This window comes from Hakea prostrata, chromosome 2 (assembly GCF_041222555.1).
Source record: "Hakea prostrata isolate BN-2017 chromosome 2, UWA_Hpros_2, whole genome shotgun sequence".
NCBI lineage: Eukaryota > Viridiplantae > Streptophyta > Magnoliopsida > Proteales > Proteaceae > Hakea > Hakea prostrata.
The window spans coordinates 13244160-13316248 of record NC_142601.1 but is presented as its reverse complement, the minus strand read 5'-3'; the positions used below and the strand labels follow the sequence as shown (position 1 = coordinate 13316248).

Below are 72089 nucleotides of genomic sequence, written 5' to 3'. Positions count from 1 at the left end.
GTGGATTTTATACTAAATGAAGAGTATAAAAATGATCTAATTTATTATTGTGCTTTTATTAAAGGATATTGATCTAAATTTGTTATAATAAGTGTATATATTAATAACTTAAAATATCATTGGAATTCCTGAAAAACTTTCAAAAACAGTTGACTAGTTGAAGAAAAAATTTGAAATGAAAGATCTTGAAGAGACAAAGTATTGGCTTGGTTTGCAGATTGAGCATTTGACAATGGAATATTTGTTCATCAATCAACTTATACACAAAAGATTTTAAAGTAATTTTATATGGATAAAACACGTCCATTGAGTACCCCAATAGCTGTGAGATCGCTTGACATAAAGAAATATCAATTTTAACCTCATGAAAACAAATGAAGAACTTCTTGGTCCTTGAAATACCATGTATTTTTCTAATAGTATAATATCGGATATAGCATTTTCTATAAGTTTATTACCAAAATTTAGCTCTTCTCCAACATGTAGACACTGGAATGATGTTAAACATATATTTAGGTACCTTCGAGGAACTATTGACATGGAATTATTTAATTCAAATGAATATGGACATCAAGTTACAGGTTCTGCAGATACAGGATTTTATTTGATCCACACAAATATAGATCTCAAACAAATTATTTATTCACAAGTAGAAGTACACACAACTATTTCATGGCATTCAACAAAACAAACTATAACTGCCACTTTTTCAAATCATGAAGAGATAATCGATTCATGAAGCAAGCCAAGAATGTATTTGGTTAAGATTAATGACTCAACACATCCAGGAAACATGCGGTCTTCCATTAGAAAAAGGGATTTCAACACTATTATATGAAGATAATATTGCATGTATAGGTCAATTGAAAGGAGGATACATCAAAGGAGATAGAACGAAACATGTTTTACCAAATTCTTCTTCACTTATGATATTCAACGAAATTGTAAAATCAATGTTCAACAAATTCGTTACAATGATAATTTGGCAGATTTATTTACTAAGGCATTGCCTACTTCAAATTTTGAAAAGTTGATACAGAAGATTAGGATGCGTAGACTCAAAGATATTCACTGATGTTATCATTAGGGGGAATAAAATATGTTTTGTTCAAATTTTGAAAAGTTGGTACAGAATATTGGGATGCGTAGACTCAAAGATATTCACTGATGTTATCATTAGGGGTAATAAAATACGTGTTGCACTCTTTTTCCCTTCACCAAGGTTTTGTTCCACTGGGTTTTCCTGATAAAATCTTTAATTAAGCAGCTAGTAATACATATTATTTAGATATGTATAGTTTTTTCCTTTACTAAGATTTTTTTCCCCCCGGGATTTTTCTTAGTAAGGTTTTAAATAGGTACATTATTTATTGATGAATATCCAAGGGAGAGTATTATAAATAATATTGATCGTCGATGTCTATCATCCCCAAATAGATAATACTTCCAATTAAACATCTCAACCACCTCAGTATGCAGTCTTGGTGATTCACATTCACATTCCCATCTTAATTGAAGATCATAATCATCTCAACACATAATGTTGGCAGTCAATATTTTCATTATCTGCATCTTCTATCTTGAGCGAAAATCTATCTTTCGATATCAAAAACATCTTATTGTGTACAATCTATCTTAGTCTAATCTAAGAGGGGTTTGACAATGTAGACCAAGGGTGGCTCAATATCAGCTTGGGACTTTTGAATGTTGATGAAAAATGCATTGTGGATCGAGGCAAACTTGGCCAATTAGACTAGCTAGTTTGTGGCTATTCTACGGTGAAGTGGAAAAGGTTAGGCATTTCATGAGGCCTCCATATACATTAGGGCTCTAAATTTGGCTTTGACAATGATTGTGAATTTATAGGACAACAAAGATAAACAATTTTGGAACTAAGCAGGAAATGCATAGTCATGCCCTACAAGGCCGGGCTAGTTAGGTATAATCGTAACCCACGCCCCTGATCTTGACCCTAATCCTAACTACAAAACAATAAAATAACACATAACTTCATATCATTGCCCTACTTTTACCAATACATAACTTACAGGGTGGTAATGTGGCCTACCCTAGTCAACTGTTGAACCCTAACCCGGCCCTGACCCTAATTAGGGCCAACTTAGCTTGGCAATGAGGCCCAAAGTTTTGAGTCCAGACAATCAAGGCCAAGCTTGCACTCCTAGTTTCTTATACAAGAAGAGAAGTGGTGAACTTTGTCAACTGAATCCCCTATTCCTTCCATTGGAGGGTATTGTGCCAAAGAGACCATGTAATTGAAACGAGAGAAATGTTGAAAAGATATTAAAGGGAGTTACCAAAAATAAAAGATAAAGACAAATTATTCAAAATTATTAGATTGAGAAATTAATGCAATGCCATTGTATCCATTACAATAGATAGAAAAATTGAATGCAATAAAGTATCTTAAAAAATGGAAAACCCTGAATGAGAGAAAGGAGTTCCAAACATAGAATGTAATAAAGAATCAATGCAATAAAGTATCTTAAAAAAAGGAAAACCCTGAACAAGAGAAAAGAGATCAAAAAATTAGAATGCAATAAATTCTTCACATAGGAAATTAGGCAACACCATTGTTGAAGTTTCCTGAGAGCAATTTTCATTGCACAAAGGGGAAAGTAAAGGCGAAGAGACATCAGAAGAAGAAACAACACAGTAGTGAAGAGAAGAAGAGGTAACTTATCAATTAACCTATTCTCTTAAGCTTTTATCTAAGTCATCTATTTGTCTATTTGGCTGCTGGATCTCCCAAAAGCTCTCTCATGGCTTGTATTTTTCTTTTTCTTTTTTTTATTTTATTTTTTATTTGAGTCATATATTTGTGCATTTGGTCGGATCACTCTCATACATGTCTTGTATTTCTTTGCCGACATATGCATACTTCTTTGTGGATTTCAAATCTCTGAGAAAGAAGAAGAAAAAGAATAAGCACTAAAAATATAGGTTCAGTTTAGTCAAGTTTGACTCTGGTTCGCTAGGTGTTGGTGCCTTTTTGTTGGCCCTACTTGTTTTTTTGCCTGGGCTTTGCTCCTTTTCAATTTGTATTCTTCCCCTGCTCTTCTCTCTTTCCTTTGGTAGGAATCATTTATTCATCCAAAAAAACAACATATGCATACTAATGAAATTTTCTAACAGTTGGAGAGGGATTTGGATCATCTGCATAAATGGAAAAATTGAGATGCTCTTGGTAAAAAATTATGGGATTACCCCCCAAAAAAAAAATCACCAATTTGAAAACATTTGGTACTTGTGATGGTACTTGTGAACCCATATAGATGATCATCTAAGATCAAAGTTATCTAGTGAAATGGTACTCATGGTATCACTTGCAATTCTAGATTTTGATCGTTAGTTTTCTTTGAAAATTTATCGTTGGATGAATTACCATATCTATATGTATCATGTTTAGTTTTGGATTCACTTCGTTTGCAGTCACAACAAGGTTGTGATATTAAACTAATGTTTAAATTCAAATTTGAAAATTAAATCATCCAACGTACTGTATTGGCCAACACTTGGCACATCACCCTTATTCAAGTGAAGAATGGCCGACACATCTCTATGGCTGCAAACAATTTGAATCCAATTAAGAATTTCGAGGTTATTTTCTACTAACAATGTTTAGTTTTTACTTGGGTTTCCATTTAATTTCTCAGTGGAAGATTTGTTATGTCTTAAACCAATTTTCAGTACTTAGCTCATCATGGATCCACCAGCGACATGGTTCAGTTCGTATGAATGGTTGTTATTTTCTCGTCTTATGACACTCAACCTGGACAGTGCAATCGCATGGCAAGTGGTTGCATTATGGGTGTGGATTTCAGACATTGGAAACCCAAACTTCATGGTGAAACTGTTAACAGCTTCGAAGGCAGTGATTCGCTTTCTCTCTACTGAGACATTGGTGTGTTTGAATTGTGTTAAAACTGGTAGAATCACTGCCCATCCCCTTAGTGATACTCCATTTATGCGACTCATGACAAATAACGCCATCTCTCTCCAGTTCCTTCATAATAACAGAATAGCAGCATTGGAGGGTATGCTTAAAGTAATGGGAAACATCTCTACAGGAAGATATGTTGATATTGCATTGCACATAGTGGTTAATGCAATCACACCAGCAATGTCTGAAATCAGGGAGATAGCCATGGTGTCTGGATCGAGCTGCAACGCGCCCGCCGCCTTCTGTGTAGGAAGTAGTAGCAGGGTTGGCGACGTAAGAGAAAGGAACATGAATCAAGCCATATCATCCATTCCGGAAGCAAGCTTACCTGCTAACATCACAAGTCAACGAGATACTGTGGAAGGAGAAGACAAACGAAGCATGTTTGCATGCAATGGTGGTCTTCAAGCAAGCTTCAACAAGTGAAACAGTCCTTGATGGTAACGTGGAGGTGGATTTTGCTATTAATGGGAAGCTCGCCAAGGCAGGGTGTTGGAAACCAAAGTGATCAGTCTAAATAGTTGACCTTAATAGTTTATGTTTGCTTAGTTCTTTTAAGTAACCAATCTGAAATGTATTAGACAGTTAGACCTGTTTGAAATAAGATGGGTTGGATTAATGCAGCAGTTTTATTTGATTATTTATTCTGATATATATTTCTCTATCACATAATATTCACACCTTTTCAACACATTTAGGATTGGATCCCACCTCCAAGTGTTGAAAAATAAATCAAAGGCAAGTCCTGCTGGACTCCATATGAATCACAACCCTAATGTGTGATGGAGATGTGTGAGAGGAGCACAGACCTCAACCATAACAAATAGAAGATCTGGACTCATCTAAGAGGGGCACTTGTGACAAGTGATTATAACTTTGTTCCCCATTGACAGTACATGACATATCATCTCAAGAGTCCGGATCCTTTACCCCGATGGGTATAGTATTGTGTTCCCCTTACACCCCGTGAGACACACTCATATTTAGGAAGCAAGCCCATCTATGAGCAATGACAAGGTAGACTAGAGGTGGGTGGAGCTCCCTCCTGAATAAGTAGTCGAGAGGTGTGAGAGGAGCACAGTCCTCTACTTGTTGGGGTAGAAGATCCCAACTCTCATCTCATCGTGGACACAAGCAATGTTGTTGAATCACGTAAAATCCTATGTTCATTGTATCAATTGTTTGTAATTTCTACTCTTCTTTTATACTATGTTTTAGGCTTTGTTTTCTATATTATAACATATGAAATTCAGAAAAATCAAAGGCCAAGTGTCACATTCCCCCAGTCAGTACCCATTTACCCAAATACGTGGGGGTGTGATCCATAGCCCCAAGGATCATGTCTTAGACAATTACCAACCATTTCAAACAATAGTCCAATCATAAGCAAAAATAAATCAATGTATAATATTACTAAAGAATTAAATAAATGTTAAAGATCTAAGAAGGATCTCAAAAAGAATCAGAGTGCAGAAGTGATGTCAAATCTAAAATATACAACTGAAAATGAATAACGTAAAGTCAAAATTATCCTAAGGGTTACATTAGGTATGTATCCTTACGTAAAATATAGTTATTAAATTCAAGAACCTCCATATCACGGACAGTATAGATCAACTCATGAGTCAAGCTAATTTTGGTACGCACAGTCGAGACACGAACATTCTTCACCATTAATGACATAGTTGCCAAAATCTTGTACACCGTATAGATCGGTCGTCTGTGTCTCGTATTGGATTTTAGTAATATCTGGCACCGAGGACACCCTTTGGCCTTGCTCGCCTCTGGTTTTGATGATGTTACTAATGGCTATTGGTTTGTGTTTAGTAGATGGAGTGGACCCTGCCTTGCGGACATGAGATGGATGTCGTAGATACCTGGTGGTCCTGCTCGTCCCGTTCTTGGCTTCGGTTGGCCCTTTGCTCTGTTGCTCCTTTGTTCCTGTTCTAGAGTTTTGTTGTTTTTTTTGCAAAGTCTAAGCAACAAATTCCCCAACAAGTGATTAAGCTCTAAATTCAGAAACTCGTTCTTTCTTAATAGTTCACATACAAATTGTTTTTGAAAGAGAATCATTAGTGGAATACTCTCAAGGCCAAGAGAGGGGGGGGGGGGGAGGGCCCCCAAAAATTTGTTGTGTGGGGGTGTGTTTTTTTTTTTTTTTTTTTTTTTTTTTTTTTTTGTTTTCCCGGCCCCCCCGGAAAAAGGGGGGCCCCCCCCGGGCCCCCCCCCCCCCCCCCTCGGGTGGCCCCACACCCAAATAACCAGTATCACAATCCAAATCAATACATTACATAATGCAATATGATATGAGACAAAATGCAATCATGCAACTATACTCTAACAGATACTAGTCTCTAATAGCAAACACGCATTAAGATAGAACACTAGCCTCCTCTGGGTAGGTCTCCTCACTCTAATCTCCCACGGGTTGATTATCGATCTTGAGATCCTGGGTAAGGGGTCAAGGCATCCCTCTCGGACTATCACCATTGTTGGGGTTTAAGTCACCGCTCTCTCACCACCATTGATATGAGTGTTGACTGGTGTCAGGGTTATACCTAACCCAATGCAAGTCAACTACTCAGTCACATCAACCTAAGTTCAAATACTTCCCCTCATGCATATCACAATCTTGGTTCGGTATCCTTCCCTCTAGAGTCATCATATCATATGCCACCAACCAGCTCGGACTACGTTGACTCTTAACCCTACTACTCATCCACATATAATGGACGGGAACCTCTCATGTCCTCTCAAGGGTTGGCTACCGGTCTTGAGCGCCCACCACCCCACACTACTGCCATGGGTGACTCAGCATCAATATCCACGCCAATAGGGTGTGATATGACAGGGTTTCTAACCAAACTCAACTAGACTTCCTAGTTATGACATCCAATAATCGTGAAGAGCGCCAAGAGGCATCATAGGATTGTGTCCTATACCACCTCCATTGATGTCCCAAGATAGAAACATCCAAAATGGTATTCCCCAAGTCACAATCACATTACAAGATGGATTCAATCACATTCTCAAGTCACAAGTCATTCTAAGTCCATATAGTCACATGTTGATCTATATATCACAAACATTATTAATGACATATATACTAAAATTTCAGTCATAATAATCATTCCTAAACCCTAAAATAGCAATATGTAATCATATAAACAAATTTAATAGCATTCAAAAATGTAACAATGGTTATGTGCAAGTGAATGTCCTCACCTTGCTATCAATTTGTAACCTTGTAAATTATGTCAAAGAGTATGTTCACGCTTCCCAAAAACTCCTATTAACATGTTGGTTTAAAGTTAGAAACAACCCTAGAGGTATGGTGTTGAAAAGATAAACAAACAACCAAGTTGGTAGTGGGTGGGTTGGTGGGTGGGTTGCCTGGGCAACTAGGGCAATCAACCGAGCCATGAATCTGCAAAAGCTAGGGTGGGTAGCTCGGGGCAACCAAGGTAATCAACCAACCTTTTGTGTACGAATAGATTTGGCTCAGATCGACAGGAAACTTCCCGTTTGGGTTTCAAACTACTCCGAAATTATTTTAAAAAATTCTGAAATCATATTAAAACATGATCTAGCATAGTTTACAAATCAAACAAAGCAAAAGAATGAAAATCTAATGAATCCTATATTAGGTGAAAATCTAACGAATCATATATTAGGTCTTCTCCGAAATCTAGCGACAAGATTCATAGATGAACCAAAGTAGAGAGGATAGAAGAATTAGCTTGTTATAGCAAGTAGAAACCTTCATTTAGGTCTTGGCAGTAGGAGGAATCAATCAAAAGAAGAGAATTAGAAAGAAGAAGATGAATACTAATCTTTTAGAAAGCGAAATGGCACTCGGAAACCTTGACAGATGCTTTCCACACTTCCTTCACCTTGGAGAGGGTTCCCTTGAGGAGCTCTAACTTTCTCTAATGGCTTTAGAACATAATGACACGTTTTAGAATAAAAAATCATTGAATAGGGCTTCGAAAATCACTTTTTCAAAAATACCATTTTTTTTCCCGAAGCTGGGTGGGTCGCCTAGGGTGACTAGGGAGGCAACCCACCCCTGGTACTTTTGTTCCAGGAGTGAAATTGAGGTCTTGAATACCCTCGCTGTGATTTCCCCAGATTTCTAATTCGTTAACCCATGTTTTTAGGACCTCAAACCCTGGCTTCGAGTCGGCGACAACTGTGGGCCATCAGAGTCGAGCCCAAAGGTATGGAAGTGGACCCAATGCAAGTGGATGACTCTAGTGATGACTTGACATCTCTTCTGGAATTTAAGAGGAGAGAGAAGTTTAGTCATGAAGGTTTTAAATGCACGTCCATAAAATGATGATGGAAAATCCAAATGACGAGTAATTTTACCCAAGCGTAGATCTTTGAATGACCTTTCTACCAAACCAAAAATATCCTAAATTGGACCTTGGATGGCCCCTCAACCAAGACCGGTCGATTGGGCCCGTTGAATGGCCGATCGACCGCCCCCTGCCCAGTTCAGGGCAAAATAAGGTTTTCACTATGTAAAACCCTATTTCATGTTCTCTTTCTCTCATACTAGCATTTTATAATGTTAGTGCGAGGCTGAGGCTAAAGGAGGAGGAGAAACCAAGGGAAGGAAGAGATTTTAACCATTCGGAAGCGTGCCGGCACCCAAATCCTAGTGAAATTGTTAGAAAATGTGAAAATCCTCAAACCCACTTTTTTAAGCTTGTTTTTATGGGGTGTTCTTCACAATAAATGATAGATTTGCGTAGTGGATGCATGTTAGGTCTATTGAATGCTTGTGTTTAGTTATATTTATGTTTCTCATTAGTTTAGAAGTGGTTTGTGCAGAATCGTTGCCAACGATTTCGCGTTTTGACTCTCTGAGAAGCCCGGGGCGATTCAGAGAGCCAAATTGGGACTTTTTGATCTAGAACGAATTGAATCAAATCGAAGGTACCCTTAGGACCCTCTTTCTTCCAATTAGACGTTCCTAAAGTTTCATTTTGATTCGACTTCGAATTGGTAGTGAAATATTGAATTTTTGCTGAAACTAGGTTTAGAACGGTGGGTTTGAACATAATTGTCAGACTGGGTTTTGTTGGGTGATTTTGGGAACTCTTTTGAAACCCATTTGATTTCTAATTTGTGTCTATTAATATTCTTGTGTGATCAGGAAATTTTGTGAGTTTAATCCCGACTCTTGTGAGCCGAAATTGTGAAATTAAGAAAGGAACCGAATTGAAAGGTGAGGAATGACTAACCATGTTGTGTTAATTTAAGTGTTGTTATTTTGAATTATATAAGTGATACAAATTTATCTAAATTGTTATCTATCATAATATGCTTGTGTGTGACTTTGCGCGAATGAAAGGTAAGTTTGATTTTGGGTATTATCCTTTATTTGAAACTTTATATTAATGATATGTAAACGATATGAGAATGAATGTGATGAATGATGTTGAATGGAATTATTCTTCTTAACTTATTTTATCAATTGGGGTCGTGGGTTCGCCCATTATCCTAATGACCTCATGTGATTGTATCTAGACTAAATTGCATAAATGATAGATGCCTAGAAGTGTTGGTCTAAGAATCCCTATGAGTACTACTACCCCCTTCCAATAGGGGTATTGAAGCCGGTTAACCCGTGATGCTAGTGGCTAGGTCCTGGAGGTAGAATAGACCCACTATCATCATAGAGAAGTAGGGTTACATATAATAAATAAAGGCTCCTAGGGCGCTCAAGATCTATAACCAACCCATGAGAGGACATAGAAGAGCATCATGTCTATTATATGTGAATGACCACTGGGTTAAGGAATGAGGTTGAACAGATGCCTCCCGTTGAGGATTCCATTCATAGGTGGGAAGGTATCAAACCAAAAGGGCACTAGGTGTCACACCCCACCCGCCGGTCTCGGTTATCCGCCCGACAACCCGTGGGAGTGAACCATCACAGGATCCACGGTCTTACCCATCAATAATAATAAACACAAGTATAGACAATCAAGAGCAAGAATAAGTGCAATAATTAATAAAAATGTTACATGCGTCTAAATACTCCAATAAATATACAAGAAAGAATCAAGAATCAAATGTAATATCGAGTTCAACGGAAACAAAATAAATAAAATAAATAATCCTCTTTCCAGTTTTCTTTTCTAAATCTAAAAACTGGTTTTCTAAATTAGCAAGTAAATGGGTCCTCCAATCTTTCTCCATACAATCATCAAAATCATGGCAATTTGCCTCCGTCGGCCATCAATGGGTGCTATACGCGCACACCAAGCATCTTCAGGAGGCTTCATGCTCTGCAAGTTCACGTACCACTGTCTATGCCACATCAACTTCATACGAAAAGGCTCTTTCATACGAATCATCTCCAACTTCTAATGTTGTGTCGCCATCTGTACAACTCATATAATATATAAAATGAAAGGAATGAGTTCTGACAAACTCAGTAAGGAATAGACAATTCTCATATATATATCAATACAATCCAAGAATGCATATATGAAATGATATGGATGGTATGCAAAAATATGAATGCTACTAAGATCTAACTATGCAAGTCTCTAATAGTTGACATGCTTTAAGATATACACCAGCCCTCCTCTGGGTAGGTCTAGTCACTCTGATCCGGCAAGGACTAGTTACCTCTTTAGGGATCCTGGGCAAGGGGGTAAGTCCACACCTGGCTCTCAAACCATGGCTGGGGTTAAGTCAACACTCTTTCACCATGACCAATTGCAATGAGTACTGGCGCATGTCGAGGTTTCTAATCCAATGCAAGTCATAATGGTAACATACTATATGAAGTCCAGATACTTCCCCTATGGCACCAACCAACTTGGTTCAGTATCCTTCACAACCTAGGAGTGAGAACCCTCATGGACTGGCTACCGCTATTGGACTCCACTCCTTAACCCTATGGTCATCCACAGAAATTGGGGCGGATGCTCTCATGACTCCTCATTACACCCGATCCGCTCCTTGGACTTCCATGAGCCCAACCCTACCATTGCATGACCAATAGTGGACTACTAAGTCTCCGCACGGGATTGGTTACCGCTGTAGGATGAAACAGAGTCATGTCACCATTGTCACGGGTCACCCGGCTTCAATTCCCCTGCCGAAAGGGTAATACCATGGGGGGTACTTAGCCATGCAATTCTAGACTCTCCTAGGTATGTCATCCAGTAATCATGATAGTGCTAGAGGCATCAGTGAGCATATGTCCCATACCACAACCCTCTTATATCTCCAGCCAAGATAGCCCAATGGAATACCCCTTCCATCAAAACTACACTACATCACTCTTTATCATACCATGAACAGCTGTGCAATATCATAAAAGATGAAGTACATTAAGGAACACCACAACAGCAAGTATACAATAAGATTCACATGCTTTATACAATTACAGCAAGTTACACAATCAAAGAATAGTAAATAGAACAACTTGAATCATCATGTATATGTAATTGCATATAAATAAGAATGCATGTCCTTACCTTGTAATTTAGTAGAACCTCTTTAAGTTGCAATCCAATAATAATTATAAGACTTTTAGTAGAAGCAGAGGACACCTAGGCATAGGGTTACAAGAATGTATAAGAGTCAAGAGTCAAAACAAATCCAAAATCAAACTTCCACAGTCACTGGGAAATCAGCCGGTCGCTTAGGTTGAGCGACCGCCACTAGTGACTGCCCCAAAAACAGAGAGTTTCCAACTCCGAAAATCAGACTTTTGATCATCCGATTTCAATCCATTTGGGGATGATCTTAGTCCGAATTTCAATCTGAATAGGTCTATAACAAAGTGGTAACATGAAACCCTAAAATTAACACAGATTTATTACTCAAAATTCTCCCCTTGATTAGATCCATCCATTAACAAATGTAGGGATTCGTTTCTGGACAGGATCTCATCAAGAACATTGGAAAGGGAGCTACAACTAATCAATTGGGTAACCACTAACAAAATGGGGATGGGTTCATATCAATTAAAGGTTTAAAAGAAGAGAATAGTAGATGGAGATTCATTACCTTATCTAGAATCACCAAGAATAGAAGGGAAAAAGGTTCCAGATCACTAACAACACTTCACCCACCTTCCAGCACGTTTCCACTGCCGCCTAATCGCCCAAAATAGCAATCCCGAACATAAAAATGCTTTAATAGAGCGAAGGATGCTATTTATAACGAACAGGGGGCAAAATAGGGCATTTTCGTGCAAACAGAAACTAGCGGTCGCTTGGGGTGGTTACTTGGTTCAATCAACTGCCACTAGCAACCGCCCCCTAGTATATTGCTATACAAGGGTGCTTTGCTCAAGGGGTTGAAACCCAAACACAACCTAGCCCTAAACAACACATTGGGGAGGTCTTACCTTCATTCCGGACATCCCCAAACACCACTTGCCTTCTACTAGAGATCCAACTTCCCAGTAAGGCAGGTTCTTCAACAAGAGAATCCAGATCCATGGGTTTAAGGTATGGATCATGAACTTCTACCTGGACACTCCACAAGTTAATCTGACTAGACCTTTGGGTTCTCGGACCTGCAATACGGATTCCGGGTTAGAAATACAGGGGTTGTTACACTAGGCATAAGGGGAGATATCTGGACCATATGTAGTATGAGACCTTATGACCTTGCACTAGGCTTAGGATTATCATTGACACGAGCCAAATCTCATACCAAACGGTGATGTGAGAGAGTGGTGACCTATACCCCAACCACGGTTTGACAGAACTTTACCCAACAACCACGGAGAACCCAATAGACGTCTCTTGTTGAGGGAGAGTGACTGAGACCGCCCAAAGGAGATTTGTGTTTATACTTAAAGTGTGTCTACCATAGAGACTACATGATAGAGTTAGGAACATCATATCATAATCATGCATCATTTTATTTATATTATTAATCATTTGTTTATCTTATGTTTATGATGTGGAATGATGAATGAATGCATGACATGGATGTTAATTGACCTCACTGAGTTCTAGGAACTCACTCCTTTATTTGTGTATAGTTTTAGACTTTTCTTCAGGTTATGAGGACCCCACTCCCAAAGAGGATCCATCGTCGGGAGTTTTCCATGAGAGTATGATCGGAGAAGATGTGGATGCACATGATGTGTCATGCTCATGTCAAGATTGTTCTTATGGAGTCGCATTTCCATTAGAATCTTCCTTAGAGACTTTCCGCTACGAACAAACTATTTTCTTTTCTATTAAACTCTTATATTTATGTCTTTTGGATTTGAAACATGGATGATTGTAACCGATATTTTGGATTTTGGATTTTAATACTTGAACTTGATTATTCTTGTCCTTTTAATTATGTTATATCATGTGTTGTATGGAATTGTCATTAAACCTAGGTCTTGCAGTGTATCACCCCCATGGGTATTCGGGTATGACCGGATCCGGTTGGGTGGGGTGTGACACTAGCTCGATCTTGGGTCTTATTCTAGGACATAGAAGAGCTTTACCTAATTTTTTGGGATCTTCTACATGTTTCATCATTGTATTCTTAATCCATCTACCGAGTCCGTCAATGTCCATGTTAGATCTTCTTCCAAATTCTGACAAAACTCCCAACTTAGCATCATCTCCATCTATTTTCATTGGTTCGGAAATCGATCCAATTGTTTTCAATTTGGATGGCCCACAGCTGCCTTCTCCCCCACACTCCGAGTTTTTAGACCTACAAAATGGATTTTCAAGTTAGGTTTGAGGGATTTCACACCAATAACTAGTTGCCTTCATCATCCCACATGTTATAATAACAAATTATGATAAGGTTAAACAAAGTTTTAAGATAGGGATGGACTTCTATATGAACTTTAACTACTCATATAGTCCAAGGACAAGATTTTTTTTCTGTGGAATTCATGGAATTGGTAATCAACATTCCAATTTAAGCTATAGAGCCAGCTGCCTATATTGTTTTTGTTGCTCCATTGGCTGAGATTGTGTGTGTTATCATTTTTAGCAACCAAATGCGGAGTGTTCTAAGAGTGCACGGCTTGTACTAGAGTGAAGGTCCCATAGGAGGCTTTGGGCATTCACTATATTTTTAGAGGGTGCTTAACACTATTACAATAGTTTTGAGTGCTTATAAGAAGATTTAAATGTTTTGGGTGAAGCGAAGATTCCTTAGGATAGTGGATTTCGCAGTCACTTGCAATAGGATCATCTTGGATGAATTTTTGGGTAGTCATTCAATTGTTTTATGGGTTCACCTTCAGCTGTAAAACGTATTTCATAAAGTCTTCTTTCCAACACATTTTTCAGATTGTGATTCTGATATCAAATGAGGAAGTTATGATGTTTCTCATGAGAGTGTGTGATATAGAAGCAAATCTGGGCAATGTAGACATCTGATGAAATTTTCTCTCTATAATGTTAGCTATATTCAGGGGTTCAAAATAATTTTTAAAGAGTTTGGGGGTCTTTTTGAAAGATGTTTTATATCTCAAGGATGAAAGTGTGATTTTGAAAGATTGAAATGTGTGAATCTAATGGTTATTAGATGGACATGGATGAAGATCCGAATTTTAAGGACCAAGACTGATGAGCTTGGTTTTTAAGTGTCCAAAAAGGAAAAGATTTTATCGTGAGGTGTTTGGTTGACCGGGAGTATGCATATATAATACACTACAAAGTATAGTTATTAAAATGATATATTGTGTTGCATGTTTAAGATAGAATCAAAAAGAAATTTTCTATTTGAAATAATCTTGTAAGGTCACATATAACTTAAGATATGCAACAGCCCAAATCTCATCCGCCATTTTAAAGTGGATATCCAACGGTTGTATGATTAGATTCTCTTTGGGACTCATCTAGAAGATGAAATCCCACAATTCCCTTTATATCAACGTTCATTCTCTTTAAAAGCCCGAATTTGAGTAAAACAGCTATGGGTTATTGAGGTTTTTGACTTGTGGAGACTAAGAAATACAAGAATGAGAAGCCAAGAAGCAAGATTGGTATGGAAAACAAGCTCAAATGCATATTATGGTGAAAATGTTGATGAAAAAGGTGAGTAATCTATTATAATATCCCTCATTTGAAAAGTTTCACCTTTCAAGTAGCTACTTGTTAGGGTTCAATTTTTTGAGGTTACAGCATTATACTTATGTGGGTACAAGAGTTCATATTGGAGTGGGTGCTCTATGATCATTGTATTGATTAAGATTTTAGTTGTTGGAAAGTATTGAACGAAGCTCTATTTAGGACATTACTCCTTAGATGTAGGCAGTTTGGCCGAACCATGTAAATTTGGTGTTTTGTGTCTCTAGTTTATTTTTAAATTGCATATATTGGAGTGCTTCGATTGTAGAGTAGTGATACACTATCTAATAGATCCAACCATATTGTGGTGTGTGGTGGACGTGTCCTTGTGTAATTGATAACTACGGGATTATCTTGATCAACCTTGTCTTGAAAAAAAAGAAGCACCATATTGAAGAGAATTTTAGAGGACACTGATTCACCACCACCCCCACCCCCACCCCCACCCCCTAGTGTCAACTTGGGAATAATAGTTTTATTAAAATCACAAGAAATGTGGATATGATTGTAGTATGGTGATGACAGTCTTTTATGTTGAGCCAGTAAGACTAAGAAGGTAATGGCCAGATTTAAATCTATGTCCTTCCACGCTTTCCCCCCTTCCCGTCCCCTAACCTATGGACCCTATTAACGTCCTTGCAACTCAACACTATTATTGTTGTATCTTTTATCAATTTACTCCATCAAAATAGAAATACAAGAAAGGAACAGCTGCCGAATCAAATCCCTCAATAGATACACAAAATTGAGTCCGGATCAGCGACCCCAATGGAGAGCACAAAGTGCTCCCCGACGCCTTCCTGACCACAATGATCAATGGGGCCCATGGTGAAAAATACTTTTTGGAAAAAAATTTATAAAAAAATAACTTTTTTTCCACTAGTGGGACCCACTGATTTTTTGAGGTCAGGGGAGCACTCTGTGCTCCTCCGACGGGGAGATGATCCGGATTCCACAAAAATTTGCATCCATCAGTTTGAAAGATGATGAACTGGCACCAGATAAGATAGGTATCCCACCTGTAATTAATCAATTTCTAATGAAAAAGCCTGAATTTTGGGTGGGATCCAATACCCAAAATCACCTAACAAACTTTACTAAACCCCTTTTTTTTGGTAAAAACTTTATTAGACATTAATTTAATCTTTAATGAATGTAGCGAGAAGTTTCTTGATGAGTCTAGATCATCTCTTCATCAAAGAAGCACTTAGTGCCTCCTAACACTTTTTTACTATACATTTTGTATGGGATTTATATGAGATCCGCTGGAGTCGCATTCCTTGAAATATTTTATTAGTTTCAACGTGAACTCCACAAAATGTATGGTGAAAAGCGTCAAAAAAAAAACCACATAATATTCCTCTGCTAAAGAGGTGATCTAGAATACTCTTTCTTGACCAAGTTTATAAAGTGAACATAAAATCCCCATGCAGAATGGTAATTAGATTAATAGTGGTGATGGAATCAACAACCAATTTGGAAAAGGTGGTGAAGATTAAAGAGATTCCATTTTAAAGAACAAGTCCATCTTCAACTTTTATAATAATGTAATATGAATTTTATTTTCTTTTCTTTTCTCTCTTTAATACAAACAAAACCTTTATTGAAACAAAAGAGAAGAAAAAGAATGGTCGATGGTACATATAAATTCTTTAGTTTAGGAATCATCAACTTTCCAGCTTATTCATTAATATATACGTGTAGTCTTTTATCAAATGAACCAACCAAAGTACTAAGTATGATAGTGCTAGCAAAGACTTTACATTAAAATAACAAAAATATAAATAAAGAAGCAAAGAATTCGAAAGGCACAATCCAAATCAGAAAAATGCAAACAAAGAGAAATTTCATTTTTATATTTAATTTAACACCTTGTCAACTCCATGTCAAAACAATTTGGGCAAAAGATTGGATAGCAACACCAGCAATGTATTTTTATTTTTTTTTTCATTATTTAATTTTCAAACTTTACTCCAACTGGTTTTTCTTTCTGAATGTCATCTGATTAACTATATTTAAATATATAACTTCTTTTAATTTTCTTTAGTTTTGCCATGCAAAATTATTTTATATTTAAATATTAATTATAGTTGAAAATTTGGACTTTGTTTGATAACCCACCAAGCATTTATGCTTTGTTTTGAAAAGCACTAAAAGAAATTCTTAGTATTTCTACTTTCACAGGCATTTGATACAATTTGTTTCTAGAAATAGAAACAATATTAAATGAAATTTTATCACAGTAACCAGAAATAGAAAAGATGAAGAACAATGATTTTGTAAAAACAAAGATTAGGGTTCCATCAAAGATAGATAAGATGATGAACTGATCGTCAAGATTGAAGACATCGAATGTAGTTCTATACTTCTATCACAGAGCAGTATAAAAAGGTTTTAGCAAAGTTTTTATGTTTAGGGTGTTAAATTACATCCCTTTTTAAAATTGTTTCACTTAAACTTAGTAGTCTAATTTTTGCTTCAAAAAAATGAAAAACAATGAAATAACAATTGCATCATATATGTTTCTCGAAGTGAAAGTTTTCATAAATCTCAATTTATTTTGCCAAAAGTACCAAAATCGAAGTAGTTTTATCAAATACACCAATGTTTTACTTCTCAACCAAGAAATACCAAAAATTGTTTGTTAGCAAGTTATCAAACGGATCCTAAGTTTTTACTCAAACCCTGAGCAAAGTCAAAATTTAGGTGAACTCAATGACTCAATTATAAATTGTATAAACTAAATAATACAAATTATGTTCACCCAAATCATGATAAACTCTTTACTGAGTAATGGATTCTAAATTTTACGAAAAAAAAAAAATAATGGATTCTAAATTTCATCAAGAAAGGGGAGATTCAAACCCTATATTCCAATCCAACGACTGGAATTGGTAGTTGGGTTCCGGAGACTAGTCCAATGTCTATACACTTGTTTTCAAGTAAAAGGTCGTCCATGAAAGCGTCTCCTTTTCAACGAAAAAAAAAAAAACATAAAAAACATAAAACATGAAACGGTCTCGCTCGTCAGGCTTTAGCGTTAACGGTCAAATTGGAATAGGAGACCCGCCGAGTTAAGTCCTTTTCAGTGGGCGTCAAAGCTGCATACCCGCTCCCGCGCAAAACCTTTAGTGGGTCCCACACTAACGTGGATAAAGCTTGCTGGCTTCTAGAGTTCTGTAAACAAGTGGAAGAAGCGGCGCGTGTTGTAACAGATAGATTCCAACAAGTAGATGAAGCGGTTCGTGGAATAACGGATGGACCCAACAAAGGGAAGAAGTGGCGCGTGTTGTAACAGATAGATTCTAACCAGGAGAATAAGCGGCTTGTGGAGTACTTGATGGATCCCAACTAAGGTTCGGCATATCGCTTCGTGTTGGTAGCTAGCGACACCATCAACACAGCAACATATCGCGATATGTCGAGCGATATTGGATGGGTGTCAATGAAAATTTGACCTCAATTTCAAATGGTACATTTTTAGTATGAATTTTATTCTGTAACTTAACTTAAAGTCAATAAACACATTGGGAGTGTTATTTTGACTTAAAACATCATCTAAACTAATGTTCTTGATCGATTCATGTATGTCTCTATGCGGATGAAACAGGAAGTTTAAAAAACCCACAAATTTGTATGAAATCTTGCTTGATGGATACAAACAATATAATAATAAGTCATAACGAAACAAGATGTACTCAGTAAAGATCGAAGATTGAAGCAAAATAAGGATAAAAACTTAAAATACAAGAAACAGGAAAAAGAATGGACGTTAGTTGACATATCGGCGACATTGGCAACATATCGGCGACATTGGCGATATATCGATGACATTAGCGACATATCTTTGACATATGGTAAATATCATGGCGCTGGGAAATCATGTCACTCCAGCGATAGAGAGATATATCGTATTGGGTCGGTCATATATCGCTGACACTTTATACCATGATCCCGACAATAGATGAAGCGGCACCTGGCGCAATTGATTGTTAAATGGCGACTTTTGCCCGATTACTCAGTTCGCCGTTTCTTGCGGTTTCATAAAGTTAAAAGTCAGTAATGGACAAGAGAGTCCGAAAATTGTTTTATGCGGCGGAAGAAGCACCCGATACTAAATAGCCATTAATTTTGAAAAATTTACAATTATGCCATCAAACGAAAATCAGCGCCAAGGGAATCTACTTCGCGGTTGTAAGACTGCTATAAATAGCGGGATGGAGAAGATCAGTAATGGTGGAATTAAAAATAGAAGAAGTCAATTTAAAAGTTATTCGAAACAAATCAAAGAAACTGAGAAAAGCCGGACCGTGAAACCGTCAATTTCGTGTCTTTTTAAAATCATAGAAAGGACAGCGCGCGAGAACGCGACTCGTGGAAGCCTAGTTTTCTGTGAAACGCAGTGTGGCATGAGATTGAGCATAGAGGGAAACGGTGTTGAAACCGCGGAAATTGGTTGATTAAAGGTCGTAAAAGCCCTAGTTTCTTCAAAATTCTATCAGTTTTTTGTTCATTCTATATCTGGAACTCAATCCGATTAATTTGCCGGTACGGTCGGAATTTTTTTTTAATGTTGATTCATCTCTTTGGAATGAAGTTCTCTAAACCTGCATTGTGTGATTGTAAGAGATATTTCAGTTTTAGAAGTTTAATTTGTTCAGTTTCTGATTTTCTTTTCTCTTTTCCATCTGTTTCTCTTGTGATTTGGTGGTTATATTCCAGATATTTTGATATTTGCTTAGAAGCTCTAATGGGATTAAGTTGCAGTTTTCCTTTGAGCTCATCTCCAACCTTTGCTACCTACTTCTTTCAGGTTTCTTAAATATATATTATCAACTGTGGTTTGTATTGTTGCAATTTCCACTGGTGTAAAGACATGGCGGAAGTACCTAAACTGCTGTATATAGTCGTTGTGGATGATCGAGGAAAGAAAGAAAGGAATGACACCTTCCGATATACTCGATCGATGTTGCAGAGCACCCTGCAGCTCATGGGATGCAAAGCGCGGCATGCATTCAAGGTATGTGAGAGAGAATTGGCTTATTAATTGTTCCGTTTTCGGCTTTATCTTGTTGTACTCTCTTGAATGGATTCGTTCCAAATTCTATTTAATGTTTATTAGATCTTGATTAGGACTTAGAAGCTCCAGTCCTTGATCCAGAGGCATCAGTTTTTGTTAGCACTGAAAAAGTGTAATTGTGTTAGTAATACCTCTGGATGAAGTTTGACATTGGCAGATCTGCTGTGCATTGATGTCCCGTTTCTTATTTTTCTGTGGTTCTAAATTTTATCAAATATTTGGAAATTTTTAATATCTTAGCGTTTGAGTCAAATGAATGTCTCGTAACCTAAAAACCAGGTTCGAGTCTGGCTGATTTTATTTGGGGAAATAGAATCAACAATTTCCTTCTTTATTTCAGGTTTGAGGCTCTTTTTGATATCAATTTTCATTCTCTTTATTATGCCTATTTAAAAGAAATAAGTACGAACCAACGGGGGTTGGTCCAAATGGTAAGCAACTTGGTCCGCTTAAGCAAGATTCCGGTATCGAAGCCTTGTGAATGCAAAAAATCCTCGCTGGGAGACTCATCCACCACATCCGGGGGTCGAACACCCGATTAGTCAGGGCAAAGCCTTGAAAACCGGTTTTGGCAACCAAAAAAAAAAAGAAATAAGTACGAGAATTTATTATTGGTCAAGAATGACTATTAGGTCTATTTAAAATAAGTACAATAATTCATTATTGGTCAAGAATGAAAAACAGTTTTGTGAAATTTTTGAAAATAAATTATGAAATGAAAAATAAGTTTGGTTGTTAAAATAAAAAACTTTGTTAGAAAATGATGATGAGCAAGTGAAAAAAGGAGGAAAAAGTATGATTTTTAACTTTTTATAAAAGAATGTGTATTGACTATTTTACCCTCATCTTAACTATAAACTTTTAAGTAAACCTACACATAAATGAAGATAATGAAATTCTCACCATAATCTATAATAGGAAAAAAATGTATTATGGATTTTGGAGGTTTTTCTATTTTTAAAATAATAATAAAGCTGATAATAGATGTCAAACCATTTAAAATAATGAAAAATTCTGGAGATGGATTATAGTGTACATAGTCATGACCCTGTTGCATTACTGCATGCATGGGAAGAAAAATTAAAGATACATATAATTTACAATGACTAATGCTTGCAGTTCAAATATTTCATTGAGCATAGCTTGAATAAACTGCTAGCAACTATTTGCATCTACCAACTTGCAGCACTTCTTGATTCTCTCTAAAACTATATTGCACGCCCGTGCTGTATGTTATATATTTTCTGCTAAAACAGAGCTTTGTATGCATGAAACAGAAAGTACAAAGCTGTTACTTATATCTCTCAATGTGTTTCCAGATTAGCAAGGGAGTTTTTGAAGCATTGAAAAGTAAATGCTTAGGCAATGTTTTGGCTCATTCGCCAACAGGAGATTTAGGATTGAATGCTTTAGAAGAAGAATCCCAAAGAGAAAATAGTCATTTGACATGTGGTTGCTTGGCTAAAGAAGAGGCTTGCAACCATTTGGTTTCCATGCAAGTTGAGAGAACAGATACTGAACCTTTTGACTTGTACAAAAGACGCACTACTACTGTTGTCAAAAGAGAGAGATTCCTGGATGTTGTCTGCGATGTTCTTGCTGAATACAAGTATGTTGGTCCCAATCAGAGGGCTGACGTGGCTTTGGCATGCAGGTATAAGGCTTCATCTCCTAGTAGAAATATTGATGTTACATAATTAAGTATACGAAACAATCACATGATTCCTTGTATTATTATGTTAAGTACTCTTTTTGTTGCTCTTTTTACCAAGATGTTGTATTTTAAATTGTGACTCACAAAAATGAGAGGAGATAGGAATGTATATTTTTTGTGAAATTTATTGGGAGACTTCTGGGTGGTTCTTATCAGTTGTGGTTGATTCCTAATCAGAAATGCTTCTTATTTGAGTCTTGCATGGCTATGTAACGAGTTTTGAAATCCTAGTTCATGCATGGATGAAGCCCTTCCTTTCTTTGTCTTTCTCAAAGACTCATTAGTTAGCCAATTTCTTTACTATCTCAAATTTCCAGTAGCTATAAATTCATATTCTGAGAACCTCAATCAAGGGGTCCTTTTTGGGGTATTGATTCCTCTGAGAGATCATAATATGCTAATGTTAAGGCCTTCTAATGATCATGCATTTCCTTTCTCTCCTTGTCAAAGACTCATTAGTGAATAAGGTTGAATAATGATCATGCATTACCTAGTATTTGATGATCATATGTAAATTTTCCCAAGGCAATCACCCACTAATTTCAGAATTATCAACAGATTCATTTTGGTTTGTCATTTATATTTAACATGAAAAGAATTGGGAACAAACATTAGATTGTTTGCCACCATATTTGTAACTATGGGCTTCTTCAAAGTACTCTTCCCCATCAGTGACAGACCAGAACTTGCAATACCATAATTTGCATGTACCCAGTGCACAAGGTTCCTGCCACTGCAGGGTCTATGGAGGTTCATAATATACAAAGCCTTGCACTCACAGAGAAGCTTTTCCTGGCTCAAACCTGTAGGCTGCAACTGAGCAACCTTACCATTGTTCCCAGGCTTGCAGTGAAGTTGCCTTAACTTCTCATGCCTTGTCAGGTTTGTGGACGGACACATTTAAGACAGCTAGATTTGCCTTAATAGTCTCTTGTTTCTTTGGGTTTTTTTTGTTTCTGGTAGAACTCTTTATTTCTTTTGTATCATCTTGGCAAATTGTGCATTTCTTATCACCTTCAGCTTCCGTAATACGTTATGTCGCACTTTATTTTATAACATAAATCGTCGTATTGGATTTTCTATCAATAATTTCTCATGGAAGTGAGGTAAATTTACTTGTCCGTCATATTGCAAAAATAATTCATGTTTTTCTATGCCATACATGGTTAATTAGGGAAATTTTTGCATCCCATATGAGGGTTCATGATGGGATGTTTTTAAGTCAGTTCGATTTACCTTCATGGTCTCGTGTATTTTTTATCTCATGTTTTGCATTCATAGGTCATTTTCTCCACATAATTTCAAAAGAAACACCATTAATTTCTTTAGCCTAATGCAATAAGCATGCACTAGGATTAATACCCTCTCAAAGAAAAAAAAAAAACCAGTCTTTTTCTTTTAAACCTATTCATGGATAATTATTTTTGTTCCTCAAGTTTGTCATTTTTTATGCTGTACTAGTTTGTGATTTATGAAACCAAAGCCAGTAAAAGAGCAGAACCAGAGGTGAAGAAGAAGACGAGGAGAGAGAGTTGCATGGGATAGCTCTACCCCTCACATGCTGTTTTAGTAATATCTGAAGAGAATTACATTTAAGATACTTCCTAAATATGGTTAGACTCAAGATGACAAAAAAGGGAGCCAATCTCCCTAAGTATTGCTTGCTAGTCAAAGCTACATAAAGATAGAAGGTGTGAAAATAGAAAGTTTTAGAAACACATGTAAGTCAAAGCTGTGGGTCATAATCCATGTGCATCCCCACAGTACACAAGGGTTAAGTCCCCCCCCCCCCTGTACTAGTTAAGATGGTTATTGGTCTTTAAACCAAAACATTGTATAGCTCTCCCCTGATTTTTCTATGATAAATATTTTGGGGCAGGACTTTAGGAATTGTTTGCTGCTGAGACTCTGGTCAACAAGTGACTTTAGTTCCTAGTAGTTTGAGTGTGCAAGCAAGGGTTCCCACTTTGTAATGCCATAAGCTTCTCCCAATTTCAGTCGGATTAGTAAGAAACCAATGGCTGCACTTTTTATGATAAATTTTGTCTGATTCTTAAACATCCTCTCAAATTTATCATATAATAGTGTTGGTTGTACTATTTATAACCAGTTAGTTTCTCATATCTTGATTGGGAAATAGACAAATTTAGGGCTGGAATAACACCTAAATCTTGCACTTACTGTTGAAGCCTTTTTTGAAAATTTACCAAATTATGTGGTCTTGTAAATATATGATGGAATCACAGATGAAGGGTGAGCCTAGTGTGGAATCAAATCACAATCTTGATGGGGATTTAAGTCTTGGCTCAGCTGGATCTGTTTTATATTCAACCCAGGATTGGAATCTTATGGTTGAGACTTGAGATTGCAAAATAAACTGGTATTTTGATTGCACTCACTGGCTCAATCCCAAATTCAGGGTCAATGGAGGCAGGTTCATTCCTGTCAAAAAGTGTGATAAATTTAACTGAATCATCAGATTGGATATCCGGAATCAACTTTTTGGTGATTATGCTGTCTTGAACATGTTATAGCTGTACTATCAGAAGCCTGTGGTTGTTATGAACAATTCTTAACTTTCTAGATATTGTCTCAATGTTATGGTTAGCATGATTTATATTTCTTTATACATTTATCTAATTCTCTCGAGTTCTTTTCTGTTTTGTAGAATTCGAGAAAAAAAGGAATCTGTGACAGTGCTGTTATGTGGGACAAGTGGTTGTGGCAAGTCTACTTTGTCCTCATTGCTGGTATTTTCATCTTCCTCAAAAAGAATTCCTTCCCACAAATTGGTTATAGAACATCTAATTGTTTTTTTGTAGTTAGCACATCTTTTTGGTTTCAATCAATGGATTAATTTGAATTTGAATGTAATAAAGGAAAAGCCTGTAAGTTTGCAAGAAAGTGTATGTTGTGGTTCTTAATGCAGATTATATTAGGTTAATGTGCATTACTCATAGCAAGGCATTCAACAATTTCACATTAATTGGTAATTGTATTAGTTATTCAAGGCATCCAAAGTAGTAAGTACAAAACAAAAATTTTAGAATTAGAATATCCACTGCTACAAGATTACAGTGGATGTTCTGGCAGTGGCTGCTCAAAATAACAATGTTTCCTCCTCAATCGTCCAACCCCTTGATAAAAGACATAATGTATGCAATTATACTGAATATATTTATTTGTATTAGTATTTAATGCTTGATCATGTTCTGTTACAGGGTAGCAGATTGGGCATCACAACTGTGATCTCTACTGATTCAATTCGACACATGATGCGTAGTTTTGTCGATGAAAAGCAAAACCCACTACTCTGGGCATCAACCTATCATGCTGGTGAGTTCCTGGATCCAGTGGCTGTTGCACAAGCAAAAGCCAAAAGGAGAGCAAAGAAATTGGCACACGTTTCCCACAAACAACCCAAGGATGAGGCCTCTGCTGAATCTGTAAACAGAAGACCAGATTCCAGGCCAGCAGATTCTGGTTCTAGTACCTCTGAACTGATTAGTCCAAAACAAATGGCCATTGAGGGATTTAAAGCACAGAGTGAGATGGTTATTGACAGCCTTGATCGTCTGATTACTGGATGGGAGGAGCGGAAAGAATCAGTAGTTGTTGAAGGTGTCCACCTAAGCCTCAACTTTGTGGTGAGTACATTCTCTCTCTCAAAAACAAATAAGGAAAAGTTGATTGAAAAAAAATATATACTTTCAATCACTAAAAACATTTAGATGACCCCAAAGTCCCTCATTAGCTGATCCTCCAATAAAATGGTGATATTATAACTTTTGCTTGTAAAGCATCTAGGTTAAATAGTGAACCCATATCCAGAAAATGAAGCTGCTCAACAGCAGGAGCTGGCTGTGTATTGGACTTTGCAATCCTAGCATTGTTTTTGAACCACTATTTTTCATCTCGGTGATTTTAAATTGGAGGCTTGGTTATAGAAAGGGAAGGTTACAATGGTTGATGATGTGTAACTAACTGAAAATGTGGTGGAATTTTTATAGGGGTTCTTTTATATTATTTATATTTCTTGGTAAAAAGCTGATGCTAAGGGTAGGAGATATTTCTAAGTCAGTCCAGATTAGTCCTAATAAAACATGCAATGATAAGAGAATACCAAATATACACCCAGCCCCAAGTCTTCAACAGTTTGCCAAGCAGAGCTACAAAATTTGGATCTTGCTGATAAATGTGTTTGCCATAACAAACTCAAAATTTCTTTGTTCTTTGCAGATGGGGCTAATGAAGAAACATCCTTCAATCATACCATTCATGATTTACATTGCAAATGAGGAGAAACATTTGGAACGATTTGCAGTTCGTGCAAAGTACATGACCCTGGACCCAGAAAAAAACAAATATGTTAAGTATATTCGCAACATAAGAAAGATTCAAGACTATCTATGTAACCGAGCTGATAAGCATCTAGTGCCCAAAATAAACAACACAAATGTAGACAGGAGTGTGGCAACCATTCATGCCACTGTGTACAGCTGCCTTCGACGACGTGAGGGAGGGGATCAGCTGTACGACCCCACCACTAACATGGTATCAGTGATAGATGAGGAGTACAGGAAGCAAAATGCTGCCAACTCATTGAGTTCTAAGGGGATGTACCAACTGATACAGAGAAAAGGATCTTCTAGACATCTAATGGCTCTTCTCAATACAGATGGTTCTGTGGCAAAGGCTTGGCCAGTCAACTCTATTGATGAAAATGGAAAGCCCATCTTTTACCAAGGGAATGAGAAAGGTATAGGGGGTCCAATGTATGGACCCTTGCAGATTGGCAAGGCAGAGCCAGTTAACCTTCAGTTTGGGAACTTTGGGATCAGCGCATGGCCCAGTGATACATGTGGAACAAGTCATGCTGGAAGCCTTGATGAGTCAAGGGCTGATGGGACTGAAACTGGGAGCAAAAACTACTCTTCCTGCTGCAGCTCACCAAGGATGTCTGATGGACCTGCAAAGGAGGTAATGCTGACCACCTTTTTTTTTTCAATCCTTCGTTTATTTGTGTTTATAAACCACTGTTTTTTGTTTTTCTTTAAATCCATTTGTGTTTATATTTGAATTATGTAAACTTGTCTATATGCATCAAATCCTTTTTGATTAAGTCGGTTCACATGCCTGATGCTGGTTGAACAATTCCAGTGGGCAAGCCACTCTAGAACAAGTGATACTTAGCAATGTCTTCGTTTCCTTTTCCTTTCTATTTGGCAATATAAATGGGACAATTCAGTGTTATATTTTGTCACTTATATTTTGTCACTCCTAAATCCTAATAATTTTATACTGACGATGCTCCAACACTTTGCTTCCAGCTCAAAGAGGAACAGTCAGTTTATGGGTCTGATGATGAAGAAGCGGATGAACCATCTGAGGTGGGCAGTGACGAGGATCTTAGTGATGTCGATGAAAGGCAGAGACATGAAGAGGTATGGAAGAGCTTTGAACAAAGTTTGGAAAATCTGTTGAGACTACTTGTTTTTCATGTTATTTTGTTGGAATTCTTTAGGACTTTGATGTACCCAATTACATGCTTCATGGTTCAACTACTTAGTTCTGTTACCAAAATGGGTTTCAAGTTTGTCTGATGATGAAATCTTTCATTATAATTCTCCATATATACTCTTAACTGATATTTGTTGTTACAGAGTGAAGGTTCAGTGGATGAGGAATCTACAAAGTCCGATGAAGAATATGATGATCTTGCAATGCTAGATGGGCAAGAGTATGATTATTGGCACGAGTCTGAAGAATTCAAGGCAAAGATAGTACCAGTATCTTGTGATCTTGATACTAACAGTGTTGAAAACCTTGAAGGGGACAAGTACAAAAAGAATCTGGATCTCTTCCTGAGAAGAAATAACGAGCGTGTCTCTAAGCCATTAAATTTACCCTCTGTACCCATCATGGAGAAGAATCAGAAGAAAATGCAGGCAGTGGACAAAATCAGGAGGATCAAGAGACGTTCTCTCAGCATTCCTGCATTTAAGAAGCAAGAGTCACTAATTCAGGGACCCATTTATTCTGGAACACCTGAGACGTAGCAAATTTTGAACCTATTGAGACCTTTTTTGAAGGCTTCTGTTGGTGCATTGCGCAACGTCATTAGGTTTTCAGTTTATATTTTCCATCATTATAACTTGTAGATAAAAGTTTCCACAAAAAAAATTACTGTATGTAGATATTTTCACGTAAAAATTTAGAACCTAATATAAATACTTTTACTTTTTTTTTTTTTTTTTTTTTTTTTTTTTTTTTCTGTGAAAGGGGGAAGGGCGGGGAGGATAACTTCGAAGGTTAAGAATGCTTAGGAGGATTTAAGATATCATTGTCGAAGCCCTAGATAACAATGATGAGTCTGCCATTAAGAAGCATACAAGAGATTTGTAAAGGAGAAGAGATCTTGGAGATGGCTTTTCAAGACTTAAATTTGGCTGTCCATCTCCTTTTTAATTTTCAATTTTGAAAATATAAAAAGGCTTTATTTTTTTTTTTTTTTTTTGTTACAAAACGGGGTCAAAATACCTAAAAACAAAAATCAAATCAAACTAAAGCACAACTCTTGAGAAAATCCTCTCTAAGGATGTCTGTCAATTCCTGCGGGGGTCATTGAAATAGACCAAATCATCTCTTCTAATTAGCTGCCTCTTAGACAATCAATAAGTAGCCTTGTTATTTTGACGCCTCACATGACCAAATCTAACATGGCCTTGAGAAGCATATAAGTTTCGAATTTCAGCAACTAATCTTCCCATAGATCCTTGCTCGTTAACTTCTGGGTCTAGTAACCTTATGGCCTTCAGCGAGTCTGATTTATTTGGAGTGGTCATGCTCCCATATCTAATGCTACCTTTACCCCTTCTTTGATTGTGCGCATTTCCGCCTCTACTACATGGCATAGAGGAATCTTGATAGCAAATCCTTCTCTGAACAGAGCCTTCTTGATCCCGGATCATCCCAACTAATTGAACGTAGCATTCCTTCACTTTCACATCAACATCCGTGTTGCACTTAAACCATCCTCTTCTAGGGCGTGTCCACCCTAAAACTTGCAACTCTTTACTTGGATCAAGAACAAGGCTTCAACATGTTGTCCAAGCTTCCTTATTGGCTCGATAAAATTTCTCGATAATGAGCACATCATTCCCGATCTGGAAAAATCTACCTCATGGATATCTCGATTTCACCATCCCAATAAAAAAGGCTTAAAAAAACTTTTGAGATAAAAGAAAATCATCCATATCATAAATATTTCAAATCTATTATAAAATAGATAAGATATATTAAAGAAAATGAAGTAAGAGTGTCAATTGTGTATAAAAAAAATTAGAATCTTGTATAAATATTTTTATTTTTTTCTTTTATTTTATTTTTTTCCGGTGAAAGGGGGGAGGGCGGGGTGGATAATTTTGAAGTTTAAGAATGTTTAGGAGCAAGGGCGGACCTATAGAGGGGCCACCCCCCCCCCCCCCCGATTTTTAAAAAGTAAAATAATAGGTATAAATGTCATTCCTAATTATTCCTCAATCCTTATTTATTCTCTCATCTCTTCATAAATTTATTTTTTTAATATGTGCGGGCCCACAAAATATTATGTGGACATATTCCTTAATATAATAAAATAATTTTTTTTTTTTCTGGGGGGGCCGCGGCCGCCGGCACCTCGATTCATCCTCAAGGGGATTTTAATATATATAATTAATGCCGCCGAACGGGTGTAGACACCTCCCTGGGGAAGTTGAGTCTTTAACCGCTTTAGTAACCCATAGACCGGTCAACACACCACATCATCACCCTTCAAAACTAAAAAAATCTCCCTTCCCTAGGGGAGGTCTTAGGTTCGCACCTGTTCGGCGGCATTAATTATATATATATAAAATCTCCCTTGAGGAAGTAATCATGGTGCGCGTGTCGCCCCTCATCCAAAAAAAAAAAAAAAAAAAAAAAAAAACTAAAAATAGTAAATAGACTTATCAAATTTTGGCAGCGCATCCGATGTCCAATGGTGGTATTGGATTGTGGGCTTAACTAACACTCGTCTTTTTTCTGGGTCTATATTCATTCAAGATATTTAGTTAAGGGTATTACTGATCTTTACTATTGTGGAAGTGGTTAAAGGTTAGGATTTTACATTATAAATAGCTTCTTAGGTCCCTATAGTCATCACCCGATATATTGGGGTTTGAGATTGTTTCCACACACGCTCATACGAAGAATTTCAAATGGTAAAAAGCTTCAGAAAATTCAAGGAATGAAGAGAAGGCGAATCTACAACAAGAACACTAGAGATATTTATTCATCTAAGCTTCCGTGATTATATTCATAACACATGCTTTAATTATTATAGAGAATAATATACATCCATGTGGATCCAATTGGTATCAGATTTAACAAAAAAAAACAATTGGTATCAGACTATTTTCTATAATAATTTAGGAATTCTTGATTTCTATTGTGTGATTAGCTAGGTGTTCTATTGATTTAATTTTGGATTGGATCCAATGGGAGGATTGGGTTTAATTGAAATCCTAAATCATCTATTGATTTAATTTATTATTAGGATCCAAATGGGAGGTGTGTAATAATATGCATGATTTGTTAATCCATGAAAAAAAAATTTAAACTCGATTTTGGCACTGTCGTATTGACAAAACATGAGCCAATTTCATTTTTCTCCAACCCGATATTGTCCGCTTTGGTAAAGCCTCACGGTTGAACAAGAACTTAATTGGTTAAAAGAAGTATTTATTTCAATGCCAATGTTCCACCCTCCTATAAAGAATTTATATGGTCATATTCTAGAATTAAACCTTCAACGACTCCGCAAATACAGGTTCACGTTGGATAGGGTCCAATCAAAGTCACACTCTTGAACTTCATCAAAATTGAGTTATGCTAGGAGAGCAATTCTAGTAAAGGTTGTCCTCTCTTCCATTCCCAATTATTATATCTCTATTTTCCATTCCTAAATCTATTTTCTCCTAAATTGGATCCACCTTCTCGAAATTATGGAATGGAAACATTAATAAATCTCATAACTTTTTTACATCGCTTGGTGCATCACTTGCCTACCTTCAAATAGAGGTGGCCTAGGTTTCAGAAGAAGTGTTGATCACAACAATGCCCTTCTCATGAAACAGGGATGGAGATTATTAACTAATCCTTCATTTTTGGTCAATTCCATGCCCTTTCTGTAAAGAAAATCCTGAATTAGAATGGCTCTTGTTCTTTCTATTCTTAGTCAAACACAACACTGAAATTCTCCCCTTAAGTTAAACTGACTTTTGGGCAGCTGGTTTTTCCCAAGAACACTGTGAATTTTTCCTTATCTTAGGTGAAATGGCCAACTATATGGATTGCAGATGTATCGAACAACATTATAAAAAAGGTTAATTGAGTTTTTCTATTGTAGATAAAGGAACATGCATCAAGTTTTAGAATGGGGTCTATAAAGAAATATCGCAACTCATGGCAATTCTAAGAGGGATCTAGCTTTTGCTAATTCCATATTAGAAATCTGTATTAAAACCAACTACAGTGATGTGAAAAACTACTTCCCCAACCCAAATAGACCTCTTCCTATTAAATTTTCTATCCCAATTTTTGAACTATGCTAATAGGTTATTAAAGCTGGTGTAAGCATAGATTTAGACTCTGTTTGCATATTTGGAGGCCTCCATGTTGGATTTTGTTTTAAAAATATATAATATAATATAGGGATAATTACTATTGGCCCCCTGTACTTTGATTTTATTACTAATGTATCCCCTATACTTTTTAAAATTACTAATCCAACCTTTGACTTTGTCTACAATTACTATTGCCCCCCCTACCGTTAAGTTCTGTTAGTTTACTGATGATGTGGCAATTTTATATTTTCTCAAAAACCCCAAAATACCCTTATACTTATCTCTTTACTTATTTACCATTTTGTCAAGTTACAGTAGTACCCTTAATTAACTGTGGAGAAAAAAAAGTAATTATAATCCGTTTTATTCTTAAAAATAAAAAAAATAAAAATAAAAAATAAAAAAAAAAGAATAATTGAATAAAAGTCAAATAGAAACCGAAGAGGAAGGAAAATCAAATTCAACTCAAATTGGAAACTGAATATCACTTAAAATATTTTCAAAATAAATGAAATTTATTGGATTTGAATTTTGCCCATTTCATTAATTCAAAATAAATGAAGTTTAGGGTAAAATTGACATTTAATACGGCTTTTATAAATGAGGTAGTATCATCTTTTGATTTCTTAATTTTCATGAAGGGCAAATTAGACATTACATATTCAAACTTAACGACAACTTAACACCGTTATAAGGAAGGGGGCAACAGTAATTCCATAAAGAACAGGGTTTTATTAGTAATAAAATCAAACTACAGGGGGGCAACAGTAATTATCCCTATAATATAATATACTATTTAGATAAGTTTCAAAATCATTAAAACTCTATCTCCCTAGTTTTGTTTTAGGACTCTTGTTTATTCTTACTCTATAAGACTCTTCTAGATGTATATTAGGTGATTTAAATTACCATGTGTTTAATCCCACATCGGATGGAGCTAATGATTATATGATTATATAATCATATATAGCTCCTAAATGGGGTGTATGTTGGTGGAGAGCTATGTGTGGATCACGCGCATGCAACGAGCTGGACCAAGTCGTGCATGGTTGCTGCAGTGGTCCGTAGACCCTAGTCTAACCAAGCCATGGGGCACTGTAATATTATATTAATATTATTAAGTGTCCATGTTGAAAATTCATACGCTACCTAAGATTAAAATGTTTCTCTGGAAAGTAGTTCATAATGCTCCCCCTACAAATTTACGCTTGTTCCAAAGAAGTGGATGCTATACTCATTTGTGTCTTTATTGCAAATGTGCCCATGAATCAATTGTTCATATTTTATTTCATTGTCCTTAATTTTGCAAAACTTTGTTGGAAGGTCTCTCCCCTTAGGTTGGATACATGCATTTTCCATGGCCATGACATTGTGGACTAGTGGAACTTTATTGAATTTCTCTTTCAGCCTACTGATAATTTAAATTGGGTGCATACTATTTGGAGTAAGTAGCTTGGTTAATTTGGAAGGCTAAGAATGTTTATTTGTTTGAAGGACAAGAGCCCAACATAAATATTTTTCTTTGGTCTCTAAATGGTTTGTTACAGGATATTAGTGGTCTCTTTTTTTAGGTTACCTCTACATCGGTCACAACTAGAGTGTTGGATCCTCATATATTGAATGTTTCATCAGGCATATTATTTAATAATGTGTCTCTACGAATGACAAACGTTGATGATATCAATTTTTTTCATGTTTTTTCAAATGGTTCATGGGATTCAACAACTTCTCGTAGTGGTCGTGGAAGAATTATCAAAACATCCTCTGGGTCTTTTATAGTTGTTCGTATGAAAGCAGGTTGGGCTCTATCTGCACCGCAAGGCGGGGCTAGAAGTGATATATGACATCCTTCAACTTGCTTTTACTATAGGGATAAATAATATCAAGCTTTTTTCTGATTGTCAAGCCGTGGTCTCCAATTTACATGGTGCACCTAGTTCTTTGGATTGGAATTGTTCAAATTTGGTTCAGCTTATTAAGAACTTTTTGCTAGGGTTTGACACTTGTGTAGTAGTTCATATTTCAAGAGCAGACAATGTTTCTGCCGATCTATTAGCTAGAGGTGCTTGTTATTTAGGTATTTCTAAAGTTTGGTGGATGCAGTTACCACGAAGTCTTGATCTTTTGTACTCTATTCCTACTGGGAGGACTTCCCCAAACTTGTTTCTCTGAATGAATTTCTTTGTCTGTGTTTGGTCAAAAAAAAAATTTAGAAAATTAAATAAGAATAGGATCCAATCAATAATAGCCCACCTTATGTAGAAATATTTTATATGTATTATAACATTTTCTTTTTTTTTGGTAAACATATGTATTATAACATTGCATCATTGAAGATGCATGTATTTAAGAACTTTTGTCTCCATATTATACAGTCCTTCTAATGGTTTGTCACCATTAACCCAAACACATGGACTGAGGAGGCACATAAGCCCTAGAGATGCAAAGAAAGGAGGGGAAGGTGTGGGATAGACATAGGCTCAGACAGGACGCCTCCTTCATCTGACTATTTCATACAAGAGATTGCCACAACTGTGCCCGAAGCAGTCTTTACTTTCACCCTTATTGACATTTCTTAAAACTGTTTAACATTTATATATCTAGTCCATTGCCTAGTACCTGTATAAATATTATTATTATTTTTTTTTTTTCCCTATTCAAATCCACTAACATGTTACAAGTCTTTAGCTCGGAATGAAAGAACAGGCAAATTTATTCCTAGATGATGATGATTCAAATCCATCAAGACTCATAAAACCTATACTTCCAGAAAAAATATACAACAATTATCTACAATATATAATAATATCGATTCGTTCCCCATTTCATCATTAAAAATATATATATATTTGTCAGTTCCCATCGGTGAGTTTTTCGATTTTCTCCTGATTCAGCCACGTGAGATACGTAATTCAAGAACTAAACTAAGTCCAACGACTACCCTTTGGTTAGAATATTACAAATTCTAACTTATAGATTAGCCAAATACTCAATATACTCATTCTTTTTTCTTTCTTTTTTTTCTTTTTTTTTTTTTCTTTTGTTAGAACAATCTACTTACATCTACGTCTTGGCAACACATAGGATTATAAGGGTGTCAATCGGTGCGTTTCGTTTCGCGGGCTTTGATACCGTTGACCGTGCCGTCCAAATTTCATTGTGCGATCGGTTTGGTATTTGTAAAGCGGTTCGTATTAAATCGGTGCGACGGTTTAATCGGTTTTGTGGTCGCTTTTAATACAAACAAACCCATGCCACTTTTGTTATTATTTCATTAAGATTCTAATGAAATTATGATCAAACAATCGATAGAATTTGATATTAACAAAGACAAAGCAAATAAATCTAATTAATAAAGACAAAACAAGTAAATCTAATGAGAGGAATGAAAGATGAAATGAAAATTTGAAATAGGAAATTATAGATAGGGCAAAGGTAAAGTGTTTTTAATTGTAAAATTGCATCTATATCTTTTAATTTGGTACGGTACCAATTTGGTACGGTTTTGGTACATACTGACGATAAGAGTACTTAAAACCGGAACCGTATCGAAAAAATTCGATTTCGGTACATACTGTACCAAATTTTGAACGGTGCGGTACGGCACGATTTTAGACGGCGCGGTTCGGTACGGTTAAACGGTTTCGGTATTCAATTGACACCCTTACATAAGATACATGAGGTCTCAGCATCACAGGATATATGATCAATAATCATCCTCTTATCCTTTTTCATAAAATACTAATCAATACAGGATTAGTAGAATCATAAAATCCATATTTCTCAGTGAAGAGATCCAGTATATTAATTATACTAAACTCTCCTTTACAGATGTAGTCGAAATACACGCAAGCTGGTCTGAATGAACCTCAAATCCCAAAAAAAATACTGCATAGAAACTTAAATAAACTGCTCAAAAATACTTATTAATAAACTTCCCAAGTCACAAGACTTGGGCCTCAAAGACGGAATGCATACTGTTCTTTACAGTTCCATCAACTGGCTACATAACAGAAATTTTTTTACAGATTTTTGTAAAGGTTGTACTTCCTCTTTTGCCTAGATAACCTAAGTATGACCCCCCTCATAGATGCTCTCTTCATCATAATCAAATTACAACCCTGTGCCGAATATACAATTTGGGAGGTCGGGGAGAACCAAAATCTTATTACAGCACCTATATATTTTCCTTTATTTACAAATATTGAAAAACTAATTTATACTCTTACCAACTAAACTAATGCCTCTGTCCTCTGATACATTTTCAGAGGAAAATAAAAACTCGAGCTGCTTTGGCAAGACTACCAGCCCTGTTAGCTGTACAATCATCTGTGACTTTTCCCTTGCAAGGTCCTCAAGAAGAATACGAAGACGAAATGCCTATGCGTCTTTCTGCAAACACATTCAAGATGCAGCATTAGAATGGCAAATGGAGAAATTGAACCCCAGAACTGTTCCAGAAGTATTCTCACCTCCGGCTGTGAGGAGCTTTTCAACACGTGCAACAATATGTTTACCATAAGTATATCGCTTAAGAGCGTTCAAATGGACCTTGATACGTGAGAGGATCAACTCGCGGCTCTGATCATCGCAGGTCTCCAATACCTTCTGTACAACATAATTTGCGAATGGATCTTTCATCATGGCCTGTCATTTGCATTTTGTTAGTCTCCAGTAGCCAAGACCAATAGTACATACAAAAACAATGTCAAGCACTTATGCTACATAAACTCCAAGTCACATTACAAGATAGACATCTCAGTTTCTTACTTTAAGGTGATAGAAAGGAGAGTAGGAGGCAAAAGCTTCACCTTTTGATATAACTATAAAACAATATGGAGCGCTAACAATGGAATGCCAGATACAATATACCCAAATGCGAAGTCAAACAATTGGTTCTGGTGAGCCCAGTAACTCCTACGGGATGCACCGCTGCCAATGTTGAATCAGCAATGTTAAATGCAAGACCCACCAACCACCTTTATATTCCTAGGTTGGAAATTTTGGGGAACCCAGGGTTTAGCTATCTAGAGGGCCACCAAAACTGATTGGATGCCCCAGGAATAAAAAGATTCTAAAAAACAGGCTGAAAATATTACGTCATATGTATTTAAATTGCTTATATTATGTCCTCTAGTACTAAAAACAATTGGTGCATGAGTAATTATACATCATATATTGCAAATCCAAAACACTAATTTGGGTCACCATTTTTGCAATATGGTCACAAAAATATTTTTATATAGACCCTTACAAAAGGGTTTTTGTGAAGTTTCAGGCCCTAATTTAGCCTAAATCAAACACAAACCCTAAACCCCCCCCCTCAACCCTACAAAAAAGAACCCCAAAACCTGATTTGACCTATCAAAACACAGCAGAAAAATACCAGCGAGATTTTTGTACTCGGGAAATTTTGGTCTGACTGATACCAAAAATACCAAGATTTTAAGCCTTGGACATAATTTACATGATTTAAGCACCAAATTTTAACAAGATTTTAAACCTTCGCTGATAAAAAGAGAAGCAACAAGCATATTCTTCAACGTTACACGGTCACAGCCTAAAATATGACATAAATGTAAACCCACAAAAGCAACACCAATAATATCTAGTGCAAAGGCATCTTCAATTCTGTATACTACCAAGGAAGTTGCCTAATGAAAAAACAAAAATGGCATCTAAGCACATGCCTTAAATTTTAGACCACTGGACAACTTGGCATCACCAAAAGAAGTTTTAACCTCAAAGGTTTGACCTATCTTCCATCATTAGTGAATGAGGCAACATGCAACAAGGATCAATTCTAAGAACACCCTTGCTACAGTGACTTTAAGCTCATGAGCAAACTCAAGGAACAGGATGGTAACTCAATTTTGAAAACAGCAACATCTGAGCTAACAAAAATTCACCCACTAAGATTACTATGATCTAACATGTTCACTTCCTCAACATCTAAAATAAACTGAAAGATGAAACGAAAGTGATGTCTTTCCATAAGTTTGGAATTTCCCATTGAAAATCAACAGCTACATTATTATAATATCCAGGAAAAAGGACAAATTACAGATAAGCTATATAACAAAGAATTAAGACTTCAATATTGAATTACTAATTCAAAAGTTATTAAAATATTAATACAAAGTTCCATAATGACAAGAGGACATTGTAGGGTGTCAAATGAGTCACAGATCATGAAGAAACTAGCTAACTTTTCATATTTATGTATGTGCTTAGTTTTGACATGATCAAGAATGATGAGATCGAACCAATGTATGTTGGATGAACATGTAAGCTGCAATGTTTGTGTAATAAAAGGATCAAAATCTAGGTTTCGAGCTTGGTTTCAGCAAGCCAAAATCTGAGATATCAGATATCATATCAACACCAGGAGTTTTTGACTTTTTGGGTTAGAACTCAACACGTAGTGGACTAGTTAGAACTGCCCGAAACTGGTTGGAACTACCGAAACTTGTCAAAACCAGCCAAAATTTGTTGAAATTGGGTTAGTAGGAAATGGTCATAACTTGGCATTTATTGGTTAAAAATAACTGAAACTTTCGAAATATTGGTCAAAATCACCAAGATTTTCAAGATACCATCGAAACTCATCATCACCTGGGACTTTTAAAAATAACCCATGGTTTAGTCTCAATGTCAAGATTCAACCAAAACTTCGGCCCATGTCGCTTGAAACTTGAACCATTATCCCACTTAATATACTACAGTTTATCTCCCATTGTTTTTGTTTTCCTTTTTCTTTCTTTCTTTTTTTTTTTTTTTTTTTTTTGGGGGGGGGGGGGGGGGGTTGTGGAGTGTTTGGTTAGGATTGGGGTACTGTACGTATAAGTTGTACAAATAATGAGTTTCAAAACATTTTTTGCCAGATGACTATGAATTCGGGTGGTGTTGCCAGCTGGAAAGCTACCAGCTCATCTTTTGTTGCAAATATTTGAGCATTCCTATGCCATTAGGGATACAGATTCATGAGATTAGGAAGGACTGTTATGCCCCTGAATGGATTCAGAATACGGTTAGGGATGTGGGAAAATGTTGATGTTCAGCCTAATGCTAAGGAGTTGGGGATACATCTAAACGCAGCAAGGGCAAAAACTATGTTTGATTTGAGTTTGTCAGTTCTTCTCTTGGCGTCGATTTGGAGTTTTTCTGGCAAAATCTTCACAGTGAAGTTCTTTTATGAAATCCATTTGTTGTGCACTATGTTTGATTTGAGTTCGTCGGTTCTTCTCTTGGCGTCGATTTGGGGTTTTTCTAGCGAAATCTTCAGTGTTCTTTTATGAAATCCATTTGTTGTGCACTTGATGTGGACATATAACCCACGATCATGAGTACTGCAACTTTTAAAAGCTGGCTGACGGAAGTGTCAACTTGGACCTTCCCCCTGTTGGTTTCTACTCTCAGGTCAGAACTAGGCCTATTCTCTCTGGTTCCGCAAAAACCCTGTCAACTCGAAGCCAAGAAAATCTGTTTGAGAAAGACTCATTAAGTAAAATAGAGCAAAATTCTCACAGGTATCTTCCAAAGTGAAAATCCATTGGGAGCTGCTGGTTCTAAAGAAAGGCTCCTTCACGAAGGAAGATCAGTTGAGCTCTACACCATCTGAAATCGAGTGTGATGAAGGAGGTGGCTCTCAGAAAAAGAAAGATGCACCCATTGTCCAGCCTGGAGATTACTTTCTGTCGTCCCTGTTTAAAGAACCTCTGCCTAACTCAAACCTGGACTATCTGAAAGAAGAAGCGGAGGTCCATGCTAAGGAAGCTGGACTCAGAACAGGTTCAGGGGAGTTCTCCAAGAATGGAGTGACGCCAGACAGAGGAGTTGACAGATAAGGCCAAATCAGTGACTATCTACGATGAATTTTGCTGAAACGCGAAGAATTCTGGCGGTGATCATTCTAGGGAGCATCGGGCTTTTTCTTGCAACTATTCGCGAGACTGGGGGGAGGGCTGGGCATCACCTGATGGAGGTACTATCCGCAAGCGCCACTGTCTCTGGAACCTATCTTTCCTGGTCAAAATCCCCCCCCCCTGATATGGACTCTTTCTGCTTCCTCCTGGACTCCATGTTTTCTAGGTTAGCTAACCATGGTTCTTCCCAGGGCTATATTGAGTCGGATTTTGGCATTCTTTTATGGACCTCTTCAATATAAATCTAGGAATAAAGTTTGGGAATCCTTGTTACCCCTCTTTTCCTCCTTTTCTAAACCTGTTTTGTTGGGACATGATCTGGATGAAGGTCTGTGTCCATCTGATAAGTTGCAGGAGCCTTTAGACTCTCTCCTGCCTTCCCCTCCTTTCTAAGCACTCCTGGATTGTATCCTTTTCTGAGATTTCTGGTCCTGGTACTTATTATACCTAATCAAATCCCCTCATCTTACTAAGCAGAAGCTAGACAAATTCCTTGCCTCCCCCTCCTAGAGATCCCTGTTTCCCAATGCCTCTGTTCTTGATAACTACTAATCCTGTGGTTCAAGGAAAAAACTATTCCATTTTCAGGGGGCATGGAGATGTCAACCCGATTTCATCTCATCCGATTCTCTGCAAGGAATTCTCCAGAGTTAGGTAATATCAATCTAGGAGGTAAACTTGCAAACCTGTCTAGATTCCTTCAACAATGGATTCCTCTATATTTGATGACATCAAATCTGTGAGCTAATCAGGAACTTGAATTGTATATGACTGAGCATGCCCCCGTCATGAGTGGGACCTCTTTAGACAGAAGCAGCTGTGGTTGTCCAGAGCTTATAATGCAGCCAAACTCTTTCGGTTCCAGGAATCTAGGCATCAGTACATCATGGAAGTAGATAGAAATACTAGGTTTTACTATCTGGTATCTCAAGCAAATATTTCAAGAAGAAAAACTGATTTCATTATGTACGATGATGTTTCTGATTCAGAACCATGAATCATATATGTCAGAATTAACTTCTTCTGTTACTCCTCTTTCATTGAATGTCTGTTTGAAAATAATTCTGTGGTCACCAACTCACCCTTTTTAACTTCCATCTGTGATCTTAATGAAATAAAGAATGTTGTGTTCTCCCTTAGGCCTTACAAGGCCCCTGGGATGGACAGTCTTCAAGCTGCCCCTTACCAACATTGCTGGGATATTGTTGAATCTGATGCGGTGAACTTTCTACATAACTACTTTTCTGATCTTTTTTTACCTTTTGGCACAAATCATACATGCTTTATCCCCAACAAGGACAAGGCTTCTGAGGTAACAGATTTTAGGCCAATAAGTCTCTACAATGTCTCTTATAAAATTATTGCTAAGACCCTGCCCTTAGACTCAAACCCCTGGTGCCCAGGTTCATTTCCACTTGTCACAGTGCCTTTGTGCCATCAAGACAGATTTCAGATAAAATATTTGTGGCTTAAGAGATTTTCACCACTTTATGACTATATTATAGCCAAACAGGGTTTGTTGCTTTAAATTTGGACATGTCCAAAGCATATGATCGAGTTGAATGGAATTTAATCCTACACGTGTTTTCCTTTCTTGGCTTCAGTGGTGATGCTGATTGGGATCAGTTGACTCATGGATTAATTTCTTCTGCCTCTTTTTCTGTTAAGTTGAATGGTTCTCCATATTCTTGGTTTCATGATTCTAAAGGCCTTAGGCAAGGATGCCCTTTGAGCCCCTACCTCTTTCTTCTAGTAATGGAAGTTTTGTCTAGACTCCTAACCAAATATAGAAGCCTTAACTTATTGTTTGGAATTAAAATTGCTAGGACTGCACCCGGATATCACATCTCTTCTTTGCGGATGACACTATTTTGTTCTATCAAGCTTCTGATGAACAATTTTTGACCATCAAGGTTGTAATGGAGATTTTTGCTTACTTGACTTGCCAACTGATTAACTTGGATAAGAGCGAGGCCTTTTTTGCATAAATGTACTCCTCAAGATAGACTCAGGCCTCTTTTGGAAATTAAGGAAACGAAAAAAGATTGTGTATCTGGGGACAAAGTTGTTTCAAGGGTAAAAGCAATAAATTGAATTTTATTTTGGACAAAACGAAACTGAAATTGGCCAATTGGAAAGCACACACTTTATCTTATTTTGGTCGTTCTGTCCTTATTAAGTATGTTCTTCATGTCGTAACCTCTTATTTGATGCAATGTTTTTCTATTTCCTAAAATGATTTGCCGACAAATAGTTTCTATCGGACAAAGATTTTGGATGGGTCATGATAGTGATTCCAAGAAGCTTATCCTGGTAGCCTGGGATAAATGCTGCCTTCCTAAGACCATGGTGGACTTAGATTTTAGAGGATCAGTAGACTTTGACAAAGCTCCTCTCCTTAAGCAAGGGTGGAGATTTCTGAATCTAAAGAATGCCATATGGGCAAAGACTCTACAGGCAAAATACTTTCCTAGATCATCTGCCTTCGACAAGGTAATGGCAAGAGTGGGTCTTGGTTGTGGAATAGCATATGTAGCATTCTCCCTACTCTTGCAAGAATGTTGTGCAGAGACCTTTGGGCATGAACCGTGGGTACTATGCACCACAAGTCATAAAGTTGGTACGATTGATCGCAATCTTCAACCATGGGATTCCAGGGTTGCAGACTTGGTGGGACTCAATCAAGAAGAAGGATAGAGATACAGGATCTTTTTGCATCTCCTCTAGTGTCCTTTATTTAAATTCTATTCCTGACTTTTGAGTATCCTTAATATCTTAATCTCCCAATGGAGTTTTCCCAACAAAATTTATAGGCAAAGCATTACTTTCTTTGCGAGTTTCTGATATGTGATATGTCAAATGAGTTTTCTTCCAGGTGGAGGTTCTTTCAGAAGTTAAACATTCATCCAAAATTCAAAATATTTTTCCTAGTAAGTTTAATGTGCAGGGAAACCAGTTAAGGCCATTTTGTCTCAGTGGACATCAATTCCTCCTACTTGTGTTTTTAGTGGAGATTATGCAGAATCATTGTGGGATGCTTTTCTTTCTTGTGAATGGACTAAATGCATTTGAGCGGTGGGACCTTTAGGACTGAGAACACAGTTTCTCTCCCAAAGTTCACTGCTTCATCTTTGCAATACCTTCTCTTTAACTCTTCATTTGATAAACCTAGTGACATGACCAAGGTTGACCCCCTTTATAATTGGGCCCAACACCTAGGCCTAGAAAGGCCCAATCCAGAGCTGGCCAATTACCCCATGAGTATTTTGGTCATTTTTCAGCCCTTTTAGGGTTTAATATGGGTCTAGTTGGAATCCCCTTGATCAAGGGCTATGGATCTGCTTTTATTTCTTTATATTTGGGTTAGTTACTTGTGAGTTTTAGTCCAGTCTTATTTGAGTTGTGGATAAGATTCTTTCCTATTCTTTTAGGAGGGTTCATATCTTTTGAGTTTTCTTTTGTCTAGAATTGGTCTTTGGGTTTTGGTATTGGGGTTCTAACCTGATTTAAGAGTCCCAATTTAAGTGTCTAGCGGTTTCTTATATGGATAGAGTGACTTAGATAAGGGACCTAAGTTAAAGTCAATTAGGAGTAGAGTTAGATTTGGTTTCAAAGAATGTAAAGGCAATAATAACCAAGTCTGTAAATTTTCAGTTTTGATGAATAAAGATTATTGAGTTTATTGCAGCCAGAGTGGTTGGGCAAGATTCCTTTGAGGAAGACCATGTGGTTGTCTAGATCCATCTTCTTCAAGCTCTCAAGTTCAGTTCTGTGGTTCCAGCAAGCGTCTTCAGCCTTCATTCAATAATTCCAGCCATCTACAAGTAGAAAGTCCCCACCCCAATCCCTGCCTCCCTATTGTCCGCAGCCCTTCCCCACACTTCCCCTCTCCTGCGCAACCCTAGAAACCCCTCCCCCTTTCACCATAGGCCTCCCAGCCCCTTCCCCTCTGGCCTAGACATAGAAATCCATCCAACCCCATCACACCTTCACTCTCTGCCTTCCCCTACTGTTACAGCCAAGTCCACCCCATCCTCTTGATTTGGAAGGTTCCTCAACCTCCCCTTTCTTCCCTGCGATAGCAGCAGCTGCTACCCCCCGCTAATTCATCTTCCCCAGCCCCTTTCTTTTCCCTTCCCCTAGGATCACGCCTAGCCTTAGGTTGTTTCCCTAAGGTTATTTTCTCCAATCAGCCTAGTTTCCTTGACCCAGATGAATTCTGCACTTCATCTTCTTCCTTCAAATAATTCCAGAAACCCTAAGTCTATAAATTTCAGATCTGAAATATCTGTTACAGCAGGGTTTTAAAACCTTAGAGTATCCTAAAACCTCCTGATTCAACCTTCCTCCTACCTGGAATTTCCTGGGCAAACCTAAATCCAGGGAAATTACCTCAGTACCCTTAGCCCCGGGTCCTGGTTTACATCACCCACTCTTTGGTGGATCTTTGCTAATTTCATCATTACATGCTACTTTATTTGGGTTTTACAAAATGATGTTATGTTTGATAAAAAAATCCCCAGACCCGGTTGGGTTTTGAACTCTCTATCAAATGGTTAACTGAACAGGGCATTCAGGCCCCACAAAGGGGAACCCCTACTCCAATGGACTTTAAACCTATGAGTATTAATCAATGCACTGGCTCTTCTTTACATACTCTAATCCCCCTTAATTATATGACCAATTATATAATCTCACTGTGTGCAGGGATTTATAGTTCCCAGCTGAGCAGAACAGGGTGGGTTGTAGGGCTTTTTGGAATGCCTCAGACGAACAGGGTGGATTGCTTTTGGGACACCTAATTTCCATTTCTAGTTATGGGGTGGAATGACTCTTAACTATTTTTTTCAAGGCTTTGCTATTGTGCATTCAAAAGGGAATAGATCACGCTCAACTTCTGAAAAACCAGATTTCTGAAATTTGGTACAATGAGCAAGAAGTACTTGATCTGTTCCCAAGACCTGGGGCAAAAGCCAGTCCAATAAGACTAACCCCTCTTTGATAAATATTCTACATAGCACTAAAGAGCTTAGTTTTCATCCTTTTAAAAATGCTTTTCTTTTGAGTTGGTTTTCAAATATGGCAATTCTATCTCTTAACGGAGAATCAAAGACTGGAAAAATGTAACTATATATGAACTCTGTCCTTGTTCTGCTAATTAATAGAAGTTGTTATTTTCAGCCCAAAAAATAAACACACACACATTGAAATAATCTATTGTAAGTTAAAAGGGAAAAGAGGTTCTCACAAACCTGCAAGGGCTCATTCTCCTCTGTCGTACCAAGCATCTCATTCACCAAAAGTTGACGTTCCTCGGGACCACCAAAAGTCAAGCACTTTTCCACAACATTAGAGGCGAATTTCTGCTGACTCATCTTTACTATCTGTCCAGCTAGCTTGCTGATAATCGCAGATCGTTCATCTGGCTTTCCATGTTGCAACACATGCTGAAAAAAAAAAGCAGCAACATCAGGAAAAAAGGATAAACAACAGTAAAGCAAAGAGCAACATATGCGTTAATGGAGGGGGGGGGGCAGAAGACGCCAAGCATAGAAGCAATCAATTCAACAAAAAAGAAGCACACAAGAAAATGTTGGGTACCTGACATGTAACCAAAAAAGTCCCATGAAGGCTTGGCTACGTTCCTCAAACTAGAAATATAGGGGATATCAAAATCTATAATTAAAGGAGAGCCTACATAGAACCAAAAATTCCTAGGCGATGATATATTAAAGAGAGTGAGAGAGAGGGAGGAGAAGTTCTACGAAGAAAACTACTGATGCCAAATGGATATACACAAAAGAACATAGATGCAGATACATGAAGACAACTGGTAATAGCTAGTGTTGCTTGACCCAAGTCTCTGGCTTCCCAAGCCAAAACTATGCTTCACTAAACTGGTTAAAAACTTATGGACGACTAACCTCTTCTTATACAGCAAAGTTACTTGATGCAGAGCAAGAGCTGAACTATGCTTCGCTAAACTGGTCAGACAATTTACCGAGGGCTAAACTCTGGTCCAGTGAAATCACTTGATGTGCAGCAAGAACCCCTAATGCAGGTCAAGTCCAACAACTGTCTCTGCTTGTTCTATGCCATAGGCCTTGATTTCTTGATCTTAGTTTTGATAGGCTGAATTATAAAGCTCAAAAGTAGAGAGTTGAATGGAGTACAAAGATAAATATTTAACTAATAGCTATTATTAAGGTACATTGCCAAATTGGACTTCTTTCCTTACAAACAGTCTAGGATTAAATCATCAGTATATTTGGCATTTGATTCCATGGATTTACTTTGTAATTGGCCAAGTTGTAGGGCATAAGATACGAGTAGAAAGTGAGAAAACGGGATTTCTTTCATCAGTCTAGTTAGACCAATTTAAAAGGGCCTAAAAATGCGTAGAAAGTGGGAAAACAGGATTTATTTCATTATCTAGTTAGATCCAATTTTAAGTGTATTTCCTTTCATATTTTACTTTCCTAGTTGGATTAGGGTTGATGGGAGACCAAACAATATGCTAGTGTAAATTAAAGCAACAAACACAGCAATAATGGATCAAGCATTCGACAAAGAAACCACAACAGACACAGGAATTTTTAACATGGGAAAACCCACAAGGAAACCACAGAACTGTTATCGGAGTCCACCCAAACTTCCACTATCACCAAATGATAATAATAATAATGGGTATACAATCTACATTCCATCTCTAGATAACACTAGAGGAACACAAAGTCACAACCACATCATCAAAGAAATGGAAATCTGAGAGAATGGAGAAAAGTCATCAGAGAGGCTTCCCGTGAACTGCGGTAGAATGATATTCCGACCGTTGGATATGAAGAGCTAGGTGCCATGACCATTCCCTTCAAATTTCAGCTCATTCCAGCAACATTTCACCGTTGGAATCGCCAGAGAAAACCACAAATGCCTCTCTCTCCTCTCTCTTTCTCTCGCCGTCGGAGTTGAAGATGCCACGGCCAAGTAAATCTTCCAATAGAGTGATGAATTGATCTCCTTTCGAGTAGTTTTCGAAGTTGGTCTTGAACATGTGTTCGACGTTGAGAGGGTTGGCAGTGAGGAAGCCATGGATTTTAACAAGCCAGCGGAAGATGACGCTGTTGGTGGCGGAGTGGCTGAGGATTTGGGTGGACCATTCGAGGAAACAGTGGCGGTTCTTGATGAAATCCGGTAGGGTTCCAACGAAGGGGTAAGAGGTGAATCCTGGTATTGTGGTGGTGGTGTATGGTTTTCTCTTTCGGGAGTAGAAGAAGTAGAAATTGAAGCAGAGAGTGATGAAGCTAAAACACCGCCGCCCAGACCTCCTCTTGCACCTCCACCAGCACCACCAATTCCTCCGCCAGTCCACCACCAGCTCCTCCACCCAGTCCTCTGCCAACACCTCCTCCTAGTCCATCACCAGCTCCTCCACCTAGTCCACCGCCTGCACCTCCACCGAGTCCGCCACCAGCTCCTCCTCCCAGTCACTGCCTACACCTCCACTAGTCCATCGTCACCCCTCCACCACATTGGCAATATATCGCAACAGTCGACAAAATCGTTGACTTTGTGAATTTATCGTGTCACTGGCGGGAATCGTGTCGCCCCCCAATGAGTTAGTGACACCACGATAAGTTGCCGTGTGTCGGCGATATATCGCCGACACATGGTACACTGGTTCTACGGCAACAATAGGTTTTCAAAAAAAAAAAACCTATTGCTTGGTTCTTTAAAAAACTGGGCCCCCATATGGGTTAATGGGTCGGACCCAACAAATCTCCCCCTCCGTGCCCATGAGGGAGGAAGCCACAACTTGACTCCTTACTTGGAATCCATGTGTGCAAGCTCCTTGCACACCTCAAACTTCTCTCGAGTAACAATCTTTGTTAACATATCAAAGGCATTCTTATCTATGTGAATTTTCACAATCTTCAACAACTCATCTTCCTCCACATCACGCAACCAATGGTATCTTACATCACTATGCTTTGTGCGAGAGTGATATGTAGAGTTCTTGCTCAAATCTATAGCACTCTGACTGTCACAGTATACCACATACTTGTCTTGCTTCAAACCCAATTATTGGAGAAATCTTTTCAACCACAACATTTTTTCCTTGCTTCTGCAGCGGTGATGTATTCAACCTCAGGTGTAGACAAAGCCATACATTTTTGTAGTTTGGACTGCCAAGAAACAACTCCCCCGCAAAAGTAAACAAATACCCAAACGTTGACTTTCTACAATCAAGGTCACATGCCATGTCATAATTAGTATACTCTTCCAAGACTGGATCTGAACCTCCAAAACATAAACACAATTTGGAACTTCCTCTTAAATATCTGAAGATCAATTTCATAGATTCCCAATGATCTCTCCCTCGAATATCAAGAAACCTACTCACAACACTAACTGCTTATGCAATATATGGTCTAGTGCAAACCATGGCATACATAAGACTACCAACTACAGATGAGTAAGGAATAATTGGCATTGCTTCTCCTAGTAGATGAACATGACTGCTTACTCAATTTAAAGTGACCAACAAGAGGCGTGCTTACAGGCTTAGCACCCTGCATGTTGAACCTTTCAAGCACCCGTTCGACATATTTTTCTTATGACAACTATAGCTTCCTAGCCTTCCTGTCACGAACAATTTACATGCCCAATATTTGTCTAGTTGGCCCTAAGTCCTTCATATCAAAGGACTTGAACAACTATTCTTTCAACTTCTTAATAATAGTTGTATCTTGCCCAATAATCAAAATGTCATCAACATAAAGGAGAAAAACAATGAACTTACCATCGGAAAATTTTCTAAAATATACTCAAGGATCTGTTTGAGTCCTCTTATACCCAATAGCCACCATAAGTGAGTCAAACTTCTTGTACCACTGCCTTGGTGCTTGCTTTAGTCCATAAAGACTCTTCTTTAAGTTGCATATCAAGTGCTCCTTCCCTTTAACTTCAAACCCTTCCGGTTGCATCATATAATTTATTCATTTAAGTCACCATGAAGAAATGCAGTTTTCACATCTAACTGCTTAAGCTTAAGATTCATGCTACCTGCTAAACCCAAAATGATTCAAATGGATGTCAATTTTGCTACTGGAGCGAAGATCTCATCAAAGTCAATGCCCTTCTTCTATCTTAACCCTTTCACCACCAAACGAGCCTTGTGCTTCACTAGCTTCCCAGATGCATCCCTCTTTATCTTGTATACTCATTTGTTCTTCAGTGCTTTTCTACCTTTAGGAAATTTTACCAACTCATAAGTATGGTTCTTATGTAAGGAACTCATCTCTTCTTGCATAGCTTTCATCTAACTAATTTTATCACTGTGGATCACTGCTTCCTGAAAGCTTTCGGGCTCCCCCTCATCAGTAAGAAAATATACTCAAAACTAGGATACCTTTGTGTTGGTCTACGCTCTCTTGTGGACCACCTCATTTGAGATCCTACAACCTCTTCTACTGGGGGCTGCTTCCCCTACTCAATATCCTTATGCTCCATAGAATCATAGGTCATAATCTCTGGATCATTAAGATCAACATGTTCTTCATGAGTAGGTTCTCCTCCTGGAACGGAGGTGGGATCAAACATAACATTCTCAACATGAGTAGGCTTCCAAACTTCTCAAAGTGTGTAATATTTTCAGCTTCACGAAATATTACATCTCTATTTCTGAAAGTCTTCTTCTTTTCTCGATCCTATAATTTGTACCCAAACTCTTCATTTCTATATCCCAAGAATATGCAAGAACCGCCTTGTCACCAAGCTTTGATCTTTGCTCCTTTGGTATATGTGCAAAGTCTTGCAACCAAATACCTTCAGATGAGAGTAGGAGACATCCTTCCCTCTCCACACCCTTTCTGGAATATTAAACTCTAAAAGAGCTGATGGAGACCTGTTCATCAGATAACAAATAGTGTTGGCTGCTTCTCCCCAAAATGGTTTTCGCAACATAGCCATCTTCAACATGCATCTTACTTTCTCAACAATAATCCAGTTGTAAATCTCTGCTACTCCATTTTGTTGAGGGGTTCCAGGAACTATTTTCTCATGTCTGATTTCATACCTAGAACAATGGCTCTTGAACTCTTTTAATGTGTACTCTCCTCCATTATCAGTGCAGAGACACTTCAAATTTTTTCCTATTTCTCTTTTGGCTATGACATGGAACTGCTGAAAATAATGGAATGCCTGGTCTTTAGATTTTAACAAAAACAACCACACCTTTCGTAATGCATCATCAATGAAAGTAATAAAATATCTATTACCTCCTAATGATGGAACCTCAATTAGACCACAAATATCAAAATGTACCAATTCTAATAAATTTGATTTCCTACCATGATACTTTTGAAATGAAACTCTATGTCGTTTACCAAATAAACAATAATCACAAGGATTTAAAAACATACATTTGGCAAGAAGAATCAATGACTTCTTTGCCAGAACCTACAGCCCCTTATCACTCATGTGACCCAATTTCCTATGCCATAGATCAGGTAAGGAATCATCCTTTGCTACATTCAATCCACCTTTACATATTCTCACTCTTGTCTTGTACAAAGAGCAATAAGCATCTCCTCTAGCAACCACCAATAACCCCTTGGTGAGCTTCCATCTTTCATTACTGAAGGTACTCTCAAATACTTTTCTATCCAAAGTAATCTTCGAGATCAAATTGAGATGCAAATCAAGAACATGCCGTACATCTTCCGAATTGAGTGTGTAGCCCATATTTGTCACTATACAAACATCACCAATACCCACAATATTGTAGGCACTAGTGTTCTCCATCTTCACCATTCCAAAGTCTCCTGTTTTGTATCTAATGAAGGACTCCCTAATAGGAGTAGCATGATAAGAAGCTCCTATGTCAATAATCCACTCAACCTGATGATCTGACACGTGCAAACACTGATCATCACCAAAAGGAAGAAGAACTAAAGCCTCATTAAATGCTATAGAGACATTGTTATTTTCATCTTTCTTTTGACTGCTCTCTTCATTTTGCTCTCTTTTCCAAAATCTGCAATTTCTTTTCATATGCCCCTCTTTGCCACAATGGTAACACTTTAATTTTTCTTTAGATTTTGATTTACCACAACTTTTAGCTTTATCACAACCTTTATTAAACTTGTCTCTGCTCCTCCCCCTGTTCTCTATGACAAGTGCTTGTGCATCATTTGAACCCATGGACTTCCTTCTTGTCTCTTCATTCAATAATGCACTGGTAACCATGCTCATTGATAGTTTACCCTCTGGAGCAGAATTGCTAACTGATACAACCAAAGTCTCCCAAGAATCTGGTAAGGAACTCAATAACAATAAAGCTTGCAACTCATCTTCAAGCTTCAACCTCATTGTGCTCAACTAATTCACTATGCTTTGATATTCATTCGAATGTTCAGTAACTGAAGTATTTTCCTTCAACTTCATATTAACAAGCTTTCTCATCGAAAAGCTTTATTCCCAACTTGTCTTCCTCTCATAGAGACTTGCTAACTTCTTCCAAAGTTCTTATGCCAATGTCTCATTTGCAACATGATGGATAACACTAATGTCCAACCACTGTCAAATCGTGCCAACAGTTTTCCTATTTAATTTGGTCCATTCAGCTTCAGACATATCTAATGGTCGATTAATATCACCTTCAACAAGTTCATATAAGTCTCTACAAAATAAGAGATCTTCCATCATAGGCTTCCAAATCAACCAATTTGATCCATTAAGCTTAACCATAGTACTTGAGGTACTTTCCATTTTAATTTACACAACTACCAACCAAGCTCTGATACCACTTTGATGGGAGACCAAACAATATGCTAGTGTAAATTAAAGCAATAATGGATCAAGCATTCGACAAAAAAAACCCACAATAGACAAGAATTTTTAACGTGGAAAAACCCGTAAGGGCAAAAACCAAGGGACTATTATCGGAGTCTACCAAAACTTTCACTATCACCAAATGATAATAATAATGAGTATACAATCAACATTCCATCTATAGATAACACTAGAGGAACACAAAGTCACAACCACATCATCAAAGAAATGGAAATCTGAGAGAATACGAGAAAAGTCACCAGAGAGGCTTCTCGTGAACTGTGGTAGAATGATATTTAGACCGTTAGATATGAAGAGCTAGGTGCCATGACCATTCCCTTCAAATTTCAGCTCATTCCAACAACGTTTCACCGTCGGATTCGCCAGAGAAAACCAAAAATTCCTCTTCTTCTTCCTCCCGTTTCAAAATTCCTCTTCTTCTTCCTCCCGTTTCTTCTCTCTCTCTCTCTCTCTCATTCTCATTTTCTGCATTTTTTCTGTTCTGCAGCAGCAATAGGTTTTCAAAAAAAAAAACCTATTGCTTTGGTTCTTTAAAAAATTGGGCCCCCATGTGAGTTAATGGGCCGGACCCAACAAGGTTATCTAATAGGTTAAGGATTAGGTTGGGTCCTTTCCTTTTTAGTGAAGGGGTCTATTTTGGTGTCAACTATGTCAACAAATGAGGTTATAAATAGATATGTAATTGCTCAGTTGAGTCATAAATTGATGAATTGAACTTTGAATTTTCCTTTATTGCCACTAATGAGGTATCCCTTCTCGTGTGATCTCCTCTCTTCTCTTCTGTTCTTCTAACCTAAAATGTAATTTCGTTTTTTCTTTCTATTTTCATCTTCCTTAAAATCCTAAATATAAAAACCTACCTGCAGCCCAAATTAACAATTGGAATCCATAGGAAATCAATCCCACAACCTATACTTGTCATCCCCTTCTTCAATGAAGAATACCATCCAAGAGCAACCAAACCCCCCCCCCTTTTTTTGGTTGTGGGGAGGGGCGCTTCAAGCTTAGATCTACACCAAACCATTGGAATTGTCCCAGACTTTAGGGATCATCTCCATGTATCGTTACCTGAGTTTGCTTCAACTCTCATCCCCATCCAAACACTATAACCTATTTTCTTGTGTGCCCCAAGAAACTGCCCAAAATCCTAAAACTCTAGTCCCTAACCTTTTGAATTGGTTCTAGATACTAACCCCTAGTTGATCCTATTCAACCTAGGACTACATCATATCGCCTAGAGAATCAAACCGTTGTTCTTAAGGTGCTGCCAAGGCGTCCTAGCTCTAAGGCACGTTGGTTTCTTTGGACCTCCACAATGCCTTGGTTGGCTTACCCACCTTGATAACCATAATCTGGACACCAGAAGGTTGAAAAACTATCTATAAAACAGCTAACATGAGGGAAAGAAAGAGCATATCGGCACTAAAATGATGATGGTAAAGTACTCGTAAGGGAAGCTGACACCATCAAAGATAGGAAACTTTTTGTTATAGCCCATTAAATAAAACCACTTCAAGTAATATTGTCTCGAAGGACCACATTTTCTACCAAGCCAACAAATGTTGTAGACAAGCTGCAAAATTTCACTAGTTTCGGTCACATCTCAATACCAAGATGACCGAGATACCAAAATTTCACCTGAATCTTCTTTTAAATTTTAACCCTCATTTTGGTGGGGTTTTTGGATTATGCTGGCCTGGTTTCGGCGTCCAGCCTAATTTGAGGCCAATAAACACACTAGGAGTGTCATTTTTTCCTAAAACTTAATCCAAAGTGATGTTCTTGATCGTCACATGCTCGACTATATGCAAGCAAAACTAGAAGTCTAAAACATGGTTTTAACCTACGTAAATATGGATATTATGCAAGACAACAATAAGATTTTCATTAAAATGCAACAACAAATACAACAAATAGAACTCAATATACAAGTATGTGTCGGGCTGGATCCATCCATAAGTCATGGAGGAGTACTCTGAATACTGGACATAAGCATGCCATGACATGGTACAGATAAAGTTATCCAAATAGTTCGTCACTAACATAATTGGTTGTGTTAGTCATAATGAATATCCAAAGATGGAGTCCACAAATGATACACCTGATCAATCTCCATACCCATATGCAAACATGCTACTACTATCAGCAAATGAACCACCATATTCTCCACCATAGCCATAAGCCCTATATAGTACAACCCCTTGGAATTTTCAAAATTTCACCGTAATTTCCGAAATTTGACCGAAATTACCAAAATTTCGGTGAAATTAGAAATCGAGAAGTTTTTTATTTCGGTAGGAATTTCATTTCGCCCAGTACTGAGATGGACAAATTTCATTTGCTATTTCTGCCGAAATGTAATACCTTAGTCGCTTTTTTATTTCGGTATCAATTTTATTTTGCCCCGTACTGAGACGGAGAAATTTCATTCTCCTAGTTTCGTCAAAATGTAATACCTTAGTTGTAGATATTTTAAAAAGAATTAGGGTGTCTAAGTAAAAAAAAGCTTTAAAGAGGATGAAAACAAGGCACAAGGCCAAATAAGATCCCAATAGAGGTGCTAAAGAGCTTTGGAATCTATGGCTTACCTTGGCTTACTAAGTTTTTTAATAATTTTGCGAGCATAAAGAAAATGCTAGACGAATGGAGGAAGCATCATGGTTCAATCTATATAAAGAAAAATAATATCTAAAGCTGCAATAGCTATAGAGGGATAAAACTATTAGTCATACTATAAAAGTAAGGGAGGGGATTATGAAAAACCCACTTAAGACATGAGATTGCTATTATGATAAGAAATAATTTGAGAGTCAACCTGACAAGTACCAAAAAAGACAAGTGTTTCAAGTTAATATGTGGACACAATTAAAGAAGGCAATAAATACCCAATTAATTTGGATCAAATCAAGGATCAGCTTTAACCCTTTATTATTTTATATACTTATTATGGATGATTAGACCAAAGATAAGGTTTCCTTAGACAATCGTTTTTGCTAATGACATTGTTTTAGTGGATAAAACCAAAGCCCAAATTAATGCCACTTTAAAGTAATGGAGATCAACCTTGGAATCAAAAGGAAATAAGCCAAGTGGAACAGAAATGTAGTACATGGTATGCAATGTAGCCTCAATGGAGTCAAGAGCAAGCTACCAAGATCTTAGGCCAGAAATTAACTCCAGACTCCAAAGATTAATGGGTAGGGTAAGTTTGGGTATAGCTTGTGGAATGGTTATTAGGTTTGACTTCAACTAGGTTTGAACTAGTTACTACTAAAACTATAGGTGCAACAAATAGATTGTTTGGAATAAGTAAGCATGGGTTGGTTTGGATTAAGTTCAAAGAGTTCAGGCTAGGTTTCAAGGGTTCAAAACACAAAGACGGGGTGATATAGGTTCTCTCTAGTTCCATTTGGGAGACCTAATGAGTTTGGAATGGGATGAAACTTGACTGAACTTACTGCTAGTTGCCTTGGAGATGCTCATCGGGTTTCATCAAGTTTTGGTGGTTAGAACTTGAGTTAACTTGGAGGGGGGAAACAAGGTTTCAATTCAACAATGAGTGTAATTAGGTTTAAGCTGGTAGGTTTTGGCTACAATTGGGATCGAAGGTAGGGGCAATGATGGGGATGTTGTGGCTGTATTATGCAGCCCTAAATTGAAGAGGTTCAATTAGAAGACAGCCTTCCATGATCTTGAATTGAAATGTAAGGATTTAGCGTTTTAAAATTTTTGGGTAGTTGATTAGGATAAATAAGAACACAGTTATGGTGGTTGGATAGTTTTGGATAGATTTTAGAGTAATGTGATTAATGAATGGATGGGGCAGCTTCTTGAGATATGGGATGAAAAGTTACCAAGATGGGGTGAAACTTGGAGAGAAGTAAAGTGGTGGTTTATGGGGATGATCCCTAAGGTACCATTTGTTTGCAGAAGTTGGGTGGAAAAAAAGGGGTGGGAAAAATAAATATGTGGGACCCATACCTAGTGGGATGGGGGGTACGAAAGGAAAGAAAGATTTTGTGGAAAAGTTTCAAATGTGGGTCCTAATTTTGTTGTTTTCCTCACTTTTCCACAAAGTCCCACTAAACATGTGAAATTTTGAAGAGGATGGTGTGGGAAAAATAGCATGCCACAACTTTTTTTGCCAATATTTCCATCTCATTGAACCAAACAAGCTACACTTCGTGATTTCATGGAAAATTTGACTTTTCCTCACCCCTTTTTTCCCACCCAACTTTAGATTCAAAAAACAAACGATGCCTATAAGTTTTGGGGTGGTTCTAACACTCAGATTGGTGTAAACAAGTGTAAGAACATTAAGGGAAGGGGGGGACAAGCTAGTGACTTTCCAATTATAATTGGACTACATCAATGATCAGCTTTAAGCACATATGTTTTGCACTTTTAATGGATGGTTAACCAACAACATTCAAGATGAGGTACCTTGGTGTACACTTTTTGCTAATGATATTATTTTTTAGATGAGACACAAGTAGGGATCAATAACAAGTTAGAATCATGGAGAGTAATTTTGGAATTGAAAAGCTTCAAACTAATTAGAACGAAGACAGAATGTCTAGATTATAACTTTGGTCATGCTCGGACGAATGACAAGGTGGTGAAACTTGATGAGAAGGAGATTCCACAAAGCGATTGTTTTAGATACCTTGGCTTAATCATCATATATGGAAGGAAAAAGAGTAATAAAAAAGGGTAACGTAGGCCTTGTATCTAGTATGATCTCAAATGGAGCTGACTGGAAGGCAAGGATCCATGTAGCTAACCACATTTTGTTGCAATAGGGCTTCTTGTTGTTTTTGTTGTTGGGGAACAGGAAGACAGAAAGAAAAAGAGAAATTTATGGTTGGGGTATTTAGAAGATTAGAAGAAGCATCGAGAACGGGGATGATTCAACTTACTTTTGTTGAAGATACTTTTCAACGTCAGGTTGAATGAGAAAATATATTCTTAGGAGAAGAATAGGGAAAACGAGAAGATAAGATTCCATATAACAAGGGCAGGGAGATGTTATGCCATTCTACCTCCTCGGTAGCAATAAATAGAACTCAAAATTCAATTATATATATTTGAGACCTTCTAAAATTCCTAATTTAACTCATGAAAGGACTCCTAATCACTCTAAAAGACTTGAAGAAGAAAATAAATTCAAACAAAATTCTATCTAATTACTAAGTATCCTAATCTAGCTCAAATACTGAAATTAACTGCTAATCCATTGTACTAGCATTGCACCCACTTTATGGACTTATATAGGCTCATTAAATCAATAAACCCACAAGTAAGAAACTGAAGTTGCAGCAGCAAACTCTCCTATGATGCGTCAAATCTATAAAAAAAAATTAAGTGGGCTATTTATAACAAAAACAAAGAGTTGTCCTTAAAGTAGGACGCTTAAACAGAGTAGGACTAGGAAAGAAATCAGCAATTAAATTAAATAGATAAAAGTTTGAAAATTCATGCCATGGCAAATGGTGTAGTCATCCACATCACAGATACTTGAAGTATGTTCATTTTGTAGGCTAGAGAAATAAACTTCCAATCTCTTCTTGATGTCCTCATCATGTACTAGACTACAAGTACTTTGCCACTTATAATGCATCTAACATGATCTAGATCTCAATTTTTCCTGTGTCTTATTTTAGCTATCTTATAGATAGTTTTTCCCCTTCCTTTGTGCTAGCTTATTATGTAAATCTTCATAACTCTTCTCCCTTGCTTTTCCACAATTTTCTTAGCTCTCGCCAGTATTAATTGGCGGTCCTAAGCCCAGGTAAAGGAGGAGAGTTGGTGCATCAAGTCAACAGCCAGCACTAGAAAAAAGACCCAGCTAAACCCTTCTTACATGGATTATGCAACCTTTTTACAGCAAATAGAATACATAGAAATAAAAGACTTAAATTTAAAAATAAAAATAAAAAGATTGTATAAATTAAGAAACCAACTCCCCCCCCCCGGCAAAAAAAAAGCGTATATGTTTTGGTTTGAAGTGTACCAAGACGTCGCTTAGGAGGCCAAAGTGGATGCTTTTTGGCTTCAAAAAAAAAGCATAAGCTCATTTTGCCCTAAAAAAAACTGCTTGATCACCTAAGCAGCACCTAGGCAACGGTTTGACAACTATGCTTACAATAGCAACAAAGCAAATTGGATACAATATATACATAATCAGGAAACAACCAGTAATCCTGTGACTTCGCCTCTCCAAAAAGAGAGACTATATACTATTCTGGGTGATCTCATTACCTGAACTACATAATTTCCGTACTGGTCTTGTGCCAGCGTACAAACAGATTGCAGGATTTCTTCCATGATTACTCGTTGTGTATAGGCATCTTTACAATTCTCCAGGACCCTCTGCTAAAACTGAAGTGTTCAGAGTCTGGCATAGGTAGACTTGTTGATAGAGAATGACAACAAAAGGAAGACTTCTCACCTGAATGACACGACAGCCATATGGGTGGGTAGAGAGTGCCACAACTTGACCATAGAAAGCTGAGATAATGAACTGAATGCGATCTTGGGGGACACACTCAATAGACTTCTGGATGACATGATTACCATTCTGATCACGAACACATTTCATGACTGAACCATCAAGCTCTGACACCATCTGAGTCTGCTGATCCACATCAACAACCTCCAAAGCCTGCAGAAACAATGACAAAAGATCTACAGAGTATAAATACCAAAAGGAGAAAAATATAAAACTGGACGAATTCTTGATACATGAAAAGAAAACACATCTCCATATCTAACTGCAACAATGCTCAAAACACATGTCAATTTGGATAAAGAAGCAACACCAAGGCTCACACGATTGCACCAATTTTATTGCCTATCAGTCATTGCTTCCTGTTACCGACCCCTAATAGTTAGTCCTAACCCAACCAAATCTGGTGTACCCTCCCCCCCCCCCCAATTGGATGTTCTGGATTCTAATAGGGTTCTTACATTCATTGATCCAGCCAAAGAATCTCATGCTCTGACCAAGAGTCAGAAGGATCAATGGAGAAAGTAGAAACAAAACCAATGAAATTGCAAATGGAGTTAACTCAAGAAATTCACATATCAATCATAAAGAAAATTAAAGTTCAAGCACAGAGATTCTAATCAAAGACCATTGAAGACCAAATTTAGAAACAAAGTAGGATTAAAATTGCAAAGGCGTCATAAACATTATACTTGCCCACATTGTGACACATTTGCAAGGCATCGTCAAATACCAAAATATCAGCCCTGTTGAACATGTAAAACTAGTTCCTCAGAAGCACAAGCATGTAGGCTCTGTGAATTACCAACACCAGTAAAGTCATTTCAAGGGATTAAAAGTTCAACTTGTCCATGTCCTGCTATTGCATTATTCTTCAAGATTCAAATAATGCTCTGCAGCAACTAAAATCAGAATGTCACTGAAAACCTGCAACAAATTTATTTTTCTTGATTTATAGATTCAGCTCTTAATTTACTTTGTAAACTAATAACTGCAAGTTGATCTTTACACCAAACTGCTATTCCCTTTTATCAAGCCATTGCCTTGACCTCTTTGTTGTTATCGCCTAGCATCTAAGTCCCAACACCTGGGGTTTCATCTAGGCACAATCGTAACTGTAGATCTTATGTTCATCTGTACTGACCAACTGTTTCATTTAGAAAGGAACAAACTCTTCCTCCACAGAGAAACTCAATAATGCAGAGGCAAAACTTCCAGACTGAAAGTGTGGTGGCTGGGAACTGTCTACCTCAAGTCAATTTAATTAGGAGATATCTAACAGGCCTACAGAGTAGCATTCCAAGCGAAGGAGTATCAAGCAAACATAAAAGATGCAAAATTGAGAAATTTATGAAAATAAAATGTGAAGAGCAACAGAACATTGAAGTAAATGTAAAAAGGGCAAATCCGGTGCCAAAGGTTTCCACACAACCAGAGTCTGGGGGGCACTTTTCCTATGCAGTCTTATCCCAACAATTTTTGTTTATGAAAATGCAAAATTGTGAAATTTGTGAAAATAAAATGTGAAGAGCAACAGAACGTTGAAGTAAATGTAAAAAGAGCGCTTCCGGCGCCAAAGGCTTCGGCACAAGCAGAGTCCCGGGGGCAGTTTCCAACACAGTCTTATCCCAACAAATTTTGTTGGGAGGCTATTTCGATACCTTGACCTCAGGGCTACAACCGTGATCCACCAACCATTGTGCCAAGGCCTGCCCCTTAACTTTGAAGTAAATGAAAAAGCAGAAAAAGATCCAAAGTTCAGAAAGTACCTTCTGAATCACTCTGCAACCATACATTTGAAGACTGAGAGGCAAAACATGACCAGTAAGCTGGTTGGCTAACTCCTTTCTTTGACTCACCGTACCATGCTCAAAAAACTGTCATTTCAAGAATAACTGTGTCAATGATAAGTTCAAAATACTTGAGAAGATTTGCTAAAAATCCAATTTTCTGGTGAAACAAATACTTTCTGAATAACATAGTTTCCAAAAACATCTGTCATCAAGGTACGAGCATGAGGAATGATCTCTGGAAATATCTTATTCTTTTCTTCCACAGTGGCAGTTTCTAGTTTTTGCTGGATAAAACGACTTCCATACTGATCCACACTGCATTGAAAAAGGAAGGAGAACTAATTACCCTGTGCCAGTAATTGCATGAGTAAAATAAAATACCATAAAGCATTGGATAATACCTGAATTCAACTACATGGTCAGCAATTTCTGAAAGTTCAAAACACCTAGCCTTGTTGTTTTTGAACTCTTCCAATAAGGAGGAGGCAAAACTTTCTTCAATATTTCTGCCATTATCTGAAGGCCAAGATCCGACAAGGCCTCCCATTGAACCTCTTACCATAGATGGGAATCGTGAGTTTCGTTCGTTCTGCCTAATAGGACTTCCATTTCCTACTGAAGAAAGTACAGGACTTCCCATTGGACTTCCTGGATAAGGCATGCCAAGACCAAAAGCAGGAGTCCCATAGAAACCATGACTTAAAGCACCTGATTTACCTAGAAATGGCAGGCCATACTGTTGTTTCTGTTGTGCGAGCAATGCCTCAATGTATGCTTTCTGAAACCCAAGAATCTCAGCCTGTGAACTGCTGAGGTAGTTACTCACCAAAGAAGGATCCCTTAGGGTAGCTGCAGCCTGCGCAGCATAATCAGAATTCCTTTGAAGGAAATGTAAATAAAGCGGGTCCATAACAGGCACTTGAAGGCCAGAACCTACTTGACTCCCACTTCGACTCAGATTTTGGCCTTCTATAGTTCCTGTCAAACAGCCACAGGAAAGCAAAACAATTGTCAACAATGAAGGGTCTAACTAAGGCTCTTAGATGGAAGGAAGCAGCAGAAAAGTTAACAGGAAGAAGGGGGGAAAAAGACCTGTATCAAGGTGATCATTCATAGTTGAATTCAACCTCTGGTTAATAAAATGTCCTTGCGTCGTATAGCCAACAAAATCAGGACTTGGCAGATCAGAATTCTGATAATGGACATTAGGTCCTTCCAAAACAGCAGAACCTGAAGGAGGTACTTTTGTATAGAGACCCGCAGAAGATGATACTCTTTTGGGATAGTTCACTTGCCCATCCAAATTCATTTTAGAGGCATTTAGATCAGTTAAAGTAGCATTTTTCTTTGCCAAATCTTTATAGGTAGCAGGTATGGTTAGTGTCTCAGCTTCAGGCTTGTCAACAAGTGAATGCTGCAAGCGTTGGCTATGACCATTTGGCAAATCACAAAAACTATTCTGATCATTAAATGCATGACCATCTTCACTAAAATGTCTGTTTTTAGATATACTTAAGCCAGATAAAGTAGCAGCGATGTCAGCGGCGTCGACCATGCTAGAAGATATACCATTAGAGGGATTTGAGCCAGCAGCCTTCTTTTCAGCAGAAGAAATTCTGCTCCCTGTAGGGGGAAAACCAGGGGCTGGAGGCCTTCCAACCAACTGAGGTTCAGGAGTTGCATTTCTTGACAGCGAAGAACCCACAGCAGATGCAAAAGATTGAGAAACAGATGAACCAAAGCTCTGAACTCTAACCAGGCCAGGCAGAGTTGTTCCAGAATTTAAGCCCTCTATAGAGTCCACACCATTTCTTAACTGCATAAATTGGGGTTCAGATATGCCCATTGGCTCTGAAACTTCATCAAAAGCATTCCGGCTCACTGGGCGTGAAAGATTACCTGATGCAGAAGCAGGCTGAACAAGTCCTTCCTGCAAAACAAACTCACTAAGCAACAAGGAAATCCATACAAGCGAGAAAAAAAATATTGCCGAAGCTAAACGAAGGACCTGGAACCCAACAAGCCAACTAAACAAGGTGGCTTACTCGACATATAACAATATGGGACTGATTGAATGGATAAATAGATGAATTAACTACACAAATGTATCTGCAATATACATTATAAACCAACAAAAAGAGAAGTATCTAAACTGAAACATGATCCAAGAAAAACAAGAACTAAGGTGAAGCAATTTCATAACACAGGTGAGGAAATATAGGCCTCTAAACAAGAAAGACGCAAATATGGAAATGCAGCTGTTTATCCACCTTACAGCATCATGCACAGTCAAATCAAATCTACAAGAGTTGGCCAAACAAGCAAGAAATTATTCTAATGAACAAAATATCAGAGAAGATGACAAAGATAGGAAACAGAAAATATTGTTTCCGCATATCTGTTGCCTATGAAGCTAACAAATCTGCAAGGTAACAGCTACAGTAATCTGAGTATTCAGAACTGCAGAATGTGAAGACTAATGAATTACATATAAAATATTAGAGACACCCTACAGTAAGCAATTGATGCCAAGGGAAATGGTGCCACATCTCAGTAGCACAAAGGAGTCTGAACACTGGAGTGCCTGTAACTCTAGAACATCATACATTTACCAGTCTCTGCAGAGTCTTCATTGGCTAAGAGCAGTCTTTGTGCCTCCCATCTACAGTTCAAAACCAGTTTCAGTTTAACAAACTATATTGTTCAACTCCACTGAGACTTTCTATTTACAATGACACCTGTCAACACTCCTCCCGATGTACTAGACTTCGACCTTAAGTCTGATCACACGTGGAATAATAGCAATTCACCCCTGTTCAGGGGCGGAGCAAGGATTAAATATTGGGGGGGCGAATATACGTGGGCCAATGCGGGACTCACTGTGGGTCCCATCTCAAAATATATTATTATATTCTAACGTGGGGCCCACAATAAAAATTAGATAAATTAATGGAAAAATCGTGAGTGTGTGAGAGAGAAAGGAATAATTTGAGAAAGAGAGAGTGAATACTTGACGTGAAGAAGATTTAGGAAAATTCCAAAGTCTGCTAACTACTCCAATATTTTGTGAGACGTGTGAAAAAAAAAAAGAGAAAAAATAAGAATAAAAGAGGAGATTCATGAGAGAATAAATAGGAATGAAAATAGGAGTGAATATATAGGGAGAAATTCATGGATGTGAGTTAGTTTTTAATTAGAATTTAACATTTTATTTCTTAAAATTAGATAATGATTAAGAATGACATTTGTACCCATCATCTTTATCTTAAATTTTTTATTTTTGGAGGGGGGCCAAATAGTGGTATTTCACATGTAAAGTTAGAGAAATAAGGAAAAAACACAAAGATATTTAAAATTTCAAAAAATGGGGGGGGGCCGGGCCCCAACGTGGCTCCGCCACTGCCCCTGTTCATCTAATCCTTCATGATGCCTTAAGGCGTCACTCGGTCACATATAAAACTTAGAGTTAATAATGAGAAAATATTTATGCTTTTAATTTATGCATTTAGGATTCTAGCACATAATGTAGATACCATTATATCATAATGGTTCGTATTGCACTCTTTATATTCAACAACTTTGGCACAGTAGTACAATCTTTACTTAAAGTGAAAAATGAAAAAAACATTATGTGTTTAGGTTTCTAGCACATAATGTAGATACCATCATATCGTAATGGTTCGTATTGCACTCTTTATATTCAACAACTTTGGCACGGTAGTACAATCTAGTAATCAGACTTTTGCAATGGCTGAAGCATCAGCATACCTCTAATTGTCAATGACTCATCATTTTAACCTCTTCATTAAAGCAATTCCAAATTTAAAGGTCATATTGTGATAATATTTCCAGTTTGCATGTCAACCTAGGTGTTTTTAATGGGAGAAGTGGGAACCACTATCCAGCTTCTCCATAAAATAAAGAGCAAGCAGCATTAGTTGTCATAAAAGCCATCAAGTTATTGCTACAATTCACACTTTCAACTTCTAGTCCCAATAGAGAACCAGAGAAAAAGGTGGGGGTGATCATGTTAAGTAGTAGAACCAGTATTAGGAACAGACTGGTCACAAATTATCAAACATAGATGTTAACAAAAAAGCATTTTGAAAGGGGGAAGCTGATGCCGAAGACTTCCGTGCAAGGAGAGACAGGCAGGGGAGGGGGTGCATTTTTCCTATGCAGCCTTGCCCCCCACAATTTTTGCTGAGAGACTGCTTTGCTTCCTTGACCCCAGGCTACAATCGAGGTCCACCGACCATTGTGCCAAGACCCGCCCCTTAAGAACTGAAAATTAATTAATTGGAAGGGGGGAGTTGAAAAAGCATTTCAAAACAAAGTTACTTCCTAGAAGGATGTATAATTTGTCTCATCAATCAATATAAATAACCAATTCAACAACAACATCACTTCCAAAATATTAAATGGCAACATCTCCCATCAGTTAAAATGTCAGCAAGATACGGCAGGCAGTAAGATATACCATCAAGGGAAAAAGGGGCTCAAGGGAAGTAAAACGATCCTGAGACAAGCAAATAACAGACTGGAAAGTATTCAACAGATATAAAGCAGAACTAGATAAACAATGTTGGTAGTAGAATTTTTATTCCTTTTTTCCCCGGGAGAGGGTAGTGTTAAGTACGTAGATTAGTTGAAGTGTTGATCATTTAAAATAGTTTTTTTTTCTTTTTCTTTTCATCTTGTTGGTGGAAAAAGTAGAGATTTACGAGTATTAAAAGCAAAGTAAAGGGTCTCAGAATGCATCAAACACCTGTAGCATGTCAACCAAGCTCTTCCTCCTCGCAGCCAACCCCACACCAGCCAACCCAATAAGACCGTCGGTTCCCCTCTCAAGCCATTCCGCCGAAGGTTGCCTGGTAAGATTCCTTGGTGTGACTGTCCTTGGCTCCATAAAATCTCCTTCAGCCCTCTGTGGCAAAAGGCCAGGCTGCAACGAAAACAGCGACTTACTTTCACCGGCATTTAATCCATCCTTCCTCCACCGATCTCCAATACCCCCTGTTGTCGATGTCCCAGCCTGGAATCGTTGCGCAACACGCCAATCCTCTTTCGAGATTAAAGGAGGAGGGAGCCTCGGATTTACATTCTCATGGGAATAGTAGTAAGAAAGATAAGCAGGATGCGAGCGAATTTCTTCATCTGACATGGTTCCGTTGATATTACCATTCTGACTGGTCCTTGAAATATCAGAACCGTTATTCCTAAACAGACTCCCCACAGCATTCAATGATCCCTCCACTGTTGGAGGAGCGCTGCCACTCCTGTAGATATTGAGATCCCTTTCACGATCGACTGTGTCTTTATTGCGCTGCTCTCGAAGCAAAAACTCAATCTCATTTCCTAATTTATCTTCCGAATTCGCGTTTGATCCTCTAATACCGTCCCTTAAGGTCGGCTGCACACCTAGATCCGACAGCATGTTTAACGGGCTCTCTGAGACCATTCTCAAAATCTTGAAAAGCGATGAGAAGCAGATTTCATTAACCAAATTCCACACCTTTACGCCATTAACACATCAACGCAGTCCACAAAGACGAGATAACCCAAACGATTCACTGAAAAATGAATCAGAAACACATCAAACATTCAATTCTTATCCAAAATTGTAATACCTGCTCTAAAAACACCGCCTTTTCGTATTAAAAATTTAAAAGTTGTCAGAACAAAGAAGATCTTCCAATACAGCAACTGCCCTCAGCAAACTTCAAAATCGGCCTATGCAACTAAGCTACAAAACGCCATTAATTCATCGAGAAGACCTTCGCTGACAGATAATAACTGAGATGTGATGCAGAAAGGCAAATCTTATGTGAGGTTTCACCGCTTAAATGGCTCATGCGGGAGAAACAGTAGGAGAAGATGAGCATAAGATGTTCGAAACGGTGGTGGCGTTAGCTAGAAGGAACTAACTACAGAGACGCGTCTATGATGAAGAACGACGGAAAGGATCTGAGGTGTTCGATCCTTGATGAACGGTTTCCTAATTTATGTAATATTTACATTTCGGTATAAATCAGTTGGTATTTTATCCTCTTTCTTTCTTTGGAAATTTATATTTAAAATTTTAATTTTAACTGATTAAAAAAAGAAAGTTTTCTCTTTCCAACCATAAGCATTCATATGTGTTTTTCTGTAACAACCACAAGCATTTTTTAAGGGGAATGATCCGAGTGGAGTTCGGTTGTTTGTTTTAGGTACTTCTGCTAAGATGTGTGACCAAAATTTTCTATATATTGATCTTTAAAGTTCATCTATAAAATGCTTATAAAAAAAATACATAAAAATATAAAGTAAATATTTTTTTCGTGTAAATAGAGGATTGAGACACGCGAAATTTGCTTGAACGTATCCATGCATGTCAAAGTAAATATCAATGTTAATATACTGTTTATTTTCTTTGATTTTCTAAGATTTTTTTTATTTTTTTGTATTAGGTTCATTTGGTTCAATGCAGGGTTGGTAGAGTGGTAAGATCTATAATTCTACAAAGTTCCCTCTGAGGATGAACCTTAGACACAAAAAAAAATCAATTGAATCTTCCTAATATAAATTTGCCGGCAAAAAAAAGAAAAAGAATCAATTGAATCCAATAAATTCCTTACGGTTAGCTTGTTAAGGGCATTTTCAAAAGAATTAGACTCAAAAACATCAATGATCAACACTTAGATAAAGTTAGGACTTAGGACACCTCCATATACACTCACATGTAATTGTAATCAATCATGAGCATATCATGTCACTAGACTGACCTAGGACATAGTAGGAATGTGTATAAAGCTTAAGGTTGACTAAAAAGACCAAAAACCCAAGCCAAATCCAAGTCCCAAACTTGATCGGTCATTGTCTTTGAGACAGATGATGATCGAACTGACAGACGTCTGTCTAGTTGCAGAAATGCATCACAGTAGGTCAGACAGAATGACCGTCTAGCTTATACAAGCTAGATGGACGTCCGGTATAAGCCAGACGGTCATTCCATCTGGTTTCAACTATGCCTCCAATGGCTAGTTTATAACGGATATATCCCAGACGGACAACCGTTTGGTCCATCTGAACTAAAATTATGTCCATTTTCTATCAGTTGAGAGTTGGGTTAAGGCACTCAAATGCCATCTATGTAAGCCCAATTCACCCCATTTGAGAGGTTGAACCTTATACTTGATCAACTACTCCCCAAGTGATCTTAAGCTTTCAAATCACAAGTAAGCAATTGTGCTTTGCCTCTTACCCTCTCCCAACCTTGAAGAAATATATCAAGGTGTTTACTAAGCTTGTGGAAGCGAAGTTTAAGGTGATTAAAAGCTTCGATGGTGCACGCATTTCATATATTGAGCATACAACTCTCATTGCATTACATTCACACAATAGGTAAAGTGTCACACTTCTTTTAAGGTTACATCTTTCCTTTGTAACTATTTCAATTCTAGTCTAGGTAGATTAGAATTGGTTTTGGATGCTCTTGCCTGTAAACAAAGATTGGTTAGGTGCTCTTGCCCGTTAACAAATATTGTAAAGGATGCTATTACCCTACTTGGTGAACAAAGATTGTAAAGGGTACTCTTGCCCCGTAACAAAGATTATTGTAAAGGTTTGATCTCCACCCACTGTATTGAAAGAGAATCATTAGTGGAATACTCTTTTGAGACCAAGAGAGGAGTGGACGTAGACTTATATAGTCGAACCACTATAAATCATGTGTTGTGGTTGTTTGCTATGCTTAAATTCATTTGAATTTTCAATTTATCTTAAAATTGCAATCAAACCGAAAAATTGGGACAATCCATTAGTTGCAACCTAATCACCCCCCTCTAGGTTGCACCAACAATGTCCTTGTTCTCTTTGATTAATTTATATATTATGTGTCGAAACTTTTTTCAGTTACGACTCAATCTAAAAAAAGAAATCAATATTAATAATAATATTGGATGGCATTTGGGACAAACAAAATAAAAGGGAATGTGAGGTTCTATTATTTAGGATTGGCATAAAGATTTCTTAACAACAAAGGCACACTTTGGTCGGCAGCTACAATGGAATTAGAGGCAATAAGGCACGGTATCTTATTGGCGCAATCACTTCACACTTCCAAGCTAATTAGACTGCAAAGGTGCAATTGAGACCCTCAATGGTCAGAATCATTCCTTAGATTGGATATGTTGATGTATAGTTGATGAGATTTTAAAACTTAGGATTCATTTTGAGTCTGTGTTTTTTACATTTACTAGTAGGTCCAACAATGCTTATGTAGATTTTTTTGCTCGTGGGGTTAGAATCTTTAATATCTATAGAATTTGGTGGAATTACCCCCGTATTTTATGTTAAACAATTCTTTCACTACCTCCGAGGATTTTCACCTGGAGAGCTTTATATAAGCTTCTTTTTTTATAGAAAAAAAAATATATATATATATATATAGATGATTGAGATTGATAAGGTATGGATACTACACGTTATGACATTGTGGACATAAGATGAATATTTTCTCCATTTTATTATATAATTTAAGCCATTTCATTGAATCTATTATTAAGATTCACTTTGCACAACTTAAATGATTATCATGAAATGCTGAACTCATGATATAAACTTTAAGTTAAAAATTAATGCCAGCCAACTATTAATATTTGATATTTACATAATTTGCTTTTGTAATCATCTTTTGCATGATGATCCGATAGTAAGTTATGCGAATTTATGGAAAGGAAAGTTGTCTATAATTCTTTTATAGTGTGTAAAAGAATAAGGATGAAAATATCAAATAATTTGATATAAATAAAAGGGCTGGTCATTACCAAGTGGCAAACACTTTGATGGTAAAACTTGATGTTGTGAAGATACGAAATAATTGTTAAGGCTCACAGCCTCACACGTTGATATGTTTATTTTTCGCCTTAAAAGAACGTCAATCACCATTAGTTTATCTTGAAATACTAGTCAATCCCCTAAGATATAAAATCATATAAAAATTAACAGAATCAATCATCTAACTTGGAATTTTATACTTCTCTAAAATATATGGAAGAAGATGATTTTACGGTTTTGACATTCAATTGAACCCAATACATTCCTTATGGTTAGTTTGTTGAGTCCAACATCTTCAAAGCTACTTATTTTCTCTCAATTACTCAACAATTTTCATGTTTATTTCTTACATATCCTTTTTCAACAATGGGTAAAATGGTTTTAAAACAATTAAGTCAACATTGATTTCCTTTTCTGCTTTCCCATCCCTTGCCCCTATATTCATCATTAAGCAAAACATTTCAGTTTAAAATCTCGCTTGACTGTCATGCGCATGACTAAAGCAAAATCGGTTAAAAAGTATGTACTAGTTAACTAGTAATATTATAATAATCACGTAATTTATGTTCTCACTACTGTAGTCATCTTTTGCATAATGAGTCATATTATAAGTCATGCGAATTTATGAAAAGAAAAATAATCTATAGTATGTGAATATTTTTCAAATTATAAAAAACTAGAGCAACAGAGTATGTAAAAAAGAAAAAGAAAAAAAATTAATGTCAAGGTTGCTTTGAAAACTTATTATTAAATAAGATGTCGGAGGAAATCGAATGGGTAAGCCTTTACGTATCTACTATTCCTAATAAAATATATGATGGATTACATGCTTTACTTTATATTTGATAAGTTTATTACATACCGAATTATCATTATATAATTGAATTAATTATTTTGAAGTTTTGAAGTGAAAATCAATGTAGATTTCATTGTCAACATAATAATTATTATAATTCAAGGTGATTTTGTTTTAATTTCTAGTTAATTTTATTTGTAGCCCATATAGCTTAGTGGTAAGGTGTCAATCTAGTTAAGTTAGTCCTAAACCCTTTGAGATTGGCAGTATCATTGAGGACTCAAGCTTTCACCTATCTAGTCCTAACCATGTGAATATTAGGTTTATTTATGGGAAGTTAACCATATTGTAGATGCTCTAAGTAAGGTGGACTCTATCTGTGGCAACTAGGACTGTTGGGCCCAATACTACTCAATGGCTTCTTGGGTTGTGTAATCTTGAAGGCTTTTTCTCAATGAATTTCTGTTGGATTTTGGTTTTAAAAAACAAAAAAATACAAATAGTATAACATAATATATTATTTAGATAAGTTTCAGAAATATTAAAACTCTATCTCCCTAGTTTTGGTTTAGGACTCTTGTTTGGTTCTTACTTCTATATGACTCTTTTAGATGTAGAGATTCTGATTCAGGATTTTGGAAATTCAACATATATAAGGTAATCTAATTTACCATATTTGTTTAGTCCCACATTGGATGGAGCTAATGATAATATCAATTATATATACACTGATTGCTCCCAAGTGGGATGTATGCTAATAGAGTGTTAAATATAGATCATTTGCATGCACCGAGCTGGGACGAGTCGGTCATGGTTGCGGTTGCGGTTGTGGTCATGGATTATGGATTATGATTCAGAAAATCCATTTTTGGGTTTTGTTGTAGGGAGGTGACTGATCATACAGGTGGCCATACAAGTTTAGAAATACATGAGAAATTAATAACAAAAGTTCTCTCTTTGGTTTTTGCTTTATTCCTTCCTATGTTGTATACTACCTTCATATGATATCTTCTACAAGTAGAATATGTTGTAGTGCTAGCCAAACTAAAGAGGTTGTTGTATCTTGGAGGTGAGGACATCAAAGTCAAACCCAGTCTGCACTAAAGGAGGCGTTCAAATACCTTAAGGAAAAGTATTATTCGTACACTTCAACTCACCCAGTTCTAGTTCGTATTGTTCTGTTTCACTTCTTCTGTAGTATTATTCGTACACTTCAACTTACCCAGTTCTAGTTCGTGTTGTTCTGTTTCACTTCTTTTGTCTCATATGGGTAAGTGTTTTTGACATAAGATTATGTTAATTTGTGAGTCTGTTTCTTATTGTTCGAAATTGGCTTGTCTATATTATGCCTTTGGTATTCTGATTCTAAAAATTTGATCACCAAAAAGAACTATTCATAATAAAAATGATCGAATTAATTTTATAGAACAAATTACATTTACACCCCATGTGTTTTTATGAATTTACCTTTACACCCCTCAAATTTATTTTGTCACAAGCGTTCCCTGTGCCTAATCGTTAGTGTTCGAAGGTTTAGAGTTTAGGGTTTAGGATTTAGCGTTTGGGTCAAGGTAAAGGGTTAGTGTTCGGTTTTGGGTTTAGGGATTAGGGGTGGTTTTGTATTTAAGGTTCAGGTACAAGGTTTTAGGGTTAGGGTTTAGGATTAGGATTGCTCAGAATTGCTTGCAATTTCAAGATCTAGAACATTCTTCTTAGCTTTAAAAACTCCATGCTCGAAATGAGATAACATATCTCAAAAATGGAGATGATCGATTCAGCAACTTCCACACACAAAGCAAAAGCACCACCTTCCACCATATTGATCTATTGTTTCAAAACTTGCATCCAGGAAAAAATGTTTGAGTTATTAGGTCAATGCTTTAAAGACAAAGAACTAAAGGCCTTATGACACTTCAATAGTCTACAAGAAAGGAACTTGGAATAAGATCCTAAATAATTCAGCAAGTAAAATATGCTAGATAATATAGATTTAGTAATTTTTTTACAATTATTTTTAGCTTATTTCTAGAGGCCAATAAGAGCAATCCCTTTTAACGAAGTGTTTTGCAATAAAATAAATGAAATTATATTATATATTTTGCCATTGATATGAATGTGGAACTCTTGGTATCTAACTATGGATTTAAAAATTGAATCAAAAACATAAAAGAAAATCTAGTTCAAACTTCATGATATTGGATTTTTCTGAAAATAGGATTAGATTCTTTTAGGGAGTAACAAGATTTTATATACTAGAAACCAGCTATCGTATTTAATGTATAGGGTACAAAAGAAATATATTCAACTCAAGAAGTTGAAGTACGTGTTGATGAGATTTGTAGGCAAAATATAATTATAAAGACTAATAAGGTAACCTACTTGGTGTACTTCATGAATAAAGAAATATCTGCATTTTAGTGCAATGAGTAGAAATATGGACAATATTAGGTTGATGACTAATGAATAATAATTTCATGGAATTTAAAACTTTGATCATAGAAAGTATGAAAGTTTTCTCATGTCCTAATGTCCTACATAGTCTTTCATTTTGAATTCATTAAATTAGGATTTAATATTTTATCATGAGGTTATTAGCATCCTTCTCAAAAGTGGGGAGATATACAATTATTCTCTATATTATTTATTATAAAAAAAAATTTAAAGTTAATATAAGAGATATTCTAAAAACTTCGCACTAAAGCACGAAGAGGCCACAAAAATGAATTATACCCCATTTTGATATACAAGTAAAACATGATTACTAGAGAAAAAAAAAATATAAGTAAAGCAATTGATTTCTACCAAATTTTAAATAGACAAAACAAGACATCTTCATTTATGAAAAAATAAAATTTAAAGAGAAAGAAAAAATGCCTTATTTTGCAAACAAAATAGAAAAAAATTGAAAGAAAACTTG

The 72089-nt window shown here is 37.1% G+C and overlaps 2 protein-coding genes across 2 annotated transcripts; one reads left to right on the top strand and one right to left on the bottom strand.

The window, feature by feature from the left end:
• Positions 1–19432: 19432 nt before the first annotated feature.
• On the top strand, positions 19433–27892 carry LOC149023842 (P-loop NTPase domain-containing protein LPA1 homolog 2-like). The gene is made up of 8 exons (XM_089143362.1): positions 19433–19587; positions 19853–20059; positions 21439–21773; positions 24502–24583; positions 25055–25480; positions 26073–26813; positions 27164–27277; positions 27497–27892. Exons 2-8 carry the CDS (start codon positions 19916–19918, stop codon positions 27890–27892), a joined length of 2238 nt encoding a protein of 745 aa, XP_088999488.1. The 5' UTR covers positions 19433–19587; positions 19853–19915.
• A 7017-nt stretch (positions 27893–34909) lies between these two features.
• On the bottom strand, positions 34910–65574 carry LOC149023841 (pumilio homolog 4-like). The gene is made up of 10 exons (XM_089144316.1): positions 64325–65574; positions 60649–61486; positions 59958–60534; positions 59730–59871; positions 59533–59640; positions 57707–57919; positions 57517–57627; positions 44655–44849; positions 35950–36124; positions 34910–35869 (listed from the first exon to the last, which is right to left on the bottom strand). Exons 1-10 carry the CDS (start codon positions 65015–65017, stop codon positions 35832–35834), a joined length of 3090 nt encoding a protein of 1029 aa, XP_089000442.1. The 5' UTR covers positions 65018–65574; the 3' UTR covers positions 34910–35831.
• Between the last annotated feature and the right edge of the window lie 6515 nt (positions 65575–72089).

Coding starts and splice junctions, on each gene's coding strand:
- LOC149023842 (XM_089143362.1), top strand. CDS start 19,916: ATGGCGGAAGTACCTAAACTGCTGTATATAGTCGTTGTGGATGATCGA. Junction 21,774..24,501: donor GACGTGGCTTTGGCATGCAG/GTATAAGGCTTC, acceptor TCTGTTTTGTAG/AATTCGAGAAAAAAAGGAAT. Junction 27,278..27,496: donor AAAGGCAGAGACATGAAGAG/GTATGGAAGAGC, acceptor TTGTTGTTACAG/AGTGAAGGTTCAGTGGATGA.
- LOC149023841 (XM_089144316.1), bottom strand. CDS start 65,017: ATGGTCTCAGAGAGCCCGTTAAACATGCTGTCGGATCTAGGTGTGCAG. Junction 59,641..59,729: donor GAAACTATGTTATTCAGAAA/GTATTTGTTTCA, acceptor TTGAAATGACAG/TTTTTTGAGCATGGTACGGT. Junction 57,920..59,532: donor GTTGCAGAGTGATTCAGAAG/GTACTTTCTGAA, acceptor TTGTTTCTGCAG/GCTTTGGAGGTTGTTGATGT.